General features: G+C 39.1%; 1 protein-coding gene across 1 annotated transcript; it reads right to left on the bottom strand.

Annotated features, from left to right (window-relative positions):
• Positions 1–42,066: 42,066 nt before the first annotated feature.
• Positions 42,067–64,970, bottom strand: OTOL1 (otolin 1). The gene is made up of 6 exons (XM_065876994.1): positions 64,965–64,970; positions 64,110–64,111; positions 58,694–59,065; positions 55,521–55,610; positions 43,729–43,800; positions 42,067–43,068 (listed from the first exon to the last, which is right to left on the bottom strand). Exons 3-6 carry the CDS (start codon positions 59,055–59,057, stop codon positions 42,170–42,172), a joined length of 1,425 nt encoding a protein of 474 aa, XP_065733066.1. The 5' UTR covers positions 59,058–59,065; positions 64,110–64,111; positions 64,965–64,970; the 3' UTR covers positions 42,067–42,169.
• Positions 64,971–72,089: the final 7,119 nt, after the last annotated feature.

Below are 72,089 nucleotides of genomic sequence, written 5' to 3'. Positions count from 1 at the left end.
TTAGCAGATGCAAACTGCTATATGTAGAATGGATAAACAACAAGGTCCTACTGTATAGCACAGGGAACTGTATTCAATATCCTGCGACAAACCCTAATGGAAAAGATTATATATATATATGTGTATACCTGAATCACTTTGCTATACACCAGAAAACTAACACAACATTGTAAATCAACTATATTCCCTTTAAAAAAAAAGAATCTGACTTTTCATCTTCAGGAGGATACAGGTGCATTAACTATGGCTGAGCAAACCACGGAACCTTCGCTGTTCCTCCTACAGGATCTTCCCCAGGAGCGAAAGTAGGGCAGCAGCCAGGTAAGAAGAGTATTAAATTCCCTCCATTGAAGCTGCTGTATACGCTTGCCATATTTCCTCTCCTTTTGGGGGCCGTGTAAAGACCAAGCACCCCCTCACTGACGACTGTTTCATCCCACAATCTGAGGCCACGTATTCTGTAGGGGCCCAGCCATTATATCAGGGCAAATCTACACAGAGCGCAGCTGTGCGTGGTCTGTAGCAAACAGAGTACAAGTGGGAACATTCAACTGGGAGCTTGCTGTGAAACTGCCAAGAACTCTCTTGAACTCATTATTTGGGAAAGAACCAGAGTGAAGTGAATAAAGATCCAGGAACATGTAGCCCGTATCTTTGTGGTGCCTTCTCTGTACCTTGTCCTCCGTAGGTGGCTTGCTTTAAATGTCAGTGCAGCAGTACCATTTCTCCTTTTTCTTTTAGAATTAGGTTATAAGTGGTTTCACTGTTGGCATTTTCCCCTAAATACAGGTTGCTCAGAGAACTTACATCAAAACAATATTCTCCATAGTTTCCTTGAGTTTATTGACCCCATTCTAATCCATATTATTTTGTATAAATGTCGTGATGATTCAATGAAAACAAACCTAGATTACCCTCTTTCCCTTTAACAGGCTTGTTTCTTGTTTCTAAATCTCAGTGAAGATTTAGACAATCATGCAATTTATTGAGCACATTCTATAGGCCAAGCAATATGCTAGAAAGCATAAATTTGCAACTACATTTAATGTTCATGATAATTCTGTTAAACAAGCACAATCACTGCAACTTCACAGGTGGAGAAAATTGAGGCTCCTGGAGGCTAAACTAACTGCTTAAATTCTCAGGGCTTAAGTGGTGAGTCTGGAAACTGAACCTGATTCCAATGTACATAGTAAGTCCACTCCTCTATGCAACACCACTAGAATAGAAAAGCATAGACACCTGGGAAGTACAGTACACCCAACCTAGATTTCCTCTCCTTCATCTCACAGAGATGGCAGAGCCAAAAGAAATGACGAGCTGCTTCAAGAATTCTTCACTCAAAAAATTCACAGAGGAAATGAATAGATCAATATTTGCCAGGAAACATACACTGTGTCATCATCAAGACAAAGTGCGTGTGTTTGGGGGTGGGGGGTGTATGTGTATGTGTGTGTGTTACAAACTCACATGAAGATGTGAGCTGATTACATCCTCTCACTCTGTGTCCATGAAGTGTCCAACCAAGAAACACCCAGGCTACTGTTATTTTCTGTTCCTTCCTTTAAATTCCAGTGGGAGAGCAAAAAAAAAAAAAAAAACTTATTTCAAAGTGCCAGAAGTGGATAGATTACACACAATTCAATCCTAAGAATCTGTCTAATCAATGTACTGGCCCGTATTTTTCACATTTTATGGGACAGCAGGGAAAATTGTTGAGAAGAGCCAATTTGCAGCTGTGCTCTTAATTACGCCTTCTATGTGAAAGGAGGCGAATTTTTCAGCAAGAGACTGCAGCTGCATTCAGGAGGCAGGAAGCCCCAGTGTTGACAGCAGATAATTGAATGCCATAATGGTCCCAGATCCCAAGGTAGACCAAGCCACTTCCTCTCCGTGTGGCCCAGTCAAGCCACTTTGTCTCCTTTGTGCCTCAGGGAAGCCTGCTGCCAAAGTGTGTTCAAGCAGCAGGAGCTGACTGAAAAACAGATGCTATATGTGGGTAGAACTGTCCTGGGTAATTACATTCCCCCGAGTCACTGTCACGTGCAAAATAGTGGAGTTCAGAAGTTCCTGCCTGCCTTGAGCGTCTTTGAGCTGTTATACTGCTGAGTCACAATTGCCTGTCTCTCACATTGGGCAGTTTACTTTGGGCCATCTTGGAAAGAAAAGTATAAAATCCTGGGGTATCTATACTGATCAGTACCAGGTAGAGGTACTGATCAGTATAGATATACCAGGGGTAGAGGGGAAGAATGGCAGGCCACCACCTCAGATGTGCAAGAATTACAACTTCATTTTTCTACAACTGAACTCAATTCCTATTGAAATCCCTATTCCCTGAAGGAAAGAGAGAGGGCAGTTCAAGGACTGTCCTCATTTTCCCTGTGATGCCATTTAGCTATCAGTTTGTTTCTATGGCTTGCAACAAGGCATTGGGATAGCCATTGTGTCTGAGTCACCATCTCTGTATGTTGGCATCTCCTAAGACGTTGTGATTCCTGTCATGTATGACAGGTGGTCATTGTTGAGTTGTCCCTTGTTCCTTAATGCATGGCTCCTTGTATGGTCCCCCTAGGGCATGAACACACACGATTCTGCTGTTATAAGCAGTTCCGTGAGGCTGTCTGATGCTTTTCACCTCTTCTGGGCATCATTTAGGAACAAGGAAATCTTTCTACTGTTCCACTATCTTTGAGGCACGAGGGAAAATTAAGGGTCCATCTGAGTAAGCAGGCACAAGACCCCGCTCCTCTCAGGTCCCCAATCCTATCCGCATTTCTGTCCTGTGCCCTACCCTGGAAGTGAGGAGGGATGACAAAGGACACAGGGCTCATCTTTCAGGTACACACCTAATTCTAGTATCATTTCACTTCCCCTCATATTCTTTCACTCTCTCTAATTCACCCTGAGGCCCTTCAGAGCCTGGAATTTCTGTTTCTGCTATAACATGCCTAACAATGGCCATGGATGTCTCTTGATCAGATAGAAAGGAACAAGGAACAGTAGAAAACACATGAATTCATATCTCAAACACTCCCACCCTAACATTCAGTTCATTGGCTTTACCCTGAATATACCCGGGTGAGTTTGTCTATTTCCTTCCTTTCCCAAACCTTGCCAAGTGAAAAGAACATGATGGTGTCTGCCTTAGCAACTAGAGGCCTGATTTCCATCCAGTAAGCGCTGGACAGGCCATATTGATTGTTAAAATACTGAAATTGTTCCATATTGGGTGATAAATAGAGGCTGTCCGAGATTACAAGTTTTGCCACTGCTACCCTGTCAGCCCCAGCCTCTCTACCAGAAATGCTTGAACATCCAAGGGAATAAAACCTGGCAGATCTGGGGGGCTACAGGATTCTTGCTCCAGCCTATACCTAGTGTTCATTCTTATTGGTCAATCATTGTGCCTGACCAGTTGTTTTATGTTTTAAATTTTACACCCAGCTATTTCCTTGAGACTTAGAGAGGGCAATCCGGTGATTACTCCTGAGGTAATCCTGGTCCTTGGAGGTGCACATCCATCCTTCAAGCAGAGTCGTTCAGACCTGTGAGTTACTGCTGAGCTGCTGGATGGGAACCGCTAAACTGGAGAACCCATTTAGATATCATGGCTAGTCCTAATAAAAGGCATTGGAGCTGGTGTCAGAACAAACTGAGTTTAAGCTCCCAAAGTCTTAGGACTTTGAACAATCTCTGTATGCCCTTATCTCTTTAAGAGGTGGTAATAACTCCATCTGTATCATAGGGAACAAATAAAATATCAAAAGAATGTAATGATCTGCTTCCCTCCCTGGATAATTCAAACTAAAAACAATTAGGTAGGGCAAGGTGTGATAGGGGCGGGGCAGAGAAGATGGGAGGTGGGCACAGCCCTACTCAGAGTGTCAGAACCTGAGTGGTGAGATGGGAGACCATGGGACATGGCAGAGAGTAGAAGAGTGCTCCAGCAGGTGATGGCAGTGGCCCACTCGGAGGTTTGGTACCTGAATGGGGTGAGAAGTAAACATTCATGCAGGGTTGGGAGTGGGGGAAACAGTGATTCTATATAAGAGATTGATCAAATAAAAATATAGATTCGGGGCTTCCCTAGTGGTGCAGTGGTTGAGAGTCCGCCTGACGATGCAGGGGACACGGGTTCGTGTCCCGGTCCGGGAGGATCCCACATGCCGCGGAGCGGCTGGGCCCGTGAGCCATGGCCGCTGAGCCTGCGCGTCCGGAGCCTGTGCTCCTCAGCGGGAGAGGCCACAACAGTGAGTGGCCCGCGTACCGCAAAAAAAATATAGATAGATTAGATAGATAGATAGATAGATAGATAGATAGATAGATAGATAGATAGATTTAAAATAATGGAAGGCAAGTTTTTCACTGTTGGAGAAGGAAGTTACAATATGGAAGGAGACAAAACTAGAAATCAACTTTGTAATGTTAGATTTGAATTCAACTACATATCTTCCTTGACTTACAATGGGGTTTTGTCCCAATAAACCTATTTTAAGTTGAAAATACTGTAATTCAAAAACACGTTTAGGGGCTTCCCTGGTGGCGCAGTGGTTGAGAGTCCGCCTGCCGATGCAGGGGACACGGGTTCGTGACCCGGTCCGGGAAGATCCCACATGCCGCGGAGCGGCTGGGCCCGTGAGCCATGGCAGCTGAGCCTGCACATCCGGAGCCTGTGCTCCGCAACGGGAGAGGCCACAACAGTGAGAGGGCCGCATACCGCAAAAAAAAAAAAAAAAAAAAAAACACGTTTAGTACAGCTAACCTACCAAATCACAGCTCAGCCTAGCCTGCCTTAAACGTGCTCAGAACCTTTACATTAGCCTGCAGTTGGTCAAAATCAACTAACAGACTATTTTATAATAATGTATTGAATACCCTGTATAATTTATTGAATATCCTGTGTAACTTATTGAATACTGTACTGAAAGTGAGAACCAGAATGGTTGTATGGGTACTGAATGGTTGTAAGTGTATCAGTTATTTTTCCTTGTGATCACGTGGCTGACTGGGAAATTTAGCTCACTGCCTTGCCCAGCATCATGAGAGAGTATCGTACCACATATGGTAGCCCAGGAAAAGATCAAAATTCAAAGGAAGGTTTCTACTGAATGCATATCACTTTCACACCATTGTAAAGTTAAAAAATCCTGAGTCAAACCATTGTAAGTCAGGGATGGAATATATTAGCATAACTCATAGTTTTCAATCACATTGAGAAATATAGAAATAAATGTGTGTGCTGTATATATTTTCACACACAGACACACACAAACACATATTTCATAGCTCTATACAATGAGAGGCTGAGAGCAAGATACCTCAAGAACACTGAGCACACCTACTGCCAGATCTTGGTTTCTAAACAGTATTATTCACTAAAAGGAAGCAGGGCTCCCTGGAGAATTAGCTGGAGCAGAGATAGTACAAAACAATCCTGAAATTCTGTGTCAAAAAAGTTTAAAAGGGCTTTAAAAATGACAGAGAGATGTTAAGAAAACAGAGAAGTAGGCTTGAAGGAGTCCCACTGACCAAATCTGGGTCAATTTGAGCAGCAAAATAAATAATGATAGTAAAAGATTACATTAAATAACATAAGAATCTATGTGACTATATTGATATAAATAAACGAATGGAGAGAAGGAAATTTTTTTCTTACAATAGAATATCAACCAATAAAGGCAGAAAAATAACTGAATTATAAAAATCATCATTTGGCAACTGTATAGTAATAATCTATTTAGCTATTTATTAGTTAAACATCAGTAGATGCTAAGCCAGTGGGTGAAATCTAATAAGGAATGTGATATTGACAAAATCTCAAAGTACCACCCTTCAAAATACATATTAAGTATAAAGAAAAAAAAGAGAAACTCTACATTGGATAAAATTGACAAACACCAGCTCAATGAAGTGATTAAAGTCAACATCACCAGCAAAGGAGCAAATAAAAATCATATTAACACCTGACTAGATGCAATGAAAAGAACACAGAATCATGTCTGTGATATTCTGACCAAAAACACATAAACTGAATTTTTTCAAAAAGAACCATCAGATAAATCCAAATGAGGGATATTCTCAAAAACAACCTGCCTATAATCTTGAAAAGTGTCAGGATCAGGGGGATTACTGAGGATTACAGATGAAAGTAGATTAAAGGAACATGACAATTCAATGCAATGTATGATGCTGAACTAGATCCTTTTGTTATAAAGGACACTATTAGGACAACTGGTGAAAATTTGAAGGGGGTCAGACAATTAGATGACAGTAACATACCAAGGTCCATTTCCAGATTTTGACCATTGTGTTGTGGTTATATAGAAGAGTATTTTTTTTGTTGGGATTACAAACTAAAGTATTTTAGGATTGTGAAGCATCATGTCAGCAACTTACTCTGAAAAGGGTTGAAGGAAAAAAGTTTCTTGATGATTGTTGTTTTTCTCTAAGTTTGAATTTTTTTTTTTTTTTTTTTTTTTTTTTTTTGCTGTACGCGGGCCTCTCACTGTTGTGGCCTCTCCCGTTGCGGAGCACAGGCTCTGGACGCGCAGGCTCAGCGGCCATGGCTCATGGGCCCAGCCGCTCCGCGGTATGTGGGATCCTCCCAGACCGGGGCACGAACCCGTGTCCCCTGCATCGGCAGGCGGACTCTCAACCACTGCGCCACCAGGGAAGCCCTTGAAATTATTTTAAAATATATTTTTAACTAAAAAAAGAGAAAAATAAGAATATATATAATTAAGAAAAATATCCTCTGCATAGGAGGAGAAAGAACTAGAATTGACCTATAGCAAGTACAAAAAAGGCAAATACTGTGAGATCCCACTTATATGTGTAATTCAAAATAGTCAGACTCATAGAGGAAAGTGGAATGGTGGATGTCCAGAGTGGCAGGGAGGGGGAGTGGGAAGGTGATGGTTAAAGGGTATAAAGTTTCAATCATGTAAGATAAATAATTTTCAGAGATCTGCTATGCAGCATAGTGCCTATAGCTAACAATACTGTATTGTATACTGAAATTTTTCTAAGAGGGTACATCTTATGTTAAGTATTCTTACCAAAAATAATAATAATAAAATAATGGGGGCAGGAGGAAATTTTAGAAAGTGATGATTATGTCCATGGCCTTGAGGGTGGCAATGGTTTCAAGGCTGTATACTTATCCCCAAACTCACTGAGCTCTATACATGAAATATGGACAGCTTTTCACTGTCAGATGTCAGTAAAGTAGTTTAAAAAAAAGAACTAGAACTGACCCACAGTTGCTGCCAAGCACATGAATGTGACGATTCATCTGTCCCTTTGCTCTGTCAGGATAGAAAGAGCCTCTTGGGCTTGTTGTCTGATCCAACCACATGTTAAAACAAGGGGAAAGAAAAGAATTAGATCTAGAGAATGAAGGACCGAAGAAAGTAAGTGATTAATAATACTTAGAGGATACACCACTGCATTATTTTAAATAGTTCTAATGGACTTATCCAGAATTGTGCATTAGAAATACAAAGCGTGGAGATGTATCTTTAAATCTGGAATACTAAAATGTGGTCTAATAATGGCTCACGTCATTATCACTGTTAGCTCTCAACCAGAAACAAAATCAATTAAAAATGATTTTTATATTTCTCATTTCTTTAGCCAAATAAAAGCATCAAAATTAGTCATAAGGGAGTTAATTACCTTTTCATCAAAGTACTGGCAGTGGCAATCTGACTTCTACTTCCTTGTAAAACCCCTGTGTCTGAAAGATTCCTTAATTACACATGTAGCTTATGCAAAGCAAAACCCAACCCAATTCTTACATCTATTACTACAGAAGGAACTTCAAATTACTTTCTATGGCTGAATAGAGAAACTGCCTGAAAAATGCTGACCCGAACTTTCTCTTTCCTCATGGTAAAGAAATTGAAACAGATCCAGTAGAGTTGTCAAGGAGACCAGAAAATAAATTAACAAAATGTAGTGTAGTGGTTAAGAGCACAAAGACTAGAACCAGACTTCCTACCTATAAATCCTGGCTCTACGACTATAGAGCTGTGTGATCTTGGGGAAGTTCCTTAACCTCTCTGTGCTCCAGGATTCTCATCTGTAAAATGAAGATTATAATAGTATCTACTGCATAAAGCTGTTGCAGAATTTAATGGATAGTTTGATGCAAAGCACTTTAAACAGTAACTGGTGCATGATAAGTAATCAGTAGATATCAGGCATTACTTAAATTGCTATTATTTATCACTTTCTTATATGGCAGAAGCATTAATCTCAAAATAAAGTCCTAAGAGTTATTCAGATTATTTCATATTTCATGGTCAAGTATCCCAGTAGATACAATAAAACTATATGATACTCAAAGCAGGTCACTTTAAATGTCTTAACTGATTTGACAAATTGTGTCAAAGCAAAGAAACCAAGTTGGTCTAGCAAAAAATTACACCATCATTAGACTGAACTATTCAAATCATGATGTGTGTTTCCAGATAATCTGACTGATATCTGACTAGTTTGACCAATAAAGCCAGTAAAACACACTATTCCATTTGTACACAAAGAAAGATAGCAATAGTCTAAGTTTCCCAGAGCACTTTAACACTGATCTCAGACACTGGTGGGAACAACTTTTTTTTTAATTGAAGTGTAGTTAATTTACAATATTGTGTTCATTTCAGATGTACAGCAAAGTGATTCAGTTATATTTGTTTTCAGATTATTTTCCATTATAGGTTATTACAAGATATTGAATATAGTTCCTTGTGCTATACAGTAAATCCTTATTGATTATCCATTTTATGTGTAGTAGTTTGTATCTGTTAATCCCATACTCCTATATTTATCCCTCCCCTTTGGCAACTGTAAGTTTGTTTTCTATGTGTGTGAGTCTATTTCTATTTTATTTATAGAATCATTTGTATTATTTTTTAGATTCCACATATAAGTGATATCATATAATATTTGTCAAGTATATATAATAGTAATATATAGTAGTAGCTACTAGTAGTAGTAGCTACTAGTAGCTCTATAGTAGGTCCTTGTTGTTTATCTATTTTGTATATAGTAGCATGTATCTGCTAATCCCAAACTCCTGATTTATCCCCGCCATCCCCTTTGGCAACCATAAATTTGTTTCCTATGTCTGTGAGTTTGTTTCTGTTTTGTAAATAAGTTCATTTGTATCATATTTTAGATTCCACATGTGAGTGATATCATATTATCATATGATATTTGTCTTTCTCTGTCTGACTTATTTCACATAGTATGATAATCTCTAGGTCCATCCATGTTGCTGAAAATGGCATTATTTCATTCTTTTTTATGGCTGAGTAGTATTCCATTGTGTATATTTACACCACATCTTCTTTATCTAGTCATCTATCAATGGACACTCAGGTTGCTTCCACATCTTGACTATTGTAAATAGTACTGCTATGATCATTGGGGTATATGTAACTTTTCTAATTAGAGTTTTCTCTGGATATATTCCCCAGAGTGGGATTGCTGGATCATATGGCAACTCCTTTTTTTTTTTTTTTTTTGGAGGAACCTCCATACTGCTTTTCATTGTGCTTTTCTCCACACCCTCTCCAGCATTTATTATTTGTAGACTTTTTGATGATGGCTATTCTGACCCGTGTGAGGTGATACCTCATTATAGTTTTGATTTGCATTTCTCTGATAATTAGCAATGTCGAGCATCTTTTCATGTGCCTATTAGCCATCTGTATATCTTCTTTGGAGAAATGTTTCTTTTCACATTAGAGTTTTCGTCTTTTCTAGATATATGCCTAGCAGTGAGATTGCTAGATTATATGGTAGCTCTATTTTTAGTTTTTAAAGGAAGCTCCATACTGTTTTCCAGAACAATCATTTAAAATTCATTATCATATATACTCTCCCAAACTACAAAACCTGAATAAGGCTTTGATAGAGACTGAAAATAATGACAGAAGTTTTCCTCTTCATATTAACACAATACTTCTCTAATAGCAAGGTTGTCATCATTTATTTAAAACTAAGAATGATTCTTAAGATAAATGAGCCTCTTTTCTACATCAAAATAAAAATGAAAGGAAACCAAGAAATTAAAGGAAAAATAAGCATTTCTGATTATATAAGAATTTAAATAATTTTCTAGGTGAAATACATCAAAACTAGCATTAAAAGAGGAGAAATAAACAGAAAAAATATTTACAACCCATAGAATAGGTTAAGGGTCAACTACAGAGTGCAGAGTTCCTACCAATTTATAGCAAAAGGATAATTTAGTCTTTAAAAAATGCACAGAAGTTATGAATAGTCACATAGAGGAAATTCAAATGACCCATAAATATGGGAAAATGTATTCAGTTTCACTAGTGATCAAGAAATGCAAACTAAAGCTAAACTGAAACACTATTTTTCAGCTATAAGACCAAAAAAATTAAGAAAATATTAATATCTAGTGCCAATGTAATACATCTCAGTGGAAGTATGAATTGCTATACCAATTTTGGAAAGTGATTTGGAAATATTAATTAAAATTATAAATATATACCTCCTGCATTCCAGAAATCTCACCTCTATAGAAAAAATTAAAAAGTAACAATGAATAAATATATGTGTATGGTATTACTACACATATATATATATACACACACACTATATATATATGGTATTCATTTTCTATTGCTGTTACAACTTATCAAAAATTTAGTGGCTTAGAATACAAACTTACTAGAACAACTCAGTTACAACTCTGGAGGTCAGGAATCCTAAAATCAAGGTGTCAGCCAGGCTGCATTCCTTCTGGAAGCTCCCTTTCCAGCTTCTAGAGTCCATTTCCTTGCCTTTTCCAGCTTCTGGAGGCCACCTCCATACGTTGGGTCATGGCCTGTTCCTGGCATCAATCTGACCTCTGCTTCTATCATCACAACTTTTCTGATTCTGATCCTTCTGCCTCCCTCTTATGAGGACCCTTATGATTACTGTGAGCCCACCTGGATAACCCAAGATAATCTCCCATATCAAGATCCTTAATTTAACCATGTCTGCACAGTCTCTTTGCCTTGTAAGATAACATATTCACAAGTTCTAGGGATTAGGACTTGAATATCTTTTGGAGGTCATTATTCTGCCCACTACATTTATACACACACACACACACATACACAAACATACAAACACACACACATTTGCTATTCAAAAGTCATATTGTAGCAAAAACCTCCATGAGAGAGAAATTAAAGCTAGATTGCTATCATGCACCATAACCAAAAATGATTTCTGAAGAACCTGAATACAGGAATGCAGAAAATAAAATTCTAAATCTACTAGGAAAGGGATGGGGGAATAAAAATTTGTTTAGAGAAATGATCCTTAATGCAGTCACAAAATGACCCTGCATTTGCATTTCTGAGAATATATCCCAGAGGAATTCTGACACATGTGTACAAGGAGACATGTACCATTATTTTTACTGCAGCAAGATTTGTAGTAACCAAAAATTATAAATGACCTAAATATCCATTAATAGGGTGATGGATGAATCAAATGTGAAACATCACATGATGAAATATTCAGCAGTAATTAATTTTTTAAAAAGCTTCATATAACTAGTTCTTCAAAACAATGTTGAATGAAAAAAATTATTTCATTCTTCTGTTCAAAACCCAGACATACCTCCTTGTTTCACTCAAAACAGCTAAAGACTCTACAATGGCCTATAAGGCCTTATACGACCCGGTACTCCTATAACGTCTCTGACCATACTTCCCATGCAGTTGGCTCCAGCCACACAGGCCTCCTGGTCACCCCCAGGCACATTCCCACCTTGGAGTTTTTGCACTGGTTGTTCCTTCTGCCTGGAACTCTCTTCCCCTCTAATTCCCTCATCCTCAAATTTTTGGTCAAATTCCTTCTAATCAATGAGACCTGTCCTAATCACTCAAATTATAATTGTAACTCACAAATTAGAACACTACCTAACACCATACATGAAAATAAATTCAAAATGGATTAAAGACCTAATGTAAGGCCGGATTCTATAAAACTCTTAGAGGAAAACATAGGCAGAACATTCTCTGACATAAATTGCAACAAGATCTTTTTTGATCTCCTAGAGTAATGAAAATAAAAGCAAAAATAAACAAATGGGATCTAATTAAACTTAAAAGCTTTTGCACGCAAAGGAAACCATAAAAAAAAAACAAAAAGACAACCCTCAGAATGGGAGAAAATATTTGCAAATGAAGCCACCAATAAGGGATTAATCTCCAAAATATACAAACAGCTCATGAAACTCAATATCAAAAAAGCAAACAACCCAATCAAAAAATGGATGGAAGGTCTAAACAGTCATTTCTCCAAAGAAGACATACAGATGGCCAAAAAGCACATGAGAAGATGCTCAACATCACTAATCATTAGAGAAATGCAAATCAAAACTACAGTGAGGTATCACCTCGCACCAGTCAGAATGGCCATCATCAAAATATCTACAAACAATAAATGCTGGAGAGGGTGTGGAGAAAAGGGAACCCCCTTGCACTGTTGGTGGGAATGTAAACTGACGCAGCCACTATGGAGAACAGTATGAGGTTCCTTTAAAAAAGTAAAAATTGGGCTTCCCTGGTGGCGCAGTGGTTGAGAGTCCGCCTGTCAATGCAGGGAACACGGGTTCGTGCCCCGTTCCGGGAAGATCCCACATGCCGCGGAGCGGCTGCGCCCGTGAGCCATGGCCGCTGAGCCTGCGTGTCCGGAGCCTGTGCTCCGCAACGGGAGAGGCCACAACAGTGAGAGGCCCGCGTACCGCAAAAAAAAAAAAAAAACGGAAAAATTGAGCTACCATATGATCCAGCAATCCCACTCTGGGGCATATATCCAGAGAAAATCACAATTTGAAAAGATACATGCACCCCAGTGTTCATTGCAGCACTATTTACAATAGCCAGGACATGGAAGCAACCTTAATGTCCATTGACAGAGGAATGGATAAAGATGTGGTACATATATACAAGGGAACCATAAAAAAGAACAAAACAATGCCATTTGAAGCAACATGGATGGACCTAGAGATTGTCATACTGAGTGAAGTAAGTCGGACACAGAAAGACAAATATCATATGATATCGTCTACATGTGGAATCTTAAAAAATGGTACAAATGAACTTATTTACAAAACAGAAATAGAGTTACAGATGTAGAAAACAAACTTATGGTTTCCAGGAGGGAAAAAGAGGGGAGGGATAAATTGGGAGATTGGGATTGACATACACACACTACTATACAAAAAAAGATAACTAATAAGGACCTACTGTATAGCACAGGGAACTCTACCTAATACTCTGGAATGGCCTATATGGGAAAAGAATCTAAAAAAGAGTGGATATATGTATATGTATAACTGATTCACTTTGCTGTCCACCCGAAGCTAACACAACATCGTAAATCAACTCTACTCCAATAAAAAAAATAATAATTGTAACTCACCCCCTGATACTCCCAAACCCCTTTCCCTGTTCTACTTTATCTTTTTTCCATAACACATCACGTTCTAACACACCCTATAATCCAATTTTTATTGTGTTTATTATCTACTGACTGTCTCCCTGGCTCAAACATAGCTCCATGAGGGCTGGGATATTGTTTTGTCCACAGGCATTTCCTAGGAGCTAGAACAATGCCTGACACATAGCAGATGCTCAATAAATACCTACTAAATAAATAAATACATGAATATTTATTGGAGCATTTTTGTAGGGGCAAAAAAACCTTGAGAAACACTGAATGCCAACAGTAGGGAAATAATAGAATAAATTTCTTATCATGGAATGTCATGAAGCTATTCAAAAAACATGAATTACATCTGTTATCTGCTGATTTCAAAGAGGTTCATGATGGAGAAGGGATAGCATGGTATGTACCAGACTTGGTACATTGGTTACCTTGAGGAAGAGAAGAGAAAAAAATTTAAATAATAATAAAAGATTAATAAAATGGAAAAAAGCCTTCTGATGTAACATTAAGTAAAAGTATAGACTACAGAGCCCTATCTATATTATTACTGCAGTGTGTAAAAATTTTAAACAGATATGATCAATGATTATGAACTAACTTGGCCACATAAAAATGTTGACTAGGTTTCAATGGGTAATTTTTGTCTCAGATTTCTTGTTATTTTAATAGCTTTCATAATGAAGTAACATTTTTAAAAGAGAATATAAAGAAATCTTGACCTATTATATTTTCATTAAAAAAAAAACCTGAAAAGAAGCATTTTCATTTATTTTTGAAGTAGGAAAGACTTCCTGGTTAATTAATCTTTTTCCACATGCAAACACATTCCGTCCTGGAACATATCACATTCAGTCCTTCCCTAGCATTATTAAAGACGTGAATATTTCCCAAAATAAACCTCTAATATGCAATAAAAATCTGCCACTTAAACCTATTTAGCATTGGCAAGAGTAAAAGTAAATTCACTGTTTTCCTCTCAATAATATTATTATGCTATTTTACACAAGCAGTATACTTTATAATTATTTTTCAAATTGCTTTCAAGTAGTTTTTTTTATGATCCTTTTTTTTAAAAATGTTATAAGAAACTGGTAGAGAAGATATTCTTAGCCTGATCTCATAGATGAAAAGGAGAAAGTTTGAATGACTACCCAAGGTCACTCAGCTAGTTAAGTAGGAACAGTGCCCAGTTACCCTGCCTTCTACTTCACTGATTTTCCATTTTTGTCAGTAAAAATCTGACAGTCACATTCTTACAGCAGTTTTTTAAAGTACAAATGAAATATTTTATCAAGACTCTCCTGTCTTCCGCTGAGGTGATCACTTACCAATTGCTTTTCCTTTGGGATAGAAGAAAAATTGGATTTTCTAACCACCAGATCATAGTCACCTCCCAAGAGGCACCAGTGCGAATAAAGATCAGATTATTTAGAATGGTGTCAACATCCCTGCTTCTAATTCATAACCACCAAACGAAAGAAAGTTTATGGAAAACTAAATAAAGTCGATAACACAATATACGCTCTGAATAATTGGGCCAAAATCAGTTCTTCTGATATTAAGTAAAAATTTTCACCAATGTATGTTATAGATATCCAACTGTTTTTTTCATTTATTTTTCAGTTGACAAGAATAAATACAAATGCAAATTTTTCCTTTTTTTTTTTCCCCCAGAGAAAACAGAACAAATCAGGCTAGGAAAGGCTAGGAATAAAAGGATAAGAAAATCAAAAAGGAAGGAACAAGAATTATTAGAAATAGTTTTCCCCTTTAGTGCTGTGTTGTCCTAATCCACCTAACGTAGCCCCTTTAGTTACTTTTCCCTTTAGAGGTGATTGACTTGTGCTGATTCTTTATGTTCTCATTTTCCACTGAAGAAGAGCCTGCATTTGCAGGATGGATGATCTGTCACAGAGTCACTCTCTGAGGCCAAGTAAAGAATGAGGATGCCTCCTCTTCCAGTGATAAAACCTTCATTGTCAACTGACTTCATTACTACTACATGCTCCTGTGCCCACAAACTAGGGAGAAGAGATGAAGTAAAGAAAGGAGGTAAAGAAGAGAAGAGAGGGCTTCCCTAGTGGCGCAGTGGTTGAGAGTCTGCCTGCCGATGCAGGGGACACGGGTTCGTGCCCTGGTCCGGAAAGATCCCACATGCCGCAGAGCGGCTGGGCCCGTGAGCTATGGCCACTGAGCCTGCGCGTCCGGAGCCTGTGTTCCCCAACGGGAGAGGCCACAACAGTGAGAGGCCCGCGTACCGCCAAAAAAGAAGAGAAGAGAACCTTGGAGTACAGAAGGATGGGTGCCAATGGTATCCAGAATTTCTCTTGCAGTCTTCTACTGAGACCAAATAGAAATGCAGGACATTTCCTAGTGGGCATAGCTGACTCCTTACACTTCTGACAGCGCTATCATTTCCATAGGTTACCCACAGCGCTCCACCCCACCCCACAAACCATCTGGGAAGTTAGATTAGCAGAGTTTGTGCTGAATCTATGGGGTGGGGGAGAGAAAGAGAAAGAGATGTGGAAACCAGAGTACTGAAGTTTCCAGCAGAATCAAGAACAATGTAGTGTCAGATTTTAGCCCCAAGAAAATGTCATAAAAAGAACTCCAACCAAACTTGGACTTTTCAAAGTGGCTATAAAATTGCAGGGTCCTGCCCACTTATCAATTCCCCCTGCTCCTCCCCACACCCCCCCCACACACACACACATTCTGAAGTGTGCATAGCTGCCCAGGTGTGGTATTGGTGGAAGCGGTGATTGTTTTAGTGGGATTGGTTTATTCTGGTTTTGCTTTCATTTTATATCAAGAGTCGGAAATGTAAAGCACATTTAAGTTGCCCCTTACATTTTCACGGATAAGATATTTAGGTGGATATGTTACAAATGTAATACAAATATATTGAGTGGCCATGAAAAATAAAATGTATGGATTCTTGGGATATATTCTGACAGTAGTAAATGTTTTCACATCATATGATTTTATGGTATGGTCAAAAATTCCCCTAAAAGTAATTAGCTGAATAAAATGTGACATCATGTAAAGGTAGCCCCTATTAGCAATTGTTCTGACAATCAGTATGAATAAAGCCAAAATAAAAACTTTATCAGATCAAGAGGATAAGATTACATTTCTGGAAGATGGCACGCATGAAACTACATGTGCTGAGACTGGGGAGACAGAGGACACCATCCCAGCCCAGGTTCCCTCTGCCTGGCTCCCCTCCACAATGCTGTCCTGGCTGAAGGCTGGTGTCTTCATTTGTACAATGACAGAGCAACCCAGTACAACTCCTGGGACTGTCATGAGGTTAAAAATAAAATAGTTTGTTAAGAAAGTATATAGAAATCTAGAAAATTATGTGTCAATATTTATTATGTATTAATATAATTATCAAAGATAAAACCATTCTTAAGATATGCGGGTAATTAAATACTGGGTGAGAAACTGAAATAAAGGAGCAAAGACTTATTAGAAGCTACATTTTTGTCATATTATCATTTACAAAAAACTAGGACAATGCACTCTGTTTAGTAGAATGTTTCAGGAAACACAGTAATAACAACAGCAACAATGATAATAATAAGCTTTGCATCTGTATGCTAAACAACTAAAACCTCACTTCACCTTCCCAATGTGGATATTATTCCTGTTTGATAATCAAGAAAAACATTTAGCCACCTGCCCAAGGTAGCTCAGCTCTAAACTGCAGAGCCAAGACTGAAATCCAGTCTCCTGACATGTCCTCATATGCTCTTTCCAAAAAGTGCTATTTAACAAGCAAATTTGTTAATGAAGCTAGATGCTGCTATTAAATGACCAAAGTCAAGTAAAAAGTTTTTAAGAACAAATAACACAGAAAATAACAAGTGTTAGTGAGGATGAGGAAATTGGAATCCTTGTGCACTGCTGCTGCAAATATAATATGGTACAGCCACTATAGAAAACAGAATGGAGTTTCCTCAAAAAATTAAACATAGAATTACCATACAATCCAGCAATTCCACTTCGGGGTTGAAAAGTCCACTTCTGAATTGAAAGCAGGGTGCAAAAAGATCATTGCAACCCATATTCATAGTAGCATTATTCACAATAGCCAAAAGGTGGAAGCAATCCAAGTGTCCATCCACAGATGAATGGATAAACAAAATGTGGCATACAATTATAATTCAGCCTTAAAAAGAAGGAAATTATGACACATACTACAACATGAGTGAACCTTGAAGACATTTGGCTCAGTGAAACAAGCCAGTCACAAAAGACGAAATGTTGTATGATTCAACTTATGAGCTGCCTAGAGTGGTCCAATTCATGAAGACAGACAGTAGGATAGTGATAACCAGAGACTGCAGGGGAGGAGAACTAGGGAGTTATTGTTCAATGAATACAATTTCAGTTTTGCAAGATGAAAAGAGTCCTGGAGACCGTTGATGGTGACAGTTGTGCAACAGTGTGAAATACTTATGTGAACATACTTATGTCACTGAACTATCCATTTAAAACTGGTTAAAATGGCAAATATATTTTCCATAATTTTTAAATAAATAAATTGTACTAATAAAAAAGCATCCCTTCAATGAAAAGTATCTGTGATGGTTAATTGTATCCATCGATTTGGCTAGACTATGGTGGCTAGACTAGTTTGGTCAAATACTATCTAGATATTAATGTAAAGGTATTTTTTAGATGTGATTAACATTTACAATCAGTTGACTTTCAGTAAGGCAGATTACCCTCTGTAATGTGGGTGGGCCTCATCCAATCATTTAAAAGCATTAAGAGCAAAACGGAGGTGTCCCAAAGGAGAAAATTCTGCCTCCACACTGCAACATAGATATTCTACCTGAGTTTCCAGCCTTCAGACTCAAGATTACAACATCAGTTCTTACCTGAATCTGCAACCTGCAGATTGTCCTATAGATTTTACACTTGCCAGCCCCACACTTGCATAGCCAATTCCTTCAAGTAAACTAAATGCCTCTCTCCCTCTCTCTCATATTCTACTGATTCTGTTCCTCTGCAAATCCTTGATTAACATAGTATCTAAAAATCTTAAAGAGAAGCAGTCTTTAAAAAAAAAAAAAGAAACTCATGTGTTTAACACTAGTAGCCAGCAAAAATGCAAATTAAAACCACAGTGAGATATCATTACAGACCTATCAGAATAGCTAACATGAAAAATGTCAAATGCTGGCAGGGATGCAAAGAAACGATCACTCACATATTACTGGTGAATGTAAAATGGCACAGCCACTCTGAGAAATAGTTTGGCAGTTCCTTTCCCAACTGAAAACGGAATTATTATATGATACAGTGATTGTACTATTGATCATTTATCCCAGAGAAATACACATTTATTTTCACAGAAGAACTTATACATAAATGTTCATAGCAGATTCATTTATCTGAGCCAAAAACTACAGACTACCCAGATGCCTTTCAAAGGATGAATGGTTCAACAAACTGGTATATCCATGCCATGGCATACTACTCAGCCACAAAAACCAATGATCTACTACATGCAACCACCCAAATGAACCTCCAAAAAACAATGATGCTGAGTGAATAAAGTAAATCTCAAAAGGATTCATACTGCAAGATTCCGTTCTGTAACAATCATGACATGACATAATTATAAAAATGGAGAACAGATTAATGGTTGCCAGAGGGTAGGAAAAGGGGAGGAGATAGGAACGCTATAAGGGGGGAATACAAAGGAGCTTTGTGGTGATGGTACAGTTGAGTATCTTTATTGTGGTGGTGGTTACAGAAGTTACACATGTGACAAAATTGCATAGAGCTACATACATACACACACAAATTGTGCATATATAACTGATGAGGTTGGAATAATCTGTATGGATTGTGCCAATGTCATATTCTTGGCTGTGATATTATCCTGTAGTTGTGTGGGATATTGGCATTGGATGTTTAGAAGGGATACGTGGGACTTCCCCGTACATTTCTTTGTAACCTCCTATGAATCTATAATTACTTCAAATTAAAAGTTAAATAAACTAATAAAACACCTTTTTTTAATATTCATATAAACTTTCTCTCTTTAGGAAATTAGACCTTATTCTAAATAAATTCTTCGTTCTAGAGTTTCTTTAATAAACATGCATTTTTCCTGATCCACTCTAAGACTGATTTTTTTGTCCATTTAATCTGCCAGCAATTTATTTCCCAAACAATAACTGCCTATGTAATAAAATAAAATTACCAGGAGGCAAACTTACATCTATTAGGACTGTTTACAGGTTTGTGAAATGTAACTACACAAAAGATATCAAGCGCAATGAACAAAAGAGTAATCCTACTTATGCAAACAATGTGATTCTATTATTTTAATAGTTTATGACCCCCTTTAAGACAAATAAGCTTCAATATTAGGAATGCCACAGACCATTCCACCACTAGACATTTCTATTGACTGGGTTAGTGCCCTTTCAATACCAAATTAATGGGCAATCATGGCAAACAATCTTAGTAAGGTAGTTTGCATATTTATGAAGACCCAGTAGCTTAATAAACTGTTATAGGGCAATGAAAGTTTATGGAGATCACTAGAAATGTCAGAATAGTACTCTAAAGATACAATAAAATTTAGTAATCCTCGTTTAAATCCCAACCTATCTAAAATAGAAACCAGTAGGGTTTTTTTTTTTTATTAGCCTTGTCTAACTCACAACAGAATCTAATTTTCTTATGTGGTGTTCCGTTTACTAATATTTAGTTGACCGTATGGAAGGGCTGCCATGAGCTAGATTGTATATAATAAATTTAAGGGATTTAGGTTTAATTTTATGAAAGATGATTTCTATGCTCTTTAGCTGTACATATAAAAGTTGATGGATAGTTAGAGAGAAGGGGTATGGTAGCTAAGATTATAAATAAAACACCATACCAATAAAACTACAACAACACTACCCCTAAAGCTAAAATATTATGCTACCATGTCACACTGGGGTTTGGAACTAGGTAATGAATCAGATCCTCTGGTTTTAAGCAGAGCATTTATCAGCTTAGAGTTTATCTCCACAGTGATGACTGCCACTGCTCAAAGTAAAATCATTGTTAAGCTTTTATGTATTATAACAACTAAAAGCCACTGACAAGTCTATAATGATAATAGCCTTTAAAGGCAGGATTCTGTAAGTTACTTGTCAAGCTCTAGTTAGTGGCTGGCCCTTTTTCTCCCAGCTGCAGCATCTACCAATCTTCCCCACCCCTGAGTCTGTTAGTCTCCTCCCTCTGCGGAGGGTCAAACACTGGGAAAATCTGGACCCTTTTTCATGTCTGGCTGAGAAGGAAGGAAAAGATTAGCATCTAAAACTATACTATATATCCCAGCCCATCACAGCATATAGGATTATTAAAGCGATCTCTGCAAAAATTAAAGAAGAAATGTTTCTGAAAAGTTATTTCTTGTCATTTTAAGTAGCTCGCAGAGATTGCCCCTGAGAAAATCATAGTGGAATTAAAATCTCTGACCCAACAAGTTTAGATGGATACGTTTTTTTAATTAACTTGCTACATATTTTTTCAAAGGGGCTTCTCTTTATAAATCCAGCCAAAACTGTTTGTACTTATAACCCCAAATGTCTCAACAAATATGTTTTCTACATATTCTACCAGCCAATGGATAATGTTTGCAACAGCTAAGAGTAGAGGAAAGAAAATCTGGATCTAAACCAAACCAGAGGGAAAAGAGGTACTAGATTTTGTATCCTTTATTTTACAGTCAAATTAAATAATTTTTGAGAAGACTTAGAGTTTAAATATTAGAGTGGAAGCTTTTCTCCTCCACATCAAGAGTTAATACCTTTAATTTTTGAAGAGCACGTTTAAATGTATAAGAAAACAATTTCTAAAAAGAAAAAGAATATAAATGGAAAGATTTCAGAAAAAAATTATTGAATAGCGTGTTGTATATGTTCAACTTCATTAGTGGTCAAAGCATGTTGGCCAGGTTGTGATGAAAGCATGGTAAAGGTGCTGCCAAAGGCACTGTGAACTGGAAAATCCATTTGAAAAGGACTATAAAAATATGTAGTAAGGAAGGTAAAAATAAATTCATGTCACCTTGACCTGATCAGCCCACTCCTGGGACTGTATGTTAGATGCGGCAGACACTGCAGAATCACTGACTCATCCTTAACCCTTTCCTGTGTGCCATCTTCTGGCCAGGTGTGGCCACATATCACAGTTCTAGTTAAGGAAAGTGAGAGCAAGTCTACTGGGTGCACCTTTCTTTCTCCTTCCTCCTACTTTAAATGGGAAAGTGGTAGTTGAAGCTGTAGCAGCCATCTTCCGGACATAAGAGAAAGATCGTAGAAACACTGGCCCTGAAATCAGTGAACCACCGAATCAATGCCAACAACCAGCACATAACCTCCGAATTTGCTGTGTAGGAGAAATAAACCTTGGTTTGTTTGAGCCACTTAATGATATACAAAGGAATAAATTCAATAAGAGGATTGCTTAACGTGCTTCTGACTAATTCAAGATTTTTCTATATGAGTGAAAAAAGGAAAGCGACCAATTGCTTCCTAATTGGGAGATGTTTAGGAATAGTGATGCATACAAATCAGATGATCAATCTGAAGATCATGTGTTTGGTGGATTGATTGTATTAATGACCCCGATTTTTTATCCTTTCCTAGAGTCACACCTTTCCCCATGAGGCTTTGCAGTTACTCTCAAAAAAGAGACAAGATGACTCTCCTGCCCTTGATTCTGAGTTCAGCCAAGGCACTTGCCTTTGAACAATGGGATGTTAGCAACCCATGGCAGAACTTGTCTTGAAAAGTACTTCTGCAGTGTACTTGTCCTCACACTATCACCTCGGCCATCTTCATGAAAATCATTCCAGGCGAGCCTGCTGAAGGCCAAGACATGTGAGTAGTGCCAGGTCTCCCCAGTTGTCTGAGCTGAGGCTATTCTAAGCCATCTGGCAGCCAGGCAACTCTCAGACAAATAAGAGAGCCCAGCCAAGATCAGCAGAGCTGCCCTAGATGGCCCATGACTGCCACATAAAGAAGCCCAGATGAGATCAACTGAGCCCACCCCAGACCAGCTGAACTCTATAGACTCATGGAATATTTACTGCTGCATGTCACAAGAGGTTTTGTGGTCGTTACACAGTATTTATATGGCAATAGGTAACTGATATAATGCAAAAAACAAATTTATTTAATATCTGATGCTCATCTACAATATACCAGGCCTTATGTTCAGCAAAAAGAAACAGGATTGTATTACTCTGTGAGGACAAAGTTGTAAACTATATGACATATATGGGAAGGGCTAGGAAGGATGCTAATGCCATACATTGTCTTTATTTTGGTTGTTTGTTTTGTCTTTCCTTTAAAATGGCTTTCACCTGCCAAGTTTGTAGGTCGGTGGCATGCAAAGGATGAAGGAGTAAATGTGAATTGAAAAAAGTGGAGAGAATGAATGACAAGAATGGTGTAGAAGTGGGTAAGGAGACATTAGGATGACCAATAAGTCCTTTTTGGGATGGAGAATACAGAAACATGTTCATAAGCTCAAATGAAAGCACTGGAAAAGATGGAGCATTAGAAGAGATGAGAGACAGGAAAATTGATGTGTAAAGTCAGTGAGGAGAGACAGGAAGACACAGGTTGCCCAGCACAAGTGAGGGCTGAGATGGAAGGAAAAGAAGCTACCTCTGTCTCTAAAACGGTGGAAAAGGATGGAAGAGTTTTATGTGCTTTTAACTGTAGAAGGTGATAAAGCTGCTACCTCAAGGGCTGTACTTTCTTAAGCCGCAATGCAGCAAAATTATGTACCAAGGGTGAAGAGAACGAGGTGGGGAGGGAGCAAAAAGTGTTTGAAAGAAATAGTGAAGGTCTGTGAAAGGAGGCTGAGTGTAGGTAACACCAAGGATTCCTGAATTGTGTTGCAACTTATTTCCTGTCTCAAAGAAGAAGTTATGTTTCAGAAGAATTTTTAAAAGCACTTTAAAGTGACAGCAGAGAAAAATCTATATAAAAATAATGCCTTCATTAATACCTTGCTTACTGGTATTGCTGAAGTTTCATTTTTAAAACTCCTTGATAGTTTATTTAGGGGTCAGCATAGATTCAATAAGATATGGAAATTTAGGTATAAGGTATAGTGAATTAAAATATAGACCAAAAATGTACAAATGAGAAAAAATTTTAAGTTATCTTCATGCACTCCACTTACAATTATAATTTTAATTAGAACATCTTAACTGCTCCATCACTTGATGAGGATTTTCTTTTCCTAATTCTATTTTTGCTGCCTTAATAGTTTCTGCCCTTAACTGCATTAAAAGATTCTATGGTTGTAAATTCCTTAGTAGCAGTTTGGGAATAAAATAACCAAAAAAAATGGATATTACCAAAAATACACATGTAAGAGATAATGGTGTTTAGTGTAAAAAGTATGATTTAATTTCCCTTCCCCACTGCCACCATGTTACTTTTTTTTTAAAGCAAGGGGAAAGAGGCTGATATTAACAATTTTAAAACTAGTTTAACTTTGACAACCAGGGAATTAAGTCATAAGTTTTGAGGAAAAGAATGGAGTAGGGTCCAAAGTTACTGACATCCACAACCTCCTTGACTTCACTCAGTTACAGCATAACTTGAGTAAGCAGTCCAGTTATTCCTGTACTCCTGTATGGATATATCGACCCCCCAAAAAAGTACTTTATGTGCACAAACACTACCACATTTTTTCCCACAGCTTTCTAACCTGTTTGGGGCCATAAACCCTCTAAAAACACACATTTGCACACATACATTGAAGTTTTGCACATAGTTCCGGGAGGTTTATAGATCCCACAAAGCCCACCTAAGGGTCCTCCTTGAATCTCTTCTAGATCCTGTTTTCCAAGGTTCTACTAGATTAATGAATCTATGAAACTATTTTTGTTCTGTTCAGCCTGCATCAGCCTTACCTAGAGGGACAGTTGAGTGTTACCAAATTGATGTTTCACCTGAGGCACTGAGATGCAATAAAGCAAAATGAAGAATTTACAGAGAAAATTATGAAAACTAGTCCCCTGACTCTTGGACCAGTCAACCAGGTTAAAGATTCTTTTTAAAGGGGGTCGAAGGAAGGATTTTTTTTTTTTGGACCCAACAACAGTCTCAGCCTCCACTACCCCTCTCCTAACTTCACCCTCACCTAAAGTCTAGTAAGCAGGGGCAGGGGGCTTCAGTGGGACAGTCGGAGAGCCCATTACATGTGATGTATGTCTCCCTTACTCTGCAGCAGAGTGGACCGGGGGCTGACTCCTAACCTGGGAGATCCAGAGGGGCAGAGAAATGACCAACTACTACAGAGGGGAATTGCTGTGCACCACTAAGAACCAGTGTGGGGTCAGTAGGTGAGGAAAGACTCAGCAACAGAAAGCTCAGGTAAAAGTCAGAAATCCTAGGGCTTACAGATGGAGGCTCAAACATCCACTGACATCAATTTGCAACCCCCCTCCTCCTTCCAAGGCAGATGCAGGTGAGAAGTTCCTAGAGATGGGGATCACGGAAGGAGTTTTGAAAGAACCTCACAGAGAACGAACTTCAAGTCTGCCTGAGCCAGCTCACAGCAGCACCATTTCAGGTAAGAACTTTATTATAGCTTTTACACCCTTCACCTGCGAGTTGAGAGAAGCGGTGAAGAAGAAAGAAAAGGAGGACCATGACACTCTCTCACAGAGCAAGGGACCAGCTGAGGGAAAGGAGAAGATGGTTGACAGATCAATTATGAAATTTTGATTATTGTGGAGGACTGAAGACTCTAATTTCTGAACTGAAAATGTTTATGCCTTAAATCCATTGTGGGCAGGTCTTTTACTTACCAAAAGTCCTTTGAACCTGCCTACAGTTTCCAGTGGAAAAGTCTCTTCCATTAAATGCAATTTTAGAGAAATCAGGGGAGACCGAAACAAAACTGCATTTTGATTGTGTCTCTCAAATTATTTGTTCAGTCTATAGCATGAAACAGCATTTCAGAGGTTGCAAACTCTTGGCATGCATGCTTGATGAGTCTAGGAAATAAGTGTGTCTAGCTGCTGAAGTGATTTTTTAATTTAATGTGAATGCCTTCAGGTGCCATTGGCACCCCCCAGTTCAGCCTCTACATGACTCACGTCCCCTACCACCGACCGCTCACAGTCACTCATTTATGTCCCTGGCTAGTCGGTGAACACACTTGAGTTTCAGGCGGCAAGGTCTCCACCTTAGAGTAACAGAGATGGATTTTATGTAGATTCAAGCAACTCTTAAGTCAAAATCTTGGCTCCAGCGTATATTGGCTTATCCTGGACAAGATATTTAATGTTTCTGAAAGGTCTTGTCTATAAAATATGTTCAATATCTATCTCATCAGTTACTTAGAAGCTAAATAAGTTACTGTGTGCAGTGCAAGTCACCTATCACAGAGTGATGGCCCAATGAATATTAGCTTCCTTCCTCCCCTTAATTTTTTATTGCTAAGTCCATTAGATGAGAAAATAGGGTTGTATAAATAACTGTTCATTGCATATACTGCTAGCTTTTCTTTTAGCTGTTTTGAAGGCTTTATAGCAAAATTACATTAAGAGAAAATTCCACCTAATTATAAATAATAACCAAAAATTGAGTTGGCCTCAATTAAAACAATTTCATCCAAGACTCTTCAAAACATTAAAATTAAAATATGTGGCAACAATATAATTAAAAAGTCAAAAGTCTTGTAATTGCCTTGTTTTTGCAGGGAGTAAAGGTAAATGTATGAAATTTTTTAAATTCTCTCCAAAGGACTGTTTACCTTTCACTTGGCCTCATCAATTTTTATTTGTTTTTTGTCATATTAAGGTCCTTTTCAATTACTATTTCAATAACTATAGCTTCAGGGTGATTAAGCTTTGTCTTTGAATGAGTAGTTTTAACTGCTGGCTTTTCTGAGGAATTACACATTCTTGACTGGCATTGACAACTCACCAAGTGAAGAGTTACAATGGCCTGTTGATAGATCAAATTCTAATGAAGGTCATATTTATGTTGACATGACTAGGAATTAAGACATAATCAGAGCAGCTCACATAAAAGCAGTTACCTAGTCTAACCATGCATTCTGTGTGTGAACCTCTCAACTATATTGCTGATAAATGATTGTCCCCCCTCTGCTTGGAAACCTCCAATAAAACAACTCACCATGACCATGAGCATCTGATTAAATTTTAAAACATGTGTAAGTTTTAGAGACTGTTTCCTTATATCAACCTAAACCAACTGGCTCATTAGCAGAGATCCCTCCAGTCACTGCCACCTGATACCTATGTACACAGCCATTCCAATTTTAGCTGCCCACCCAGAGACCTCAGCTAAAATGTCATCTAAGATGAATGCTGCCCAAATGGTGGCATGCTACAGTTAAGCCAGTTTATAATTGTTGCCAATGGCATCAAAATTGATCCCTTTTAAAGTTGCCTGTGTGCTTTAAAACTTTAAGTGCATGTGTGTGTGTGTGTGTGTGTGTGTGTGTGTGTGTTTAATTTCTTTATGAGTAAAACCTGGGATAAAGAACGTTCTTGATCAGCATTGCTGAGAGATGGTATCTAAAAAAATGATGTCCTCAACTTATGAGAAAAAATAAAATCCCTTTTTCTGTGTCACCTGCACATCCTTCGAAATGAAGACACTGCTGGAAAAGAAGCTGGGGACCCATGTGACCAGCAGTGACTTTTGTGATGTCAGCTCTGCTTTGTAACAGACCCTGAGCTAAATACCTTATTCTCATTTAAACCTCCAGTCACCCACATGGTAGGTGCTATCATCATTGCTCTTGAGTGAAGAAACTGAGACAGAGAAAGATAAAGCAGTTGTCCAAAGTCATACAACTAGTCAGTGAAGGAGGCAAAATTTTTACACCACGAGTAGGAACTCAGAGCCCAATCTCTTCACCTCTGTGCAATTAGTGTCTTAACCAATCATTGTAATCCCATCCCTCTTGCCAGTGATTGGTTCAGCAACCTAGATTTAAGCCAATTAAAACACTCCATAGGTTCCCTTGGAGACAATTTCTGCCCCAAGGATGAGGAGTGATCTAAAGTGATTCACAAAACCTGGAGAGTGAACTTTTTTCAGAAAACTTAAACCTAACTCACAAAAACTTGAAGTAAAACCGATAGTTTATTATTCTTTAATGTAAAATTCAAGCTGGTAAGGTAGCTCTCCTCCACAGAACTGTCAGATGTCCCAGCTACTTCTACCTTACTGCTCTGCCCTTTTCCATAACAGACCATCTCAAGGACTAAGCCCACCAACAAACCCTCATTCCATCATGTATGTGTGTGTGTATATATATATATACACACACACACACACACGGACAGAGACAAGGAGAGAGAGAGATTGGAAGAGAAATGTTATTATAGGAATTGACTCACGTGATTACGGAAGCCACGACGTCCCACAAGCTGGAGAACAGGAAAGCCAATGGCTTAATTCAGTCCAAGTCCAAAGGCTTCAGAACCAGGGGAGTCAATGGTGTAAGTCCCATTAGGAGTCCCAAAGCCCAAGGCGGCGGGGCGTGGCCCAACTTTGTAAGTCCTGGTCCAAGTTTTAAAGCCCAAGAACCAGGAACACTGACGTCTGAGGGTGCTCAGCTCAACACAGTGAGCAAATTCACCCTCCCTCCTCCTTTTTGTTCTATTGAGGCCCTCAGCAGACGGAATGATGCCCACCTGCATGTGTGAGGATTATTCGCTTTGCTCAGTCTACTGATTCAAATGCTAATCTCTTCTAATGTGTGTTTCTAGAAGACACATTTTACCAGATATCTGGGCATCCCTTAGCCTTGTCAAGTTAACACATAGAATTAGCCATCACAAGGAAGAATAGATATTGGGTTATAACTAAGGTGTCTGACATATTCAAGAAGAGATATTTGCTTCTGGACGTGACCAAGGAAGCATGCTTCCTTGGATGTTGCTGGCAAGCATGTTAACACAATGGGAGAAGCCAGCCTGAGAATAAAGACAATGTAGAGAAGAGGGAAGAGGCCAAGAGAACAGAGAAACAGAGCAAGCATCCTGATTTCCTCATGCCTGAGGTCCATGCTACCTGTTAACCACCTGTTAGGTGAGATAATAAATTTCTTTATTGGTTGAATTAGGTTGCCCATTAATTGCAGCTGAAAGGAATCTAACTACTACAATGGCCAAAAGACAAACAAGAGGAGGGAAGGAGAGTAGCAGTTGGATCCCAGTGACCTCATAATAATTAATGAGGGCTTTCATTTCTCTTTAGGTATAAGAACAAACTTCTCTACTGCTTTTTACTTTATCCTCTCAGTAAATTCTTAGTTTTCTACAGGAATGTTGTACATCATCTGTATTTGAAAACAGAACTAATTTGATGCCCCTGACAGGATGGGCTGCCTTGTGCTGAATTGCAGGTCTCTCTAAGTGTGGTACACAGTGATACATCTTAATTAGAGAGGGTCATTGTAATCTCTAAGTCAATTAAAATTGCTCAGTGGCTTAGTTGTAAGCAGCGTTCAGTGAAGCTGCAGACTATCCACACAGCACACACTGCCGTTAAGCTGTTCTAAGTTTTAATCCCTAATTCTATAACCAAGTTTAACTCATAAGTTCATACCTCAGCCAGAGCCATATTTACAGTCCCATTACAAGGACTAACTTATGCTTTTGCCACACACCAGGAAAATGACGACTTCTGTCACTCGTTAAAACAGAAATCATACAATATACCACCTGGTTTTGCAGGGGAAATCAGTTGTAAGGCAAACAAAACATAAAGACTGTATCAGTAACATTGCAGTTATATGTAGCTTAGTCTACACTGTAAAATATTCACCATATCCCTCAGTCCATCCCAACCTCCCCCCTAAAAAAATGTGTTCCTATGTTTAAAGACCTATGGATCACGCTAATCCTGGCTGGATGATTAGTACTATTACATCAGTTCTAAATTAATGAATAACTGCTCAGATATTTCTCACACATGGATACCTCCAAATTATTACAGTCTAAATTTTAATTTTTCCCCCATGGCAATCTTACCCCAAGTCAAGTATTTCAGATCATGACAATGCATATGCTTCTAATATCAACTCATCTAATATAGCATGAAAGAAAATTTTAGAACATTTCCTTTGCACTGTAGTATTTTCTAATAACTTCTGATCACAACACTTCTGAAAGCGATTTCAGTTTATCTGTAGAAGTTATTTTATTTTAAAAAGTACAATACATATATACTTACATCGTGGTAGCTTGTATTTATCAGCAAACATTCACGCTACCTACTCCCACCCTTGCTCTGTGGGAAGAGTATACTTCTCAGCCCAGTTATGGGTTTGCTCAGAAGACTTTCTTTGCAAATGGAATTTGAGTGAATATGACTTATGTCCAAGCAGAAACTTTTAGTACAAGTTTCTATCACTCATTGAGCTCCAGCCCTCCACCATGAAGAAAACTTTCCCTACATAATGGCTGCTCATTTCACTTAGGGCCCCAGAATGAAAGAATATATGAAACAGACTTGAACCCAGTCCACAGCCTGGAGCCCAGCCCAGAGCAGCCAAGCAGAGCTGAGCAAAGCTACAACCAACCTGTAAACACATGAGTGAGAAATAAATATTATAAACCATTGAAATTTGGCGGTTGTTTGTTACTGCAGGAAAAGCTCACTAATATATACCCAATGCTTCTGAAGGGCATTTAAGAGGATATATAATAAATGTAACCCTAAATTAACCCCTTTGAATCAGATACTTAAAAGTTATTTGACCAGAACATAGTCAACTAGAAAACCAAAGGGCCATTTTCTTCTTCTCACTTTAATAGGCTTATTTTTTGTCTGCTCTGACACCTCTCAGTAGAGACAAATAGCCCAAAACTGCTATACAAGTCTTTGAACACTTGAGGGTAAAGGATGGGAAATCCCTATGAAGGAGTTTAAAATTTTATCTTGATTAGGATAGAATGGAGCCAGGTCAAACCCTGAATCTAGCTCCTTCCATTTTCATCTACCTCTCAGCTACTCTCACCTTCATGTCATTGGGATATGACATTCCTACATTCTAAGAACTTTTAAGGATAAGATAGGAACCCTGTCATATTCATTGCTGTATGAATTCCCCCAGTGTTTATTAGTGCCATCCATAGAGTAGGCCTTACATAGATAGGATGATAAACAGAGAGACAGCTAGATGCAGCTAGCTATCCCAGCCCCTGGTAGATTTAACTGCAACATTACTAGAAGCAACTACTTCACTGGATTCTCATCGCATGCATTCCACATGACGTCAGCCCACACCCCCCTGTTTGCAGTTCTGCAAATTCACCAATCTCTTTCCAAACTGTAATTCTATCTACAGGAGCTCCTTACAGGAATGGCTTTCCTCCCTTTTCACCAAAAATATACTTCAAGACATGGTTTAAAGTCATCTCCTCTGTCTTTCCCACTAAAGTGCCAGCTCCATGAAAACAAAGGCTCATCTTTCTTATTCAAAGCTGTATCTTCAGCATCTATCTTGATGCTGGTATGAGGTAGATGCTCAATGAATACTTCTTGAATGGGGAAATAAATTAAAATTAATGCAAAAGCTCCCCTAATCCTCACAGACTGCTTTGAACCTCTCTTCTGGTCTCCTATTATAGTTAATAAATACTTTAATTAAGGAATTGACAAAACTGTATGATAACTATCTATCACAGTACCCAACTGTTAATGACCAATAAATATTTGAGGAGTGAAATATTTATGGCAGAAACAGACTAAGATTCTCAAATCTGTGCCTGTGGGGGGTTTTTTTTAGCACACATAACTGAGAACTGGTTTTATAGTGAGAGATTAAATAATACAGTTTGCTTAGGTTGGTCATCTCCAAACCCTGTTTTCTTTTCTAGCAAACTCTCAGCTTGAGGATGACCAGAGACTGCTTTGGGTCTGGCTAGGCACACACACACACCTCTATTTTAATTTTTTTCACTATTTTTGGCCCTCTTTGTCATCACTAAAATTGCCTTCAATGATATTTCTTATTTTTTTCTGAGTTTTGCTTTCACTTTCAAATTATCTTAAATCATTTTCTTGTCTATAAGGTGTTAGACTCCACTTCCCAATGTAACACGGCTCATTAACTTAATAAGCATGTTTTATTATCTCCTAACAAGTCATTATTGCAACATGAAGCCTGGTTTCTAGGACAACAAGCCTCCCTGGAACATCACACCATAAGGTTCCCAGGTTGGTGTTAACCACTGATGCCCAATCTTTGAAAATAGTCCTGAAACCAGTGATCCAGGTTTAGCCCTATATTCCTTAATCCTTTCTCTTTTTTTAATGAAGCAATCATTTGTTGATGAATAAGTGTCTTTTTCCTTTGTCCAACATTTAATTGGCCCACATTCAAAGAAAAGTTTAAGAAATGACAGCAATGTTAGATTTCAGAGATATAAAAAATACCTCTTGTTGGTCATTCTTGCCCCGCAATTTCCCTCAAAAAATTCTCCATCAGCTTCCCAGTTTCTGAAATTCCACCATCAGTATTCTGTTGATTTGTTTCATTTCCTTTCAAAAGATAAATATCTAGGGGTTAAAGTAACAAAGAATTTTCATTAATATCTAAGCATTAATTCACTTATATCTAAGCATGAATTCACTTTTGGGAGCAATTTTAGTCCCACAAAAGTAGAGAACCACTAGGGGAGCTTACATTTGAGAGTTCTGGAAATCTAAGAGGAATGAATGAAAAGCAGGAGGGGGCTCAGGAAACAAACTGACCCACTTGTAGAAAAAGAGAAGTAGATTAAAACTCCAGAGACTTGCATGCAGACAGTCTAAAGAACTCCTCTAAATCAAAACGAAAAAGACAACCCACTAAAATTTGGCCAAAAAGTTGAACAGGCACTTCACAAAAGAGGATATTCAAGTGGTGAATCAGTATACGAAAAGATGTTCAACATTTTAAGTACTACTGATACACACAACACCATAGATGATATTCCAGACAGATGTTGAGGAAAGAAGACAGATATGAAAAACTCTAAACTGCATGATTCCATTTATATGAAGTTCAATAACATGCAAAATGAATCTATGGTAATAGACATTAGAGTCATGGTCATGTTTGTGGGATGGGGTGATTTGACTGGAAGTGGGCACAAGGAAGCCTTCCAAGTACTGGAAATTTTCCATATCATGACATGCTGGTGATTTCATGGGTATCACCATCTGTTTAAAGCCACCAAGCTATACGTTCAACACAGCTGCACTTTTCTGAAGGTATATAATATACCAATAATTTTTTTTTCTTTTTCAAATCAGAAGCCTTTGGCTGCAATATGAATGCTGCAATATTTGGGTCCTTGGGTCACACATCTTGAGTTGCAGAATCCAGGCTTTGGACTCTCTTCCCTCATGAGGAGTTGGTAAGGTGAATATAGAGATCCTTTCCAGGCCTGGGTGAAAGCTTCTGCCTCCTTTGGTTCTGGACTTTGCCAGGTCAACTTCTGATTTCCCCACAGAGTCTTTAGCCCTCTCCTGCTTGTCAGTCCAGGATCTTAGAAACAAGACTTAGGGTCCCAGATGGTAATACCCAAATGTGAAAATGTCATTCTTGGGCTTTTGTTTAACATTTTTTTCCTACTAAGACTGAACTTTTTGAAATAAATTGCTTATCTAGTACTCCATGGAGTAGTTAACTAAGAACATCAATCAACCAACTTGCTGGATTAAGTGTTTTCTCCAGTTCTCTTAGAATAGCTATGGCATTTAGGTTCTTGGTCATCCCTGAGACAAAAGGATGGAACAACCCTTGTCTTTACTTGGTCACCTCTTCCATTCGACTGTGACTTCCTTGAAGACAAGAAATTATCTCATTCTTCTTTGTATCCCTGGCATCAAGCCCAGTGCCTGGCACATAGTAGGTGCTTATTAATTTTTCTTGAATTAAAATGAATGAGTAAGACCTTCACAAAATCTTTTGTCAGAGGCAATTTTAACTTGCATTCAACATCCAAGGAGAGTGGGTGTGCTGCTTTGGCTCTGACATTGAATAATCTGGATGTTCCAAATTTCTTCTTGCTCATTTATCCTCAGGGAAAAAGGGAAGCAGGGGAAGATCATGTTTGTGGGCCTGGCAGACACATCTCAGACTCATCACCCCGTGTGACAGATCACATGAAGCAGCAGCAAGACCAAGGCCACCTGCCCTGCCGTCTTCTGACTGCTGGTGTTGCCTTAATCACCGAGCCGATGCAATTTCCTGCTGCTAACCCTCGCTATGGTCCACTGGGAGGTCTCATTTGTCACTGTCATTACCTTTCAGATCAGCAAAACATCCATCTTTAGTTGGGCCTTCCTTCAATGCCTTGTTCAGGTATATAGGAAGCTTATGGTCAGCAATGGCAATCCAGGACAGTGGTCCTCGGTGCCTCAGTATGAAGGTGGATTCATGCACTTTGATATACTAACTCTATCAACAGTAATTTTGAGGAGAGGGTGAACCTCAGTCTCATTTTAAAGGAGTAACACTTTATTTTTATATATCCTTTATAGAACATATTTTTTGTATTTGTTTTAATAACTCACATATTCTATGGAAAGGCCTTGATTAAATGTATAGCTCCAGGGCTTCCCTGGTGGCGCAGTGGTTGAGAGTCCGCCTGCCGATGCAGGGGACGCGGGTTCATGCCCCGGTCTGGGAAGATCCCACATACCGCGGAGCGGCTGCGCCCGTGAGCCATGGCCGCTGGGCCTGCGCGTCCGGAGCCTGTGCTCCGCAACGGGAGAGGCCGCGACGGTGAGAGGCCCACGTAACGCAAGAAAGAAAAAAAAAAAAAATAGTATAGCTCCAATTCCACCAACGCTCTCACCTCTGTTACTACCCTGGACCCAAATCAGTCCTCTTCCCCCTCCACTCAGCTGAAAAACTGAAACATACCTGACCCCAAAAAGGAATCTGAACCATATGCAAAATGCACCCTCTCACATTTGACTTGAATAGAACTGGCTTTCTCATCTGACAAACATCTGTCTAGCATTCACTATGTGTCAGACACAGTTCTAAGAATTTTGCAAATATAAACTCATTTATAACACCAAAATCTCATTTTATGGATGAGGAAATGGAGGCACAGATAGACTAAGCATCTTGCCCAAGGTCACATGGCTAGTAAGTGAAACTCTAACCCAGTGCATCCCATTCCTGAGTCCATGCACTTAATCAATCACTACAGTCAGACAATAGGAGGTCTTTGGACCTAAAGGCCAGGCCCAAAGCTTCCAGTAGTGTTCTGACAACATTACTTAATTACCTAATCAATTCTTTCAGCCCTGGCTCAGAACAAAGGAGAGGCATATGTGTAGGTGTGGGTGTGGGTATGTGGGGGGGGGGTGCACATGTGTGAGTGCACAGTGAACAAATGGTCCACAAAATTGTACCTCTACCACTGTCTCTCACATTTTCCATCTCATGGTCACCAGTTGGGTCTCCAGAAGCAAATGTTCAGAGAGAATCTGAGGCACAAGATGTTTATCAACCCCTGTGAAGGGAAGGGAAAGGAGGCAGGACTGAGCAGGGAAGAGCCCAACTGTAAGGAAGGCCCAGCAGAGCCGCAGTCAGGAAGCAGAGAGTCTGGAGCACATATGGGTCATCCAGGTAACCACCAAGGGCTGAGCAGCTGGGCCTTTGTCCACCCACCTTGCTCGGTTATCGGTCTGGGGCTGCCCCACGAAGGGCAGCCTCAAAAGAGGCAGCTCTGCAGCCAAGGCAGACCTTGAAGGAGCACAGTCCCTCAGGAGGGCATCCAGACTTTCCTTGAAGGAGGTGAGGTCTGGGTGGCGCAACTCCACATGTACCAAACCAAAGTCCTACACAATCTGTGACCCCATTGCCTCTCTGACCTCACCCCCCGCTTCCTGCAGTCTCACTGGTCTTCTTGCCAAGCAAGCCCCTACCTGAGGGATTTTTGTCCTTGTGTTCCCTCTGCTTGCTCTCATGTCCACATGATTCGCTCTTTTGGCTTCTTCATATCTTAGCTCAAATATTACATCTCAGTGAAGCGTTTTCTGAACACTATTTTAAATCTCTCTCACCACCCCCCAACCCTACTCTGATACTCCCAATCCTTCTTCCTGCCGTATTTCTCTCCGTACCATTTATCATCTTCTGACATAATATATAGTTGATGGCTTATATTTTTTTAATTCTTTCTCTTCATAAGCACTATGAAGACAGAGGATGTTTTCCCCTGTTGTGCGCACTGATTTATCCTCAGTACCAAGAACAGTGCCTGGCACACAGTAACCCTAAGGCAATGAATGACTACACAGAGAGTAGAAGAAGGAAGCTTCTGTCTCCTCAGCGTCCTCCACAAGCTCAGGACAAGAGAGATGCCTTCCATGCATTTCCTACCTTAGAGGCAAGGAACCCTGAACATGCAAATCTCTCATGTCATCTCTATTAGACACAAGGTAATTCTTATACTTCAAGCAACAATAAATATGCTTTAATTCTAGTTCCTAGAACAATCAAGCACTCCTACTAAATTTTCCCACCAAACTCACATGGATTATTCACTAGGCTGATCAGAGCACCCAACTACACACTCCATTATCAGTAAACCCCATCGGTTCCAACTGCAGTTTTGCATGAAACCCATTCTTGTATCCCCTGCTGAAATATCAGTGGATTCTTATCCCCTTCTCATTCCCTTTCCCACTTGGGGTGATAGCCTTGAGAAACTGAGCTACTACCATTCTTTTTCCCATTATATCAATACCAGGTCTTACCAGTTAAGCTTTTTAGTAAACACTGCTTTGCTCCATTGGTTAAGAGGGTGGGTTCATGATATCTACAAAACAAAAACAGACACACAGACATAGAGAACAGATTTGTGGTTGCCAAGGGGGAGGGAGTGGGGGAGGGAAGGAGTGGGAGTTTGGCATTAGCCGATGCAAACTGTTATATATAGGGTGGATAAACAACAAGGTCCTACTGTATAGCACTGGGAACTATATCCAGTACCCTGTGATAAACCCTAATGGAAAAGAATATGTATATGTGTAAGTGAATCACTTTGCTGTACAGCAGAAATTAACACAACATTGTAAATCAACTCTACTTCAATAAAATTTTTTAAAAAGAGTGTGGGTTCCTGGCTCCCCCACCTACCAGAAGGGTGTCCTTTGACACATTGCCTAATAACCCCATGCCTCATTCTCCTCACGTGATCTATCACTTAAGGCACTTTAGACACATAAAGCTCGGTGCCTGGCACGTTGTTGGGACCTAGGAAATAGCAGTTTCTATGACTCCATAATTCTCTCTCTCCTGCCTGCCCCACCCCCATCTTTGTCACTGGTAACTGCGTTGCTCTCAATTTTTCCTTCTCCCTAAGTCCTTCTTCCAAGTTTTACAGCATCCTTAAATCTTAAAGTCTTACAGTCTTCTTGCCTCATTTTAAAATCATTTTGTAAGTGGCTTCACAGATATAGAATATAGTAATTCTCAGGACTCAGGATGACCCATTTGGGGCTGGGTTAAGAGAAAAAAATGGATTAGACACCCACTCAAAAGGAGCATCATCGCCAGCAACAGGAGACACGTTCCCCTTCCATACTTGTAAGCTCCTCATTGCAACCCTGTGGAACCGCCCAGTAGTCCCCTGTCCCCACAGGAAAAAAAATTCTGTAGCTCTTTGAAACACAATGAAACATAAAACATGGCATTTCATGAAGCCAGTTTCTTAATTATGAAATCTAAGAAGTCACAGTTTTAGTTGCTTTGCAACTAGACTAGTAGTTTGTCATTGTTGTTTTACATTAAGATGGAAACCAAAAGCAAGATAACCTGTGAGCATCACCTTGTAGAGAGATTTACAACCACCACAGCAGCTTGGACCCCATCAATCTTCATTCACTGAATTAATGTGCTGGTGCTGGGGAAAGGGCAATAAACAGATAAAAATCCTTGGAGTCCTGGAACTTACTTCCTAGTGGGAAGACAGAAAATAAAGATCAGTAAGGGAAATATATATTAGATGTGGTGAGTGCTGTGGAGAAAAAAGCAAGGATGAGAGGATGAGAAATAGGACATGGGAATGCAATTTAAAATTTAAAATCAAGTAGTCAAAGACCTTACTGAAAAGGTGATATTTGAATAAAGGCTCTAGAGAGAGGAAGGGGCCAGTCATGCAGTTACCTGGGATAAGAGCCATTTAGGTAGAATGGCACGTGCAAAGCCCTAGCCCTAAGTGGAAATATGTGAGTGAATTGGAGAAATAGCATTGAGGGCAATGCCCAGAGTGAGCGTGGAGGAGATGGCAGAGTCAGAGGGAAAGCAGGGGCCCGATCACACAGGGGCCTTTCCGGTCATAGTAAGGAATCAGCTTCTACTCCCAATGAGACAGGAGCTTCAAGAGGCTTTGAGCAGAGGAGTAAGATGATCTAACTTCCTTTTTAACAGGATTGCTTTGATTAAAGGAGTTGGAGACAGAAATAGGAGATACTGCCTTTAGACCCAAGCAAGAGGGGCCCCTGCCCTGGGCCCCATATTGTATGGGGTCCTGCATAAAACAAACACAAAACATGTACATTTATGATAGTACCCAGGGCATCCTTCTTAGCAATCAGGCTCAATTCTGGCACAGCACAACCTGCAGTCTTAAATATGTATTCCCATGACTACCACATTTTAGACCCTTTTAGACTCTTCTCCACACCTCTTGCCATGTGTGCATCAAACAAAAGGTGACTGCCTCCAAATGCCATCAAGGCTGCAAACATGGGAGCTGGACACTGCTTAGGAATGTGGGGAGGATTTGAGAAATGGATGTGCCTAATTAAGAGAAGTACGACTTCACTTACTAACTTCCTCTTGGAGAGCATAAGTGCCATAGATAACAACATATTATGTCTCAGTTGTGCTTCTCTTTGTGTTCCAATTCAGCATTCTTGAGATATTCACGAATGGCCCAGGGTTTGCAATGGTTGCATACTTAATGGCTAGAAATATTAAACAATTCATATCTCTCTAAATTTGTATTTATGCAGGTCCAAACAAAATTCATGCTGGAGCTAAATTCTAGAATATTGTTTCAAGAGATGACGAAAATGGCAATATAAGTGATCATAGTTTATAGGATGAAATTTAAATATTTTGAAATATTGTTTACAATAGTGGTAATGTATCATCTGCAACCCCAATTACAATACTTGAACATGATGTGTAGATGTTGTGGTTCTTATTGCTAGTTCAGATGAGCAAAGTTTCTCCAAACTGAATTGAAATTAATATGTTTAATTAATTTTTAAAATACAAGGACTCAACAAGAGTGGTCTAATTTGATAAAACTATCAATAGAACATCAACTACATGGAAATCTTGGTTATGTGGCATATATTTTACTGAAATTAAGTTTTAAAAATAACATCTACAGGATAGACATATAGTAATTCATAACTTAAACTCTTTCTATACTCATCCAAATATCACCTACCCATTAAGAGAACACCCAGACACACACAATAGTAATTCAGTCATCTGTTATGTTTTGCTTACTGTTGGTCATATAAAAATCATTAATTGTTTCTTACTTTTTCAACATAAGAGTATACGTTAAAGTAGGAGGGTAGAACATATTTTAAATAACTTTGTTAGATTGACTCATAAAGTTCAAATATTTAGATATTTATTATGTTGGGTCCCATTTGTATTTTGGCCCCTTGTATCTTAGGGAAATCCATTTTGCAGGTTACTGCAATAAAAAAATCCTGGCAATAAATGATGATGGTCTCATCAGGGTGATGGCAACGGAGATGTGAGAAGTCATCAAATTCTGAATACTTTCTGAAAGAAGCACCAGAAGGATTCCTGACAGACTGGATTTAAGTGTGAAAGGGAAGAATCAAATGACACAAGGTTTTTAGCCTGAGCATCTCCATAAAAAGCTGCCATTATGTGAGCTAGGGCAGGATGTAGGAAGAGCAGCTTGGGGAGACTTTCAGAAGCTTGTTTTGTCATGTTAAGCCTGAGATGTATTTTAACTCTCAGCAGTTTTTTTTTTTTTTAAAATACATTTATTTATTTACTTACTTACTTACTTACTTTTGGCTGCATTGGGTCTTCACTGCTGTGCACAGGCTTTCTCTAGTTGCGGCAAGTGGGGGCTACTCTTCGTTGCAGTGCGTGGACTTCTCTTGCAGTAGCTTCTCTTGTTGCAGAGCATGGGCTCTAGGTGCACGGGCTTCAGTAGTTGTGGCACGCAGGCTGAGTAGTTGTGGTTCACGGGCTCTAGAGCGCAGGCTCAGTAGTTGTGGCGCACGAGCTTAGTTGTTCCGCGGCATGTGGGATCTTCCCGGACCAGGGATCGAACCCGTGTCCCCTGTTTTGGCAGGTGGATTCTTAACCACTGTACCACCAGGGAAGTCCTCTCAGCAGTTTAATACTCTGGGCAGGCATTCAGGGGAGAGGTCAGGATATGCGACAGTCATTACGGTAGGAGCAGGATATGGGTTACATTCAAATCCTTAGGATGCAAGAGATCCACTCTTTGTTTTTGGGCTTTCAACGAGATGGAAGACATGGTATAGTTGAAAGAAGGGACATTGTTGTGCCACTTCACCCTTGTAGCAGAGAGTGGCATACAGAACCCAGAAGTCACCTCCCAAAGCCATCCCAAAGGCTAAGAACTTCCTTAGTTGGGATGCCCTGAGGAAAATTCATAACTAACCACCAACCCTGGATCCTAACCCTAAACTCTTAACTTCAGACTTCCTACAAAATGTTTACCACAAACACACATGTAAGACACCGCTGGATATCATATATCCTCCATGTGAATTTTTCCTCTCTTACTGGCCCTCTGCCCAGCTGCCTTTTACATCACATCCTTTGATATGGTTTATCTTCCATCTTCCTAGGTTAGTTGGTCTCAGCCTCCCAAATCCCTATGACCCAAAGATGGAGAAGGCATAAAGAAAGAAATATATCTATAAGACAATACAGAGAGACAAAACTCTAAGTTCCTGGAATCTCTTCACTATCCCGTCCTCAAACTGGAAAAGAAAAGTCTAAGTGCAAATATCGCTGCCTTAATCATTTGTGAATTCTTACTCTCCCTGTGACAAATACAAGCAAAGCCACAATTAAAGCAATACTGCAATCTAAATAGAGAAGAATTGCTGAAGCAAGGGCTAAATGTCAAGAGTAAACTTTATCCCAGCCTGCTGGGTAATCTTTGGATGAGACACTAATGCAACATTTCCAAAATTGGCATCTTACAGAACGCTGTTCCATGGGATGCTGCTTGATGAGTTCTATACTCAAAATAAATGGACAAAGCAAAATTAAACAAATTTCTTTTCTGTAGGAATATCAGGGACTACACTAACATGCTCTATGAATCTTTAAAAGGGAGATAGAATACAGCATTTCCAACATTTGTTTGACACAGAACCCACTCTTTGCACTAGCTCATAATAACAACTTCCAGTAATGGTTTTCCTCTGAACACAGTTTGAGAAGCACTATTCTAATATATATATACATATATATGAAGATCAAAAATAAATTATGTTTTTCAGAGCTTGTTTATCTGGCAGAGCAAGGCCAAAATGTTTCCCATCACCCACGCCCTGATTTGACTCACCAAGATTTGCAAATCTGCATAACTATATGCTTCATTAAACCAAATTCAAGAGTCAACAAATTCACTTCTTAGTAAATGAGGCTGTTGAGTTATTATATATTCACAGCTTTAAATATTCACATTGCAAGTGAATTCCCAAATACCCACCTGTTCAGCAATGTTATCACTGAATAACTAGAATTAATTATTTTAGAGATGATGATAATGAAGCCAAAGAATTTATCCAAATTGAATTAACATTACCTTCATGTTCTTCCATGAAGAAAGGGCTGAAACTTTAGATCAATAATGATTTAATTTTACTCTGAAATCTTTGGGGGACATTCAGTTCTTCTAAGCACAATAATTAGATGAACCGCTGGATCTTTGCTATGATGAAGCAATATCTATATCAACTTTCTTTTTACCTTTTACCCAACACACAAGTCCATATAATACAGGTTTTTTATGAGCAAACCCTTACACACTGATTGATCTTAAAAATACTTTAGCTAGTCTTTACTATTCTTTCTGTGTACTCTCCCTGAATTAAACTAACGTGGGAATCGTCCTATTTTGTGGGAAGGCAATCCTCCCAACAGAATTAGAAACTTTTGAGAAATACCTACCCATCATATGTCAGCTGTTAGCCTCACATTCACACTGAAAAGAGTTACACACGTTTTTATGAGACAGAAAATATTTAGTTAGAATATATGTATTTATTACAAATTTCATTCATATTTTTGTATACAAATATTATTTGAAGGGCTTGAGAAATGCCATTAAATGCTAAATGAAAAAGGCTAGCTACAAAATTAATAGACACATGCTCTCAAATACATATAAATATTTTTTAAAGGTGATGTTCTAAAATAGGATTATTGACTCTAGGTGATATAATTTTTTCTTAATTTTTCTGTATTATTTTTATAATCATGAAAAAAAAAATGAAGCTTACTTTTTTCAATAGCACTACCCAATGTTACCTCACTTATTCCACTAAACCCAAACTACAGTGTTGAAGATACAAGTTTATGGTGAAATGCCAGGGTTTTCCTCTGGGTACAAAAGGAACCCAGTAAAAATGCTATCATCCTCAGCACTGACATACACCCCATTCCAATCTTTTGAAACTTCCAGCCAGACTTGGTCCCCTGCTTTTAATTTCAAGATGATGAGGAGAGAGGCCTGGTCTATTTCATGACCATAGAGCGTTTCTCTGGACTTGAACTGCTTCCTATTCCAGGCCACCAGGCTGATCTGAGCAGGTCGGCCCCTCACGGTGACGTGGTAGGAAAAAACATATGCCCCAGGAATACTACAGTTAAATTTCCCAGTGACAGGGCTGTAGTTCCCTTGGTCATTATAGAGAACCTTGTCAAACTTGATAGGGGCATTTGGAGGGGGGAAAGGCTTGGATAAAGCAGCACTGAAAGCTGACTGTGGGACTCTGGCCATCTCCCCCTTGGAGCCCTTGAGGCCCCGAGAGCCCTTCTTCCCAATAGACCCTCGGACCCCTTTGCTCCCAAGTTCACCCTTTGGCCCTGCAGGTCCCACAAGACCAGGAGGACCCAACTCTCCCTTTTCTCCTTTAACTCCTGGATCACCTTGGGGCCCAGGCAGCCCGTCTGAACCACTTTTCCCTTCCATTCCAATATCTCCTTTGCTACCTTTTTCTCCTTTCATGCCCTCCTCGCCTTTTTCTCCTTTTCCCCCCCTCTCCCCAGAATCTCCACAGTAGCCCTTATCCCCCATCTCCCCCTTGTCTCCCTTGGCCCCAGGCTCTCCATTCAAGCCTGGTGCACCCACAGCCCCTCGGTCTCCTTTATCTCCTTTGGTACCATTGGCACACGTGTCCCCCTTCGAGCCTTTTTGTCCTTTCACTCCTGCCAGGCCAATATTTCCTCTATCCCCCTTAGGACCAAGTCCACCTGAAATGGAAAAATTAAAATAATGGTTAAGGCTCACATATGGTATGACCAGTATGCTATTATCAGAGAGCTCACAAAATGAAACAAAACCTCTTAACTGGAGCTGGAAACCTGCTTCTTGCCTGAGCAATGGCCATGCAGAGCAGACTCTTACACTGAGCCATTCAAATCAAGAGACTCCCTCATAAAGGAAAGAGTTAATGCTACTGAGAAGCAACAGCTTATATTTAGATCTTATATATCTAGTTTGTCTGTTTGTTTGTTTGACTTTTAAGATAATGAATATTAGAACTATAGTTGCCCGTTGTGTTCCATTATACTTTGCATTTTGGCCCAACCGAGCTATTCTCCTAAATCTCCATATTGTCCATCCAAACCCAAAATCTTACAGGCAAAAAATCTGCAACCCAGGAAGATTTAGAGATCTTTTTCCCAAGGACAGCGAGAAAGAGGTGCAGAGTTCAGATACTTTTACCATTTCCAGATTCCTACACCAGTGCTGATAACACTCCATCCAATCAGTACACTAAATTATTAGAAGATTATTACTAATTGATATTTCCATCTTACCTCCCTGATAACTTTAAATACAAACAGGAAGAAAATTAAGGGCCATACTGCACATGTGACTACACACAGTAGATATACTTTATACACTACCTGGTACTCCAGGTTTTCCTGGGTATCCTGGAACTCCATTTGTTCCTCGCTCCCCACGTTCTCCCTTAAGTCCTAAAATGATACCAAGATTAACTTTTTTCTAACTATATTAGCTATGATATAACAAACACCCATTTCACAACTGTGTCACATTCTAATGCTTCCTTTACCAAAATGTGTAAAGGTAAAACAATATGGAAAAAGAATTTATTGAGCAACATTAGGAATATTTTATTCCAATTGATGGTGAACCATTTAAAGTATATTTGGAGGTAGTGCCAAATCTCTTCAAACAGATTTCAGCTTTTCCCTCAGCATTCTTGTAGCTCTTCAAATCTCTTACAAAACCTATGACATTCTGCCTTACATTATGTAAGTCTGTGTTTGTGCTCTTCTTATTACGAATTCTGAATGACAGTTAAAAGGTCCTCTTTTTTTATATCCCTCACAGTGTGTGAGAGATCGTACCGTGCACCATATAAGCTAAAACACAGAGCACAACACTCTGCAGTCAGCTAAAACTATTCATGATAAAAACCCACACAGGGGGCCTCCCTGGTGGCGCAGTGGTTGAGAGTCCGCCTGCCGATGCAGGGGACACGGGTTCGTGCCCCGGTCCGGGAAGATCCCACATGCCGCGGAGCGGCTGGGCCCGTGAGCCATGGCCGTTGAGCCTGCGTGTCCGGAGCCTGTGCTCCGTGACGGGAGAGGCCGCAGCAGTGGGAGGCCCGTGTACCGCAAAAAAAAAACAAAAAACCCACACAGGATAAAAAATATTGTCCTTGATATACATAAAGCACCAAGGAAAAGCTAATTTTCATTTTGTTTGGAATTTTTTTCATACACTCTTTGGGCAATTATAAAGCTGTGAAAATTCATGTTTGAAAAAATAAAAATATCTGGGCTTTTAGATATTTGCAATATTACCACAAAATGGACTTTTATACTGGGCCTGGCCAAAGGCCCATCCTGTTACAGTGCAGCCACTCTAGATTTATTTTAATTGTAACTAATAATAGCAAAAATAACAGTAACAATAATAGCTAACTCTCATTGAGCACTTACTTTGCACCAGGTAATGTTCCAAGCTCTTAACATGAATTTTTAAATTTCAAACTTTTAGTTTAATATTAATTTTTATTTGATAATAAAACAGCCTCTCATATAACAGGGAGGCTCACATAACAGAGCACATTTCATCAATTGGAATATTTTTCATTTACAAAAGTTTGTAGCATCTCCCATCAAGAAAGGTAGAGCACATATTTTTGTTACCACTTTCATCACAAAAGAAACTGAGGTATGAAAAAGTTTAGCAATCTGTACAGAGTCAAACATAACTGTATATAATATTGGTTGGCATCAACTTACCAGCCATATTATTTATGATATAACCAACATATTTTGTTTCATTTTTTCCAGGGAAAAAGAAACCCTAAGTCAAATTAAAAGTCATGAGAAGAGGGGGCTTTTCAAGATGGTGGAGGAGTAGGAGGACATGGAGTTCATCTCTCTCCACAAATGCATCAAGAATACATCTACAGGGCTTCCCTGGTGGCGCAGTGGTTGAGGGTCCACCTGCTGATGCAGGGGACGTGGGTTTGTGCCCCGGTCCGGGAAGATCCCGCATGCCACAGAGCAGCTGGGCCCATGAGCCATGGCTGCTGAGCCTGCGCGTCCAGAGCCTGTGCTCCACAGCAGGAGAGGCCACAACAGTGAGAGGCCTGCGCACCGTGAAAAAAAAAAAAGAATACATCTACAGATGAAACAATTCTCATAGAACACGGGCTGAACACTAGTAGAAGACCTTGGACACCAGAAAGGACAATAAAGATGCCTGCATAACCAGGCAAGATGAAAGAAAGGGAGAAAGAAGAGGAGAGGAAATGGGATGGAACCTGCTCCCCAGTTGGGGAGCTGAAGCAGAAGAGAGGTTCCCACATCTGGGGAAGCCCCCTCACCGACAGAGAAATTGGTTGGGACAGAAGGGAAGCACCTGAGGCTGACAGAGGAGGGTGGAACGGCCAGTCTGTGGCAGAGAGCACAAAGTGAGACCTACACAGACAGTCCATGCAACAGCACTGCATGCCCCACACTGGGACGTGTGTCCACTGGTGCGCACGGCGGTGGGAGCTGGAGCGTGGGGACTGGAGTACAAATCCAGAAGTAGTACTATTGTTGGCTGCAAGGAGACAGCCGATGGGGATGGGAGGGAGGAAATATGCAACTGGGAATGCCTGTAGAGGAAACCTGGACTGCCATGGAAGCAAGGCACCACTGCTGAGTGACATGCAGGGGATGGAGCCACCGCTGCAGCCTCTCTCCCCACGCACCAGCCCCTGCCCATCCCCGCAGGTGCTAGGAGAGGGCCCTGACAGGGCTGGCCCTCGCACACCTGCCACTGGGCACTAGAAAATGCTCACACTAGGCCAGATCTCTTGTGCCTGTGGCTGCCACTTCCCTGCACATCTGTCACCACTGGAGCTCCTGCGACCCAGGCAGCCATGCCACCTCCATGCCATGTCCTCATGGGGCAGGCCCAAGTGCTCCAGGGCAGCCTAGGGAGCAGAATCCTGTGGGTGGCCCACATGCAGAAGTGGGGCTAAAATCACAGCTGAACCCCAGGGGCAGGGTGACTAAGGAAGAGGAACAAAAATCTTTCCATCAGTTGCACAAGCTACATATTAAGGCCCTGTGATCAGCTTAGTAGACCCTGCATCTATGGATCTGAATGGACAATGAGTGTTCCCACAAATGAAACTGGTCTAGCTCTGGCAGCTGTGGACTTTGGGGGCAAGCACACACATGAGCTGGGCCAGATCAGAGTCTGACCTGTCCTCACAGTGCCCACAGCAGGTCGAGAGACCAACCTAGAGGCACTGGAGGGCCTACTGGGGAGGTGGAGGTGGGCTGTGGCTCAGAGCAGGGGCTAGCACAATGACAGCTGAGACCCCAGGAAAATATTATTATTACTATTATTATTATTATGTTTTGATTTGTTCTGTTGCTGGCTTTGTTTTTTGTAATTATTATTCTTTATTTTTATTTAGTAGTTTGGGGGGTTTTAGGTTTGTTTGGTTTTTCTCTGTTTTCTTTTCTTCCTTTTTATAATTTTGTTAATTTTTTTGTTTTTATTTTTCATTGTTCTGTTTTTTTCCTTTTCTTTGTTCTATTTTGTTTTTATCTTTTTTTCCCTCTTTCTGTTTTTTCTTTTTATCCTTTTTTTAATTGTTTTTGTGTGTCTGTTTTTGCTTGCTTTATTCTTCAGTTTGCATTCTGTTTAAGTTTTGTTTTTTGTTTTCTGTTTGTGTTAGTTTTGTTTTTAATTGTTTGATTTCATTTTGGGGTTCTGTTTGCCTGGTTGTTCTCTTGGGTTTTGTTTTCTTTGGTTTTGTTTTTGTTTCTTTTTGTGTGTGCATGAGTTTGTTTTCATTTTTGTTTGGTTGGTTTTGCTTTTACCATTTGTCTGGAGTTTTGTTTGTTTTTTGGTTTTATTGCTGTTGTTGCTATTTGTTTCTGTATTTGCTATTTCCCTTGGGTTTTGTTTCTCTTTTTATTTTCCTTTGTTTTCTCCCCCCACCCCTTTTTTTCCCTTTATTGCTGTGATGTGTGGCTTGTGGGGTCTTGGTTCCCCAGCCAGGGGTCAGGCCGGAGCCTCGGGGAAGGGAGCACTGAGTCCAGGATGCTGGAATGCCAGAGAATTCCTGACCCCAAGGAATGTTAATTGATGAGACCTCTCACAGAGGTCTGCATCTTGAATACAAGACATGGCTCTACCTAACTGCCTGCAGGCTTTAGTGCTGGATGCCTCACAGCAAACAACAAGCAAGACAGGAACACAAAACTACCTCCTATCAGCAGACAGGCTGCCTAAAGTTGTGCTAAGCTCACAGACACCCCAAAACACACCACCTGACATGGCCCTGCTCATCAGAGGGACAAGATCCAGCTCCACCCATGAGAGCACAGGCACCAGTCCCTCCCACCAGGAAGCCTACACAAGCCACTGGACCAACCTCACCCACCAAGGGCAGACACAAGAAGCAAGAGGAACTATGACACTTCAGTCTGTGGAAAGAAGACCTCAAACACAGTAAGTTAGACAAAATGAGAAGACTGAGAAATACGTTGCAGAAGAAGGAGCAAGGTAAAAACCCACAAGACCAAATAAATGAAGAGGAAATAGGCAGTCTACCTGGAAAAGAATTCAGAGTAATAACAGTAAAGATGATCCAATTCTGTTAAACAGAAATGTTTAACAAGGACCTAGAAGAACTAAAGAACAAACAAACTGTGATGAGCAACACAATAACTGAAATTAAAAATAAACTCAAAGGAATCAATAGCAGAATTACTGAGGAAGAAGAACAGATAAGTGACCTGGAAGATAGGATGGTGGAAATAACTGCCATGGAGCAAAATAAAGAAAAAAGAATGAAAAGAAATGAGGACAGTCTCAGAGACCTCTGGGACAACATTAAAGGCACCAATGTTCAAATTATAGGGATCTCAGAAGAAATAGAGAAAGAGAAAGTGTCTGAGAAAATATTTGAAGAGATTATAGTAAAAAACTTCTCTAACATGGGAAAGGAAATAGTCAATCAAGTCCAGGAAGCACAGACAGTCCCATACAGGATAAATCCAAGGAGAAACAGGCTGAGACACATATCAATCAAACTAACAAAAATTAAACACAAAGAAAAAATACTAAAAGCAGCAAGGGAAAAGCAACAAATAACATACAAGGGAATTCCCATAAGGTTATCAGCTGATTTTTCAGCAGAAACTCTGCAGGCCAGAAGGGAGTGACAGGATATATTTAAAGTGATAAAAAGGGTAAAATCTACAACCAAGATTACTCTACCTGGCAAGGATCTCATTCAGATTTGATGGAGAAATCAAAAGCTCTACAGAAAAGCAAAGCTAACAGAATTCAGCACCACAAAACCAGCTTTACAACAAATGCTAAATGAACTTTTCTAGGCAGGAAGCACAAGAGAAGAAAAAGACCTACAAAAACAAACCCCCCAAAATTAAGAAAATGGTAATAGGAACATACATACTGATAATTACCTTAAATGTAAATGGATTAAATGCTCCAACCAAAAGACACAGATTGGCTGAATGCATACAAAAATAAGACCCATGTATATGCTGTCTACAAGAGACCAACTTCAGACCTAGGGACACATACAGATTGAAAGTAAGAGGATGGAGAAAGATATTCCATGCAAATGGAAATCAAAAGAAAGCTGCAGTAGAAATACTCATATCAGACAAAACAGACTTTAAAATAAAGACTATTATAAGAGACAAAGAAGGACACTACATAATGATCAAGGGATCAATCCAAGAAGATATAACAAGAGTAAATATTTATGCACCCAACATAGGAGCACCTCTATACATAAGGCAAATGCTAACAGCCAAAAAAGAGGAAATTGACAGTAACACAATAATAGTGGGGACTTTAACACTCCACTTATATCAATGGATAGATATCCAGACAGAAAATTAATAAGGTAACACAAGCTTTAAATGACACATTAGACCAGCTAGACTTAGTTGATATTTATAGGACATTCCATCCAAAAGCAGCAGAATACACTTTATTCTCAAGTGTACGTGGAACATTCTCCAGGATAGATCACATCTTGGATCACAAATCAAGCCTCGGTAAATTTAAGAAAATTGAAATCATATCAAGCATCTTTTTTGACCACAAGGCTATGAGATTAGAAATCAATTACAGGGAAAAAAAAACAGTAAAAAACACAAACACTTGGAGGGAAAACAATATGCTACTAAACGACCAAGAGATCACTGAAGAAATCAAAGAGGAAATCATAAAACACCAAGAGGGGGCTCCTGGTGGCACAGTGGTTAAGAATCCATCTGCCAATGCAGGGGACACAGGTTCAAGCCCTGGTCTGGGAAGATCTCACATGCCACAGAGCAACTAAGCCCATGCACCACAACTACTGAGCCTGCACGCTACAGCCCACGAGCCACAACTACTGAGACTGTGTGCCACAACTACTGAAGCCCACGCACCTAGAGCCACAACAAGAGAAGCCACCACAATGAGAAGCCCGTGTACTGCAATGAAGAGTAGCCCCTGCTCGCCACAACTAGAGAAAGCCTGCATGCAGCAGTGAAGACCCAACACAGCCAAAAATAAATAAATAAAAATTTAAAATACCTAGAAACAAATGACAATAAAAACACGATGAACCAAAACCTATGAGAGGCAGCAAAAGCAGTTCTAAGAGGGAAGTTTAAAGTAATACAATCCTACCTCAAGAAACAAGAAAAATCTCAAATAAACAACCTAACCTTACACTTAAAGCAACTAGAGAAAGAAGAAGTTAGTAGAAGGAAATAAATGAAATAGAAACAAAGAAAACAACAGCAAAGATCAATGAAACTAAAAGATGGTTCTTTGAGAAGATAAACCAAATTGATAAAACTTTAGGCAGACTCATCATGAAAAAAAGGGAGAGGGCTCAAATCAACAAAATTAGAAATTGAAAAGGACGAGTTACAACTGACATTGCAGAAATACAAAGGATCATAAGAGATCCTTTGTAAGCAACTCTATACCAATAAAATGGACAACTTGGAAGAAACGGACTAATTCTTAGAAAGGCATAACCTTCCAAGACTGAACCAAGAAGAAGTAGAAAACATAAACAGACCAATCACAAGTAATGAAATTGAAACTGTGATTAAAAATCTTCCAACAAACAAAAGTCCAAGACCAGATGACTTCACAGGCGAATTCTATCAAATTTTAGAGAAGAGCTAACACCTATCCTTCTCAAACTCTTCCCAAAAATTGCAGAGGGAGGAACACTCCCAAACTCATTCTATGAGGCCACCACCACCATGATATCAAAACCAGACAAAGATATCACACAAAAAAAGAAAATTACAGGCCAATATCACTGATGAACATAAACGCAAAAATCCTCAACAAAATACTAGCAAACCGAATCCAACAACACATTAAAAGGACCACACACCATGATCAAGTAGGATTTATCCCAGGGATGCAAGGATTCTTAAATACATGCAAATCAATCAATGTGATATACCATATTAACAAATTGAAGGACAAAAACCATATGACCATCTCAAGAGATGTATAAAGAGCTTTTGACAAAATTCAACACCCATTTAAGATAAAAAAAAAACTCTCCAGAATGTAGGCATAGAGGGAACTTACCTCAACACAATAAAGGCCATATATGAAAAACTCACATCGAGCATTATTCTCAATGGTGAAAAACTGAAAGCATTTCCTCTAAGATCAGGAACAAGACAAGGGTGCCCACTCTCGCCACTATTATACAACATAGTTTTGGAAGTCCTAGCCACAGCAATCAGAGAAGAAAAAGAAATAAAAGGAATACAAACTGGAAAAGAATATGTAAAACTGTAACTGTTTGCAGATTACATGATAATATACATAGAGAATCCTAAAGATGTCACTAGAAAACTACTAGAGCTAATCAATGAATTTAGTAAAGTTGCACGATACAAAATTAATACACAGAAATCTCTTGCATTCCTATACACTAACAATGAAAGATCAGAAAGAGAAATTAAGGAAACGATTTCATTCACCATTGCAAAAAAATGAATAAAATATCTAGGAATAAACCTACCTAAGGAGGCAAAAGACCTGTACTCAGAAAACTATAAGATACTGATGAAAGAAATAAAAAAAGACACAAACAGATGGAGAGATATACCATGTTCTTGAATTGGAAGAATCAATATTGTGAAAATGACTATAATACCCAAAGCAATCTACAGATTCAATGCCAATCCCTATCAAATTACCAATGGCGTTTTTCACAGAACTAGAACAAAAATTTTTTACAATTTGTATGGAAACACAAAAGACCCCAAAGCCAAAGCTATCTTGAGAAAGAAAAAAGGAGTTGGAGGAATAAGGCTCCCTGACTTCAGACTATACTACAAAGCTACAGTAATCAAGACAGTATGGTCTGGCACAAAAACAGAAAGATAGCTCAATGGAACAGGATAGAAAGCCCAGAGATAAACCCATGCACCTACAGTCACCTTATTTTTGATAAAGGAGGCAAGAATATACAGTGGAGAAAAGACAGTCTCTTCAATAAGTGGTGCTGGGAAAACTGGACAGCTACATGCAAAAGAATGAAATTAGAACACTCCCTAACACCATACACAAAAATAAACTCAAAATGGATCAAAGATCTAAATGTAAGGCCAGACACTATAAAACTCTTAGATGAAAACATAGGCAGAACATTCAATGACATAAATCACAGAAAGATCCTTTTTGACCCACCTCTTAGAGAAATGGAGATAAAAACAAAAATAAACAAATGGGAAGGACCTAATGAAACTTCAAAGCTTTTGTACAGCAAAGGAAACCATAAACAAGACGAAAAGACAACCCTCAGAATGGGAGAAAATATTTGCAAATGAAGCAACTGACAAAGGATTAACCTCCAAAATATACAAGCAACCCATGCAGCTCAATATGAAAAAAAAAAACAACCCAATCCAAAAATGGGCAGAAGACCTAAACAGACATTTCTCCAAAGAAGACATACAGATTGCCAACAAACATATGAAAGGATGCTCAACATCAGTAATTACTAGAGAAATGCAAATCAAAACTACAAAAAGGTATCACCTCACACCAGTCAGAATGGCCATCATCAAAAAATCTACAAACAATAAATGCTGGAGAGGATGTGGAGAAAAGGGAACCCTCTTGCACTGTTGATGGGAATGTAAATTGATAAAACCACTATGGAGAACAGTATGGAGGTTCCTTAAGAAACTAAAAATAGAACTGCCATATGACCCAGCAATCCCACTACTGGGCATACACCGAGAGAAACCATAATGCAAAAAGACACATGACATGCACCCCAATGTTCACTGCAGCACTATTTACAATAGGCAGGACATAAAAGCAACCTAAATGTCCATCAACAGAGGAATGGATAAAAAAGATGTGGTACATATATATAATGGAATATTACTCAGCCATAAAAAGGAATGAAACTGGGTCATTTGTAGAGACGTGGATGGACCTAGAGACTGTCATACAGAGTGAAGTAAGGCAGAAAGAGAAAAACAAATATCGTATATTATCCCATATATGTGGATTCTTAAAAAATGGTATAGATTATCTTATTTGCAAAGCAGAAATAGAGACACAGACGTAGAGAATAAACGTATGGATACCAAAGGGGAAAAGGGTGTGGGTAGGATGAATTGTGAGATAGGGATTGACATATATACACTATTGATACTATATATAAAATAGATAACTAATGAGAATGTACTGTAAAGCACAGGGAACTCTACTCAGTGCTCTGTGGTGACCTAAATGGGAAGGAAATCCAAAACTGAGGGCATATATGTATATGCATAGCTGATTCACTTTACGGCAACTATATCCCAATAAAAATTTTTCAAAGAAGAAACCAAAATAATTTTTTTAGTTTCTTAATCTCTTTTATTTTATTTTTAATTGAAGTATAGTTGATTTACAATGTTGTGTAAGAAACCAGAATATTATCAGAGTCCCAGAAGACTCTAATGTGCCCCCTTTTTGTCACAGCCTAACCTTTGAGAGTAACTACAGTTGACTTTTAGCATCATAGACTTTGGGGGGTTTGTACTAACCATTATATAATTGAAGTTGTAGGGTATATAATCTTTTGTGTCTGAATTCTTTCACTCAACATTATATTTGTAAAATTGATTTATACTGTTGCATATAGTTGTTTGTTGCTTCTCATTATCATTGTATAAATATGCCAGTATTTAATAATCTACTATAAAGAATTTATTAATTTTACAATAAAAGCACAATGGCTGTAAATAAATAAATAAATACATAAATAAAAGTCATGAAAAGCAATTCAGCCAAATTTCATAAGACTAGCTAGAGAAATCCCACCATAAGCTGCTCAACTGAGTTTTCTAAGTAGCTTGCTCCTCTTTATCATTCCATTTAAAACTTAAAATTTGGAAATTAGGGCTTCCCTGGTGGCGCAGTGGTTAAGAGTCCACCTGCCGATGCAGGAGACACGGGTTCGTGCCCTGGTCCGGGAAGATCCCACATGCCGCGGAGCGGCTGGGCCCATGAGCCATGGCCGCTGAGCCTGCGCGTCCGGAGCCTGTGCTCCGCAACGGAAGAGGCCACAACAGTGAGAGGCCCGCGTACCGCAAAAAAAAAAAAAAAAAAAAAATTGGAAATTAACCCATAGGCCATCGGGAGAACATCTGTATACCTTTGAAGAGAACATACCTATGAATGGAAGTGAAGGAATAATTCTATTCCCAGTCCTTGTCAATATTCATATCCTGACCTTCACTGCACAGTTATTCTGGTTCTCGAGTTCATTTAAAGAGTTTAACTGCTTATAATGAATTTACTCAATCAGATAATGATTGAGTAAAAACTACAGTCATTCTACTCATTTATTTTTTTAACTTTAAGTCTTAAACAAGAGTCCAAGTTAAGTGGAAGTAAAAGGAAAACACAGTTGTCACTTTATAGAGACTGGCTAAATGATTTTATACTTTTGATCCTTCATCAAGGCATATTCTTAAGAACCTCATTTTATAATACTTCCCTGTTTTTTTCTTCTACTTCCAGAAGTCTAACTTTCAAAATGTATGAAACACTGGGGAGGTTCATCACTCATCTTTATTTCACAGGGCCTTCTGCTAACATAATTCAGCCACAAAAGGATTAAATGCTTCCAAGAATGAAAATCGCATAACTGACGAGTGTGTAGTGGCTCTCTCTTACCTTAGCATCTTTTTTGAGTAATTACTTCACTGAATGTTCTACCAGAAATGAGTTAGGCGGTTCCTGAGCCATGCAGAGGGTGATGTATAGATGATATTATGCCTTTTGACACGTGACACTAAGGCTAAAACATTTAACTTGACGGATATATAGTATTTCTACAGGCTGGTGGTATTCCCTGAGGAATTTCTAAATGTCCCAGTGAATCTATAACCTTCCCTCAATACCTTGAAGCACTTATAGAACCAGGGATTTCCCAGAGCAGAGCACCCTCTTTGCTGATACATCTATGGAATTACAGAATTTCTGAGCTGGAAAAGATCTAGGAAAGGCCCCATAATGACAAATCTTCCTTAAACAGAGTATAAATAAATATCTAGTCTAGTCCTCTCAATTTCCAGATGAGGTAAAGTGACGGGTCCAGGGTCACTGCAAATAGCTTGACTTCTTCCATTTTAATTCAGTTCTCTTCCCACCGTTGACACTGCCCCTGATTTGAGAGTAAGCCAAAGGATATGTCATACTCTCCTTAGTAGGTAGTCTATCCATCTATATGGAATATTCTAGAGGATTGCTTGCTCTGATTAGTTTTGTGTAGTATGAGATTAATTTGCATCATAAAGAAGAACTCAAACAGGAGTATATAGGAAAGGACCCTTTCCCAGAGTCTATGCCCTGTGGCTCCCAGTCACTGAGTCAGCCAGGTGGACTATAAGAAACAGAAAAGGTATGTGTGTGGGGGCGAGTATATTACCAGGCAAGTTTTAAATTTCTCAGTCGGCTATTTATAAAGTTAACATTTTTATATCAAATATAACTCACAATATGCTTTACCAAGTTTTTACATTTTAAAAAATAGATCTACCTGTAAGAATCTGGTATTTACTTAACAAGCTGCTCTTCTTAAAAATGATGCAGAACATCTCTTGAGTTCTGACATGAAATGGATATAATTACCTACCCTTCTCTCCTTTCTGGCCTTTTGGACCTTGGGGTCCAGTGACTCCTGGTGGCCCTAGGATCCGCATATCACCAGCTTCTCCCTTAAAACCTGGAAATGAGATTGAAAAACCATCAGGGTAGAAAAATTCTCTTTTGAAATTCATTACTTCCCAAAAAATCAGTCATTTTATTGAGGCCAATGACTGTCAGTGTCCTAATGATAAAATCTGGGTGAGAATAAACTATTACAGAGTTCTAAGGACAATATTTTTGTCTGATTTACAATTTTTCACTACCTGAATAGATAAATTGAGCCCATTAGTACTTGTCACTGAATTCATGGCAGTGATCAAATGATTCAGAGAAGCAGTACTATATCAAACAACAAGAAAAGATGATTATCTGACTCTTAACCTCATGTGGACCACACTTTCAAATTGGAAGTAAAACCACAATACCTAGCACTTTTGGTTTTCCCATTCCTTCACTTATATACTCATTCAGGAAAAATTGCTGAGCCCCCCTACACACCAAGCATCCTGATAGGTGTCAGGAATCAGCCATCAACATTCCAGCAGTCCCTTCCCTCATGGAGCTGAGAGTCCATGAAAGATAAACATGAACAAATAACCACACAAATAAATAGAAACGGCCACACTGTTGTTAGTTATGTAAAGAAAAGAGAAAGTTCCTATTGTAGATGGTGGTTTAAAAAAACACTGATTTATGGGATCAGAGGATACCTCCTGGAAAAAAATGTCATTAAGCTAAGACCCAATGAACAAATTAGAAATTTCTGAGACAAAGAAAAAAAAAAAAAACATGGATGAGTATTTCAGGAAACACAAGAGTAGAAAAGACCATGGTGTTTTTAAGAAACTGAAAGAAGAGCACCATGGGCGGAGCTAGCGATCAGGGTAAAAGAGGCTGAGGGGCAGGTGAGACCTCACTGGTGTCCTCACTCATCCCAGCAGCCCAGGTCCCTTCCACTTACCTGGGCCACACAGACACCTAAGCCTAGGACAGTTATCGTTCCTGCAACCCCAGTCCTGTTCAAGCTTGATTGGAATAATTTATGGCCAGGTTCTTTGAAAGTTAACCATATAAATAAGTACACTCAATTAAATTGTAATCTTTCATCTTAATTATTATAATTAAGTTGATGGGATGGAGAAAATTATTTTCAATCTGTTGAATTTCCTCTTTGAAAGAACGCTGTATTTGTTTAGATGAAAAGCTTTAATAAATTGCATGCAATGGAAGTTAAGGCTGAAGGCAAGCTTAAGAAGCCAAAGTGGTGGTTAAGCTCTTCTGTCTAAAAAAGAAGGAAGAGCAGAGAGGAAAGGAATGGAGAACAAAGAGCAGGGGAGGCAGAAGCAAGCAAAATGATCAATTACAGTTCACTGTGCAGTGACCCCCCTTCCTCACGACCCCCAAATGCCCAATGTGGTTATGAGGGAAACGCACAGGGAGCACACAGCAACTGCCTGCAAGGGCACAAGGGGCAGGCAGGCTGCCCCTTCCATCTAGGCAAGGTGTACATCTTGGTTAGTTTAGTGTAAATATCGGAAGCCTGGACCTAATGGAAGAGCTGGGGCTGGAGGGTGCACAAACCGAGTTTGACACCAGGTTCTATACGCTCAGGTGCTATAACCTCTAGAATTACCTGAAACTCTCTGAAACGCAATTAAATTATGCACTGAAATGTAATAATATTTTAATCATTTTCTACAAAGATGAGAAACAACATAAAGTGCTTAACATTTCTTGGCACATAGTAGGTAGCTATTATATAACTGAATTAATGAGAGAAGCTGGAGATAAAATTTCAAATGGAATTTTACCTTTACGAGCTATTAGATAGAGCTGAGCTGTATACTTCAAAACACTTTCATTCAGAAACTCTGTAACATTAGGCTCATAACTTTTAAAGTCTACATTTATTATTCACATTATGGTAGATAACACAAATGTGATGTATGTACTATGTGTGTTAATTAATGTATGTAATAAGCTGAGCTCTAAGAACAGCGCAGCTAAATCCACCACTGGGTAAGACAAAAGCCCTGATGCTATGACTTATAAGACAGTTTAGCAACCAGCTGTGTTTACATGACCCCTTCCCGCTCCCCGCTAGCAGCTTGCCAGACATGATACTAAGAGAAACCCTGGTAAATATAATTTTCTCAGTCTCATTAGATCTCCGGTAATGTTTTGGCAAGCCTGAAATCTTGGTTCCCCAGACCCCTGCCCAGCTTCTTTCCCATTCAATACCACCTCCACATAAACACTGATCACATTTCCCAAAAGCTTCCTGAAATGGGATGAAATGAATGAAAAGCTTAATGAGGATGCAGAATTCCTGATTTTATAACTTGAAATTCTTCAGGCAAGACACAACAAATATTTATATGTAATTTTTTCAGGGAATAGTGGATTTGAAATTGACATTCTGATCTCACTTTTTCCTTGAATTCTCTGCTGTAGGACATGTGAAAGCTGAACTGTATTACAATAAAAGTGAGAGTATATTCATACTGTATACATGAAAGACATCTGAAATTTTGAAATATTTAACCATGACGTTCAATGGAGAAAATTGCTGGGCAAGGGGACTGTGTTGCCTCAGAATTTCAATGAGAAGTGAACTGAATCCTGCCTTTATTCTCCACCTCACAGGCATTCCATTTCTAATCCTAACTACAAGTAGCACTCCAAAACCCCATCAGTCAGTACGCATTCTTACCAGACCACAGAATTTTCACTTACCCTACTTACATCAGCCATTAATGAAAAGATTGTGTAACTGGAAGGACTACACACCAGTGCTAGGGTTGGTAGGCCAGTCTCTGCTCTAACCAGCACCATCCAGTAGAACTTCCTGCAATTATGGAAATGCTCTATATCTGTGCTGCCCATTGGCCACACGTGGCTACTGAGCATTTAAAATGGGACCCGTGTGACTGAGAAATTGAATTTTTAATCTCATTTAATATTAATAGCCATACATGGGACTCTGGCTACCCCACTGGGCAACAGAACCCATTGCATTTGTCACAGTGTTACACCTAGGCTTGTCCCATTCGCATGACAATGTAGAAACCCTTGAGGCAATTCCACCACCAATCCACCACCTCTCAACTCTAAGGATGTACAAGTGAGAAATATAGGGCCTCGTATATTTTCAAATACCTGGATTTCCAGTCTCTCCAGGTTCTCCTTTTTGCCCTGGTCCAGATGAACAACAATCACAGCAATTCAAGAAGAAATCAGCCGTGTCAAGAGTGAGGTTTTCAGAGGGGAAGAGGGTGGCAGCACCAAAGACAGAATTGAAAGCTGAGGGGTCAGGGGTTGGTTCTGCCATTTCAGCTGCTTCTGTGAAGGGAGTTTCTTCTTCTTCTGGAGGTTGGCCACTGGATGGCTTTGGACCCTTTGGCATCTCTTTTCCCTCAGACTTCTTCGTGAATTTGGTATATGGTGTGGTCTTTACTATTGTGTCCACACCAGCAACAGCCAAGATAATTAAAATGGCACAAAACCAAGAAAATATCCACATATTTGAGGCTGGAAGAAAGATATAATGGGAATATATACATATATTACAAACAAAAAGACAAAGTGATATAGATATATTCTTATATGAGAGGAATATATATACATATATGAACCATAAGAATGAACAGTATGCATAATACTAAATGATTTTTATACATTTCATATGTAAATGTATGCTTGATTCACAATGGAATATTTTATTTACTTAAAGTATTTATTGTAAGGAACATTTTGCTTCAATACTCCTTTCTGGTTGTTTTCCCAGTGTTACATGTACTAAAATATTGTTCTCAATCGTTAAAATTATCTTGCCAAAAAGCAAACATGATCTATAATAAATGCAACATGACTTAATAGCTCATATACCCTGTGGAAAACAAATATGAATAAAATCATGACTGACTTCACCCAGATTTATAGGAATCAAATACATCTGTATTAGAGGGAGATGAAAAATATTGAGCTGAATTGTTTATTTCAGCAAACTCAATTATTTCAAGAAAAAATACTGGTAAAAGAGTCCTTAAATCTACTCAGGATAATGGTCTTGTTATGAGAACAATCTTTTAGAATCTGTTGTAATAAATAGAGAGAGAGAGAATAAAAAATCATAAATTTAAATATGTGTTATGTCTTCAGATTCTTCACATGCCATTTAACTCTCCAATTCTTTGCTTTATAATTTAAGGGTTTTTCTGCAAACTCACATTTATCTTTGGATTATTTTAATGGGCCAAATAGTGGTTATTCTTATTAAGGCTTTTATCACTGTTCAAGGGGATATAAGGTTCCTGATGAAATGAAATTTTGAGAGTTCATAATATTCCATTCCCCAGAAACTCCCAGTGGTCCAGTGGCTGCTAACAGATAGCCAGGGTTAGAAATGCATGATTTCTGATTGGAAAAGGAAGGAGTGTTTAAGATAAACAGTAAGAGAGAAAAGAGAATGGAAATAAGGATAGTAACAACACCTACTATTTATAGAATCCCTACAAAGAGTAGGTGCCTTATATTCATCAATCCAATCTGTTCTCAAAACAGCTCTGCCAGGTAGACAACACTCACACTCACCTTCACAGATGAGGAAAGAGGCACCAGGTGGTTACATACCTTGTTCAAGATCACACAACCCACAAGTTATTAAGTCAGAACTTAAATCCACGTCTGAATAATATCAAAGTCTCAACCATAGGACCTTCAAGATGGCAGGGAAGTAAGATGTGGAGATCAACTTCCTCCCCACAAATACATCAAAAATACATCTACATGTGGAACAACTCCTACAGAACACCTACTGAATGCTGGCAGAAGCCCTCAGACTTCCCAAAAGGCAAGAAAATCCCCATGAATCTGGCCGTGGGGCTGACAGGGTCTTGGTGCTCTGGCCGGGTGCCAAGCCTGTGCCTCTGAGGTGGGAGAGCCGAGTTCAGGACACTTTTCCACCAGAGACCTCCTGGCCCCAGGTAATATCAATTGGTAAGAGCTCTCCCAGAGATCCCCATCTCAACACTAACACCCAGTTCCACTCAACGATCAGCAAGCTCAAGTGCTGGAAACCCCACGCCAAACAACTAGCAACACAACCCCACCCATTAGCACAGAGGCTGCCTAAAATCATACTAAGTTCACAGACACCCCAAAACACACAATTGGATGCAGTTCTGCCCACCAGAAAATTCCAGCCTCATCCACAAGAACACAGGCATTAGTCCCTTCCACCAGGAAGCCTACACAAATCACTGAACCAACCTTACCCACTGGAGCAGACACGAAAAACAATGGGAACTATGAACCTGCAGCCTACAAAAAGGAGGCCCCAAATGCAGTAACTTAAGCAAAATGAGAAGACAGAGAAATACACAACAGATAAAGGAGCAAGGTAAAAACCCACTAGACCAAAAAAAATGATGAGGAAATACGCAGTCTACCTGCAAAAGAATTCAGAGTAATGATAGTAAAGATGATCCAAAATCTTAGAAATAGAATGGAGAAAATACAGGAAACATTTAACAAGGACCTAGAAGAACTAAAGAGCAAACAAACAATTATGAGCAACAAAATAAATGAAATTAAAAATTCTCCAGAAGAAATCAATAGCAGAATAACTGAGGCAGAAGAACAGATAAGTGACCTGGAAAATAACATAGTGGAAATAACTACCACAGAGCAGAAAAAAGAATGAAAAGAACTGAGGACAGTCTCAGAGACCTCTGGGGCAACATTAAATGCACCAACATTCGAATTATAGGGGTACCAGAAGAAGAAGAGAAAAAGAAAGGGACTCAGAAAATATTTGAAGAAATTATAGTTGAAAACTTCCCTAATATGGGAAAGGAAATAGTTACTCAAGTCCAGGAAGCACAGAGAGTCCCATACAGGAAAAACCCAAGGAGAAACATGCCAAAACATATATTAGTCAAACTATCAAAAATTAAATACAAAGAAAACATATTAAAAGCATCAAGGGAAAAACAACAAATAACACACAAGGGAAACCCCATAAGGTTAACAGCTGATCTTTCAGCAGAAACTCTGCAAGCCAGAAGGGACTGGCAGGACATATTTAAAGTGATGAAGGAGAAAAACCTAAAACCAAGATTACTCTACCCAGAAAGGATCTCATTCAGATTTGATGGAGAAATTAAAATATTTACAGACAAGCAAAAGCTGAGAGAGTTCAGCACCAGCAAACCAGCTTTACAACAAATGCTAAAGGAAGTTCTCTGGGAAAGAAACACAAGAGAAGGAAAAGACCTACAATAACAAACACAAAAAAATTAAGAAAATGGTAATAGGAACATACGTATCGATAATTACCTTAAATGTAAATGGATTACATGCTCCAACCAAAAAACAGACACTGGCTGAATGGATACAAGAACAACACCCGTATAAATGGTGTCTACAAGAGACCCATTTCAGACCCACTTCAGACACATACAGACTGAAAGTGAGAGGGTGGAAAAAGATATTCCATGAAAACAGAAATCAAAAGAAAGCTGGAGTAGCAATACTCGTATCAGACAAAATAGACTTTAAAATAAAGACTATTAGAAGAGACAAAGAAGGACACCACACAATGATCAAGGGATCAATCCAAGAAGATATAAAAATTGTAACTATTTACGCACCCAACATAGGAGCACCTCAATACATAAGGCAAATGCTAACAGCCATAAAAGGGGAAATCGACAGTAACACAATAATACTAGGGGACTTTAACACCTACTTTCACGAATGGACAGAAAAAGCAAAATGCAAATAAATAAGGAAACACAAGCTTTAAATGATACATTAAACAAGATGGACTTAATTGATATTTATAAGACATTCCATCCAAAAACAACAGAATACACTTTCTTCTCAAGTGTTCATGGAACATTCTCCAGGATAGACCACATCTTGGGTCACAAATCAAGCCTTGGTAAATTTAAGAAAGTTGAAATCATATCAAGTATCTTTTCTGATCACAATGCTATGAGACTAGTTATCAATTACAGGAAAAAAACTGTAAAACATACAAACACATGGAGGCTAAAAAATACACTACTAAAAAACCAAGAGATCACTGAAGAAATCAAAGAGGAAATCAAAAAAATACCAAGAAACAAATGACAGTGAAAACACAACGACCCAAAACCTATGCGATGCAGCAAAAGCAGTTCTAAGAGGGAAGTTTACAGCAATACAATCCTACCTCAAGAAACAAGAAACATCTCAAATAAACAACCTAACCTTACACCTAACAATTAGAGAAAGAAGAGCAAAAAAACCCCAAAGTTAGCAGAAGGAAAGAAATCATAAAGATCAAATCAGAAATAAATGAAAAAGAAATGAAGGAAATGATAGCCGAGATCAATAAAACTAAAATCTGGTTCTTTGAGAAGATAAACAAAATTGATAAACCATTAGCCAGACTCATCAAGAAAAACAGGGAGAAGACTCATATCAACAGGATTAGAAATGAAAAAGGAGAAGTAACAACTGACACTGAATACAAAGGATCATGAGAGATTACTACAAGCAACTATATGCCAATAAAATGGACAACCTGGAAGAAATGGACAAACTCTTAAAAAACACAACCTTCCAAGACTGAACCAGGAAGAAACAGAAAACATAAACAGACTAATCACAAGCACTAAAATTTCAACTGTTATTAAAAATCTTCAAACAAACAAAAGCCCAGGACCACACGGCTTCACAGATGAATTCTGGCAAACATTTAGACAAGAGCTAACACCTATCCTTCTCAAACTCTTCCAAATATAGCAGAGGGTGGAACACTCCCAAACTCATTCTATGAGGCCACCATCATCCTGATACCAAAACCAGACAAAGATGTTTCAAAAAAAGAAAACTACAGGCCAATATCATGGTTGAACATAGATGCAAAAATCCTTACCAAAATACTAGAAAACAGAATCCTGCAGCACATGAGAAGGATCATACACCATGATCAACTGGGGTTTACCCTAGGAATTCAAGGATTCTTCAGTATAGGCCAATCAATAAATGTGATAAACCATATTGACAAACTGAAGGAGAAAAACCATATGATCATCTCAATAGATGGAGAAAAAGCTTTTGACAAAATTCAACACCCATTTATGATAAAAACTCTCCTGAATGTAGGCATAGATGGAACTTGCTTCAACATAATAAAGGCCATATATGACAAACCCAAAGCCAACATAATTCTCCATGGTGAAAAACTGAAACCATTTCCACTAAGGTAAGGAACTAGACAAGGTTACCCATTCTCACCTCTATTATTCAACATAGTTTTGGAAGTTTTAGCCACAGCAATCAGAGAAGAGAAAGAAATAAAAGGAATCCAAATCGGAAAAGAAGAAGTAAAGCTGTCACTGTTTGCAGATGACATGATACTATACATAGAGAATCCTAAAGATGCTACCAGAAAACTACGAGAGCTAATCAATGAATTTGGTAAAGTAGCAGGATACAAAATTAATGCACAGAAATCTCTCGCATTCCTATACACTAATGATGAAAAAACTGAAAGTGGAATCAAGAAAACACTCCCATTTACCACTGCAACAAGAAGAATAAAATATCTAGGAATAAACTTACCTAAGGAGACAAAACACCTGTATGCAGAAAATTATAAGACACTGCTGAAAGAAATTAAAGATGATACAAACAGATGGAGAGACATACCATGTTCTTGGATTGGAGGGATCAACATTGTGAAAATGGCTATTCTACCCAAAGCAATCTACAGATTCAATGCAATCCCTATCAAACTACCAATGGCATTTTTCACAGAACAGGAACAAAAAATTTCACAATTTGTATGGAAACACAAAAGACTCCAAATAGCCAAAGCAATCTTGAGAACGAAAAACGGAGCTGGAGGAATAAGGCTCCCTGACTTCAGACTATACTACAAAGCTACAGCAATCAAGACAGTAGTGTATTGGCACAAAAACAGAAATATAGATCAATGGAACAGGATAGGAAGCCCAGAGATAAACCCATGCTCATATGGTCATCTTATCTTTGATAAAGGAGGCTAAAGTATACAATGGAGAAAAGACAGCCTCTTCAATAAGTGATGTTGGGAAAACTGGATAGCTACATGTAAAAGAATGAAATAAGAACACTCCCTAACACCATATACAAAAATAAACTCAAAATGGATTAAAGACCTAAATGTAAGGCCAGACACTATAAAACTCTTAGAGGAAAACATAGGCAGAACACTCTATGACATATATCACAGTAAGATCCCTTTTGACCCACCTCCTAGATAAACGGAAATAAAAGCAAAAATAAACAAATGGGACCTAATGAAACTTAAAAGCTTTTGTACAGCAAAGGAAACCATAAACAAGACAAAAAGACAACCCTCAGAATGGGAGAAAATATGCACAAACAAAGCAACTGACAAAGGATTAATCTCCAAAATATACAAGCAGCTCATACAGCTTAATAACAAAAAGACAAACAATCGAATCCAAAAATGGGCAGAAGACCTAAATAGACATTTCTCCAAAGAAGATATACAGAATGCCAACAAACACGAGAGGATGTTCAACATCATTAATCACTAGAGAAATGCAGATCAAAACTACAATGAGATATCACCTCACACCAGTCAGAATAGTCATCATCAAAAAATCTATAAGCAGTAAATGCTGTAGAGGGTGCGGAGAAAAGGGAATCCCTTTGCACTGTTGGTGGGAATGTAAATTGATACAGCCACTATGGAGAACAGTATGGAGGTTCCTTAAAAAACCAAAAATAGAACTACCATATGACCCAGCAATCCCACTAGTGGGCATATACCCTGAGAAAATCATAATTCAAGAAGAGTCATGTACCACAATGTTCATTGCAGCTCTATTTACAATAGCCACGACATGGAAACAACCTGAGTGTCCATCGACAGAAGAATGGATAAAGAAGATGTGGCACATATATACAATGGAATATTACTCAGTCATAAAAAGAAATGAAATTGAGCAATTTGTAGTGAGGTGGATGGACCTAGAGTCTGTCATACAGAGTGAAGTAAGTGAGAAAGAGAAAAACAAATACTGTATGATAACACATATATATGGAATCTAAAAAAAAGTGGTTCTGAAGAACCTAGGGGCAGGACAGGAATAAAGACAGAGATGTAGAGAATGGACTTGAGGACACGGGAAAGGGGAAGGGTAAGCTGGGACGAAGTGAGAGAGTGGCATGTACATATACACATTACCAAATATAAAATAGCTAGCTAGTGGAAAGCAGCTGCATAGAACAGGGAGATCAGCTCAGTGTTTTGTGACCACCTAGACGGGTGGGATAGGGAGGGTGGGAGGGAGACACAAGAAGGAGGGGGATATGGGGATATATGTATATGTATAGCTGATTCATTTTGTTACACAGCAGCAACTAACACAACAATGTAAAGCAATTATACTCCAATAAAGATGTCAAAACTATAAATAATTAAGAAGGAAAAAAATTATAAAATAAACAGCCTCAACCCTTTCCCACAAATCATGTGACATTTATAAGGGTGAGATTAAAGAATAATAAATCCAAGTGTAGGATCAATGAAACAGCTATGGAGGAGACAGATATAAATCAAAGCAGATGAGAAGGGACAAAGGATGCTGCATTTCCAAAACACTATAAAGATCCAAAAGTGCTAATCTTCCTTCAAGCTGTCTTTGCTACCATATTCATCCATTCAACCAATATTAACTGAGTACTGACAGTATTACAAGCACTGAGAAATTATATGTGGTAACATACAGTAATACAGAATAAGCCATGGCCTGTGCCCTCTGGGAGTTGACAATCTAGTAGGAAAGATGAAAAACAACAAAAGCAAAGAGGAAAGTGTGAAGGGCAGTGATAATAATGCATCTCTCCAAATACAGATCCCACAGCCCCACTCCCCCCATCTCTGCAACACTGAGCACATAAACAAGGTTCCTGTGCATCAGTAAGCTAAATCCAGCCCCAGCCAAAACCAGACAACACAGATATTCAGTTTAGATATAAAATAATTCAACTTTCATCAGTTCATACAATTGCATTCAATGAAACATTCATTTGTTCAACAAACATTTACTTAAGCATCGAAGAAGTGTCAGGTCCTGTGCTGGGTCATACAATATATAGACAAATAAATCGAGCCCCATCCCTAAGGATCTTGTCTGCAGTAAACATTCAAATATGGCAAATATCCAAAGTGCAAAGTATGCAAAGTGGAATATCGGTAACTTTTAATTTTCTTACCACTTTGCTATAAAAATAATTTGAGCTTACAAAATGCTGAGTGTTAATGCTCTAAGGCATTGTTTATGTTCTCTTAAACAAAATGAGGTTATATGGGGAAAAAACCGTGTTTTTATTCCTTACTAAAACATATCTGTATTATTCTTCTAGGCACACAAAGTATTTTTGATCCTGAAAACATGGTGTGATAGCCCCTTGGTAAACCAGTCATGAGGTGGCAAATAAGAGATAGCTATTGGGATGGGGAAGGGAAAGGAACTAACACTGAGATCATGACAGACATTTTCTAAGCACTTTGTAATTATTATTACAATTACCTCACACATGAACCATGCAAGGTAAGATTTACTATGCCCACATAATGGATTATAAAACTGAGGTCACGGAGAGGTTAAGTAGCCTGCCCCAGATCACAGTATTAGTAAGCAGTGGAGCTGGGATTAAAACCTAAATCCATTTGACTCCAAAGTCATCCCATGTGCTCCCCACTGTGCTGTGCTGCCTGGGGATCAGTGAGTGATCAGAGATGCTGCAGAACAAACTGAGTTAGGCCCTTCAAGGAGCTCAGCCTGAGGCCCTTCAGTGGAAGAAAGTGGGACAAGAAACGGGAACCTTATGGGAGACATGAGGAAGAGGAAAGATAAGAAGTCTGGCTCTGACCGTGGAACATATTAGTGTGGGGCAAAGTTACAGAAGGGAACACAGCCCATCTGACAAGAGGCTAAAGGACCACAGAAAGGAATGAGCAGAACCAAGTAATATTGTGAAGGTGCTCAGTGTTCCTATTGGAGGGTGTGACTTGTCCTCATAAATGTCTTCCTTGCGTTGTAGCTTCCTGCTTCCCAATTTAAATACAGATATTAAAGGATAATGTAGTCAGTACCTTAAGACTATGATGAAGCTCCCCAAGAACTTGGAGATGAAGCCCTTTTTAAAACAGTAGAGCAAGAGTTGATAGCAACCTGATTGATGGTGTTTATATATTATTTCTTTTCATTTGGATTTTTTCATGTTTGTGTAAAAACACAAAAACTTAGCCAAACAAAACCTCCACAATGAGTCAAGCAAGTAAGGGCTTTTGACCAAATTTTAAGTCACTAAAACAATAAGACATGACTCAAATGCTAACTCTGAAGTTTAACACAGGTATAAATCTTAACAGAGGGCTTAGAAGTAAAGATCTAAAAGGAGATTGAGGTCCCCAATAAACCTAAATACAGTAAAAGCCCTTTTACCCCTCCTGAAGTTTGCCTGGACTGTAGGCATTTCAAGAGCAGAAAGTTAGGTCTCTTTTGTTTCTGTGTTCCCAGTGTCTAGCATAATATGTATCTCATAAATGTTTGCTAAAATGAAATGAAGTAAATGTAGTAGATTGCATTATTGTCTCCAATTTTCCACCCTTCCCTGTACTCACTCTTTGATGAGTTTTGCACTGCCTCCCACAAAAGAAATGATGTCTATACTCCAGCCCCTTGACTTTGAGTTCAGCCATGTGACTTTGGCCAGTAGAATGAGGTGGAAGTGACAGGATACCATTTCCAAGCCTAGGTCTCAAGAGGCCTTATGGGCTTCCACTTGCTCTTGCACTTTGGCCATTGCCGTGAGATGGATATGCATGGCCGACCTTGCTTGTCACAGAAGGAGGATGAGAGACACATGGAGCAGAGCTTCCCCAGGTAAGCTGCCCCAGCCCAACTCAATCTAGATGAAAGTCCACAGCTGATCCACAGATGTGAGTGAGCCCAGGTGAGACCAGTTGAGGCCAATCTAGATCAGACGACCCTCACTGATCCCACAGACATGTTCCAGTCATCTATTGCTGTGTAACAAAGTACCTCGAACTCACTGACTTAAAATAACCATTTTACCATAGCTCATAATGTCATGGGTCAGGAATTTGGGTCTAGATTATTTAGGTTGATTCTTCTGTTCCAGGAGGCATCAACTAAGGTCACTCAGCAGTATTCAGCTGGTGCATGGGCTAGTCTGGAGAGACTTCACTACAAATCCAATGCCTTGATAAAAATGGGGGAAAAAAAGCTGAGCTCATCAATCACAATCATCTCCCTAGCACGTTAGTCTCAGGATTGTCAAATTTCTTCAATTAGACCTCAGAGTTCCCAAAGAGAGTGTTCTAAGAACATGGAAGCTACCAGTCTACTTAGGCTGTACCTGAGAAGTGGCACAGCAACACTTTTATTGAATTCTATTAGTTACAGAAGTCACAGAGGCCAGCCAGACTCTAAGGGAAGGGCCATAGACCCTATCTCTTAAAGGAAGAAGAGACAAGTAATCTTTGGCCATCTTGAATCCACCGCAGACACTCAAACTATAATTTGTAAGCCATGGAGTGAGTTTGGGAAAGTTTAGGCAGCAAAAGATATTACCAATAGTTCCAGCCTCTAGCCTAACACTATATTTGCTACCATTGAGACAAAAATGACTAAGCAGCCTCCAGGCAGCACCATCTTTCCCTTTCCCAGCAGCAGGTATCCTATGTACTCCTCCCCCTTGTCAATCAACCCCCATAGTCTTGGACGTTGCCCCCGTTGAAAGTTCTTAAGCAGAAGCTGGGCCACGTTTTGTTGAGATGCTACTATAAAGAAACTTGAAGACTCTTCAACCTTGAATGCCCTGTCTAACCTTAAATACTATGATGTGGTTTTATAACAGTAGACATTTTATCAATATATGAAAATGAGTTAATACCATAAATTTGCATTCTAAATACAGGAGACATTACATTCCTTCTAATGGTGTACTCTTTCTTCTCTCTCATTAAGTTAGTGCCCATGCTTGGGAGGATGTTCTTTAAAGATTCATTAGTTTTTTTCCCCAAAATAACTGAGGTATTTACACCAACTTAATAATGTATATTTGTAAGATGACTGGAAAATTTTATGTTGAGGCTAAGGCCACGGATTATAAATAAATTTAATAACTGACTAGCAAGTAATATAGTAAAAGGACTGAAAGCCATTGGCTTTGTAGACAGTGAGTCCTGAGTACAAGATTCAGATCTTCTATTTACGAGTTGTTTGGGAGCAAGATATTGTACCTCTCAAAGTCTTAGTTCCTTTTTTTTTTTTTTTTTTTTTTTTTTTTTTTTTTTTTTTGCGGTACGCGGGCCTCTCACTGTTGTGGCCTCTCCCGTTGCAGAGCACAGGCTCCGGACACGCAGGCTCAGCGGCCATGGCTCACGGGCCCAGCTGCTCCGTGGCATGTGGGATCTTCCCGGACCGGGGCACGAACCCGTGTCCCCTGCATCGGCAGGAGGACTCTCAACCACTGCGCCACCAGGGAAGCCCTAGTTCCTTATTTTTTTAATAGAGATAATAATAGTAGAGACATATTTTACGGTTGTGAAACTTAATGATGTAATGCATGTAAAGCTCTTAACACAGTGCACCTGGTGGTTACTGTTGGCTATTATTTTTAGTGAGGATTAGAGCTAATGAAATTAGCCAGAAATAGTATTTTAAAGCAGTGACAAGTATTTCCTATTCTCATATTGTACCAGATTGGCATTTGGCCCCATTTCCATCCCTTTATATGCTCTCTCCTTTATCTCAGGAACTCAAAGCCTGAGAACTACTTGTCCCCGAATCTCTTGCCATTAGGGCTCCAGTTCAGTTTCTGCCAGTGAGAAACAGTTGCATGGGATGTGGAAGACAGAAAGGAAGCAGAAGCCATTATACTTCTGCCGGCCGCAGCTAGTGACCGTATGGACTTTGGCAGAATCGAAGTTTTGCAGTGTTCTCTGGTACAACAACATGATTTCTTGCCCTGGTTGTGTAGCTGGCTGTGACCATCACTAGCAAAGTCTTAATTCTCTGAAGGCGGGTGACAAACCTGACAGCTAGTGTCAGCCCTTCCTGCCCTGTGCTCCTTCCCCTTCAATGACTGCATGAACACCTAATTACCTGTATCAAATCCCTTTCTGCCTTACACAGCTATAGGGGTCCCAGACTAAATCCTACTATAGTCTTCTTCTTCTCCCTTTACTTTTACTTCCACTTCTCTTATTATAAACTCCCAGCCTGCCTGCCTTAGCCCATCTTATATCCCATCCTACATTCTCTTTTTTCTTAACCCAGTCACTCCTCATCCATCCACAACATCTTAATCTCTTAGAAATTAGCTGGATCCAATTATATCCCAAAAGATTTTGTCAAAAGATCCTCCCACAATGTTCTGAGCCTGCAAATACATCATCCACACCAGTGATGCATCCCAGTTGCATTCTTGAATGCTGACTCCAGTATAATTATAAAGACTTTTGAAATAATTTTAGGCACACAGATAGGTATGGATATGTTGTTGGGCTGTAACAGTGATGGTCTTTTTCGACCTTTTGTAGAGAATTCTTCCCTTCTGACACTTGTATCATTATATAAGATTATAAGATGGACTTTTATGTATATAGCATTCCTTTCCTATGTGAACAGTTACTTTTAATTTCTCACAACACTTCATTATGAACAATATTCCATGCTGTGTTCCTTCTCATACCCATGTTTCACATTCATTCATTCTTTCAGTCAACAAATGTTTATTAAACACCTATTTTGTGTAGACACATTATATGCAGGAGTCGTAGAACAAAATATCTGCTCTCATAGAACTTAAATTCCAATGAGAGTAATAAATATCTGATGGTAAAAAAAATCCAATATTTCAGACTGTAATAGTGCTATGGAAGAAATAAATAGGGGTATTTGATAAAGAGTGACAAGGAAAGATCGTTTCAGACAAGTGGCTAGAGAAAGCGTATCTAAGGAAGTGATACTTAAGTTAGGAAGGCCTGAGGAAGGAGCATTGATGAATCAGAGCAGCCAGTCTCAGGAAGAGCAAGGAGAAGAACTTTTCAAGCAGCAGGAACCAGGTGTGCCCTTGGTACTGGAGGCCTGACCATATGGAGTGAGGAAGAGAGATTACTGTCATGGTCACCCGGGATGCACTTTGTAGGGTGCTGTAGACCATCATTAGGATTTGGGGTTTCTTCTACAAGCTTTAAGAAGTCACTGAAAATTAAAGCATGAGCGAGACCCTGGCTTCTGTGTAGAGGATGGTTGCAGGTAGATCAAAACAATAAGCAGTAAAAGCACATGGGAGCTGCTGCAGTCCAGGCAATAGGAGATGAGGGTGGCTTACAACAGTTTGTTGATATTAATTCACAACTAATAGGTCAACCCATTCTGGAAAACAAGTGTTACTTTAATTTTTATCTGAAAAGTGCATCTTTCCCCAATGTTCATCACAGTGCTGTTTA

Source organism: Phocoena phocoena, chromosome 4 (assembly GCF_963924675.1).
Source record: "Phocoena phocoena chromosome 4, mPhoPho1.1, whole genome shotgun sequence".
NCBI lineage: Eukaryota > Metazoa > Chordata > Mammalia > Artiodactyla > Phocoenidae > Phocoena > Phocoena phocoena.
Note: the sequence above shows the minus strand (reverse complement) of the source record. Positions and strands in the feature narration are given on the sequence as shown.

What these genes read in the sequence shown, in the direction of transcription:
- OTOL1 (XM_065876994.1), bottom strand. Translation starts at nt 59,057, where the DNA reads ATGTGGATATTTTCTTGGTTTTGTGCCATTTTAATTATCTTGGCTGTT. An exon ending in TGGAGAGACTGGAAATCCAG is followed by an intron (nt 55,611 to 58,693) that starts GTATTTGAAAAT and finishes TCTCATTTCCAG; the next exon opens with GTTTTAAGGGAGAAGCTGGT. An exon ending in AGGCCAGAAAGGAGAGAAGG is followed by an intron (nt 43,801 to 55,520) that starts GTAGGTAATTAT and finishes GTATCATTTTAG; the next exon opens with GACTTAAGGGAGAACGTGGG.